The sequence below is a fragment of the Myotis myotis genome, unplaced genomic scaffold (genome assembly GCF_014108235.1).
Source record: "Myotis myotis isolate mMyoMyo1 unplaced genomic scaffold, mMyoMyo1.p scaffold_m19_p_6, whole genome shotgun sequence".
NCBI classification, from domain to species: Eukaryota; Metazoa; Chordata; class Mammalia; order Chiroptera; family Vespertilionidae; genus Myotis; species Myotis myotis.
In genome coordinates this window covers 2197277-2265119 of record NW_023416368.1, presented here as the reverse complement: position 1 = coordinate 2265119, position 67843 = coordinate 2197277, and the positions used below count along the sequence as shown (strand labels likewise).

The 67843-nt window shown below is 59.9% G+C and overlaps 3 protein-coding genes across 3 annotated transcripts in view; all 3 read left to right on the top strand.

The window, feature by feature from the left end:
- Positions 1-7263: 7263 nt before the first annotated feature.
- MMD2 (monocyte to macrophage differentiation associated 2) lies at positions 7264-36286 on the top strand. The gene is given in 8 exon segments (XM_036315049.1): positions 7264-7405; positions 19117-19198; positions 19932-20055; positions 20058-20091; positions 20934-21008; positions 31359-31460; positions 32055-32124; positions 35097-36286. Coding segments are annotated over 8 exon segments (735 nt in total). The 5' UTR covers positions 7264-7361; the 3' UTR covers positions 35301-36286.
- Positions 36287-44926: 8640 nt separating this feature from the next.
- RADIL (Rap associating with DIL domain) overlaps positions 44927-67843 on the top strand; it is a 38724-nt gene continuing 15807 nt past the window's right edge. Inside the window, exons 1-2 of the mRNA XM_036314429.1 lie at positions 44927-45021; positions 48500-49091. Coding sequence (XP_036170322.1) covers positions 48557-49091 — 535 coding nt within the window. The 5' untranslated portion in view covers positions 44927-45021; positions 48500-48556. The remainder of the gene's footprint in view (positions 45022-48499; positions 49092-67843) is intronic.
- On the top strand, positions 54045-56076 carry PAPOLB (poly(A) polymerase beta). The gene has a single exon (XM_036314430.1). It carries the CDS (start codon positions 54157-54159, stop codon positions 56074-56076), a length of 1920 nt encoding a protein of 639 aa, XP_036170323.1. The 5' UTR covers positions 54045-54156.

Below are 67843 nucleotides of genomic sequence, written 5' to 3'. Positions count from 1 at the left end.
TGCCCACTCGCTCAGTTTTTGTTTTATTGCTTTATTCCCTGGGTTTTATTGGGAACCACAGACAAGTGTTGCCGGAGAGTACGCTGGGTTCGTGCCAGAGAGCTTGACCTGCGTGTGTGACTCACTAATGACTCTTGCCTCCGGCTCACCCGGAGGTCGGCTGAGCTCAGTTCCTGACGGCGCGGAGGCGTGGAGGGCGGAAGAACGCTCAGGAGCCTCTGCCATCGCTTCAGCATCCCCCAGGTGCCTGGCCTGGAGCCCACCCCAGAGAGAGGCGGTCCCTTCCTCCTCCTGCCGTTGGAGCAGGGCCAGCCCTGGCAGGCGCCCTCTCCTGTGCACCATTCCGAGAGGAGAGCGGCTCCCGGGGGTTCCTACCTAAACGCCAGGCCACGGGGAGGGGCTGAGGGCTGGCGTGCAGGGGGTGGAGTGCACGTGCCCGCGGGAGGCGTGGGAGAGGCCAGGACAGGCCGCAGGGGACCCAGAGGGCACGCTGCCGCCCACAGCCTGGCTCAGATTCCCCCAACGTGTGTGTCCTCAGGGAAGTCACCCACCCTCTCTGAGCGCCAGTTTCCTCAGTGAGGACAGGGTTAAAGCAGCTGAAGGCATGAGCATGCGGGAAGACAGACGGACGGCGGGAGGGAGCACTTCTAGGACACGGGCAAGGCCTCTGAAAGCATTCCTCCCCGTCAGGCACGGCGGTCCCGCCACGTGGGGGTGCATGTTCTTTGCTGCCGGCTGCACAGGCCTCCCGTCTGGCTCTCCCACCATCAGGCGAAAGAGAACACTGACAAAAGTGATCCCAATTGGCTTTTCCAGAACTCTGGGCAGTAATTAAAGGCTTGCAACAGCCTGAGAAGTCTTTCCCGAGTGAAACAGCCAAGTCCCGATAAACACGCTGAGCTGGCGGCACTGTCATTGCCCGAACCCCGTCGCTTCCTGTCGGATCCGTGTGAGCCTGGGAACCCGGGGCCTCGCTCCTGTGATGCCCGAGCCAGCAGCCGGCAGCCACTGGACGGGTGGGGCTTGGAGTTTCCCAAAAGCCCCAGCCAGAGCCCGGCCACCATTCCCCTGGCAGTTTGCTAAAGCACCTCCATCCTCAGAAGGCCTTGCCCGGCCCGCCAGGGGGCACAGGGGTGGGAGCAACTCCGGTGGGGGCAGGGGAAGCTTCTAGCAGGGCAGAGGGCCTCCGGGGGGCCTGCTGGGAGGCCAGGCCTGGAAGAGGAGGGGGGGTGACTAGAAGCAGGATGTCCCCCGTGAGGAGAGGACGGGGCGGGACATGCCTGGCTTCTCCACTGGTCCTCGGGGCGCAGGACGACAGGAAGGCTGCCAGCTTGCTCAAGGCCGACCTCGGGGCTGAGGCGGTGGCCTTGGCCTGCGGCTGGTCGCTGCGGGTGGTGGGTTCTGCCTCATGCGTGCACTGGCCATTGTACGTTTGCATGTCTGTCTCTGCACCCTCAGCAAACAGGGCAGATTCCACCTCCCAGATCCAGTTAGAAACCAGCCACCTCGCCTCTCCGCTCTGCCAGGCTCCGGCAGCCTCCCCTGTAACCGGCCACCGCGGCCCTTTCGCCTTCGTGGGAGCATCGCTGGGAGGAATCCTGAGGCCATGGGGTGTGGACACCCTCCCACCGCACCTCCCGATCACAGCCAGCTCCTCGCCACGGTCTGCAAGGGCCTGTCCCGTGTCACCTGGGCCGGCCACGCTGCAGCCCCCTCGTTCTTCCGGTCTCTCTCTCTCTCTCTCCCTTTCCCGCCCGCACTGAAGAATTTCCCTCTGCTGGCATCGGCCCCACCCCGCTTCCCAGGTAGCAGGTCTGTCTGGAATGGAACTCCTCGGGTGTCGATTAGAAAAGGCGCTCCCTGCCCCTCTCCCCTACCCTCAGCCCCATCAGAGCCAGTTCCCAGACGGTCACATTTTTTCAACGGTGGTCATTCCACTTCTGACCACCAGATGGCAGCAAGACCCAGCAATTAGACCGAAGGGGACCCTCCAAGGCTGGGTCCTGGGCTTCCGCTCCTGTCTTGGGGGGCCTGGGATCAGGGGTGTCCGGTAACCAGGAGATGAGCCCCGGGGCGGATGGGGCAGGGCTGGCATGTTAGAGAGACCCCAGGAGAGAAGGGCCGATCAGAGCTGAGGGAGTATGGTTACCCCAGCTTTGCTCTTCTTTTGCTGTTTTTCTATTTTAACTTCACAATTTCAGAAACAAACAGCGTGAGGCCAGATCGTGTGAGTTGTTTGAGATGATAACACAACTGCCAGCGGCTGGATCGGCCCGCCCCCGCCCCGCCCCCCCCCCCCCCCCCAACCCCGGGTCAGGATCAGTTGCTCCAAAGCCATCAGTGTTGAGAAAAACACAGTTTATCAGGACTGTCTAGATAAACGGGGCATCTGGCGTTTCTCGCACGTATAAAACAAAAGCAAAAGCGTTAGTATCTACTTCCCGCACCTCGCTGGTCTGTGAGTGTTTTCACGTGATCTTTTTGTCTGTGAAATGCAGATCTGGAGGGTTTTCCCTGTGGGAAGTCACCTCACCCCTCGCAAGTATCTTCCTGCGGGTTCCGACTGACGCCCCCTGCCTGTGTTCTCTTTGGCGGCTGTTTTGTTTGTTTTGTTTTAATCCAAGCCCCCACGTCAATGGAGAGTCTGGATCTGAATTTGGCTTCATCCTCCAAGTCTCTCGGCCCCAGTGTCCTCTTAGAAAATGAGTCTGGCCCTGGCTGGTGTGGCTCAGTGGATAGAGTGTCGGCCTGTGGACTGAAGGGTCCCGGGATCGATTTGGGTCAAGGGCACATGCCCGGGATTTCGGGCTGGATCTCCAGTAGGGGGCATGCAGGAGGCAGCCAATCAATGATTCTCTCTCATCACTGATGTCTCTCTCTCTCTGTTCCTCTGTGAAATCAATAAGAAAGGAAAATGAGAGGGGGCAGGAAAATTGCTCTGAATGGTGCCCTTGGGCACCTAGCTAATGCGTGGCACCCCAGCCCCCTCCTGCGGTTGTGACAGCAACCCCAGGCTGAGATGAGGGCGCCTGGAAGACAAAAACCAAAGGCCCGGGGATCTGGCCCCGGGCCCCTCACCCAGCTGCTTCCTGCCTCATCTCTGCGCTTTGGAAGTTTTGGGTTTGGATTCGCAGCGGAGTCAGGCAGGAGGGGAGCAGAGTGAGAAGGCCTTGTTTGGAGGAGGGGAGGGAGCGGAGGAGGGAGTGCAGGGGACCGGCCGTTCAGAGTAAGGCCCGACAGGAGGAAGCTCTGCTCAGGAATGAAGGTCCCTCAGCTGTCAGCCCGGGATCGCCTCCCCCACCCCGTGCGGCTCCTGCAGCCGAACCAGTGACTGAGAGGTGGGGTGTGAAGGCCCACCTCACCCACCCGTGAGGAACCTCGAAGGGCCTCCCCAGCTTCGGAAGTCCCCTCTGGACCTGCTGAGGCCACTGGCTACAGCGCCCAGCAGCCCAGCTCTCGGCTGCCCCTTCCTGCCTCCCCCCTCCCCTCCCTGCACAGCCCTGAGAACAGCCCCTTAGCAAATCTCCTCACGCTGATCTCAGCTGAGAGCCGGCTCCCGGGAGCCAGCGTGTGGCCAGTGCCAGCCTGGCCCGGGGACCTGCTTTTCCTTTTGGGGAAGGCCTGACACTGGCTCGGGAGGGCGAGCTGGTGGGGGAAGAGCCCACAGCTCCCTGCTGGGCAGTGTGCACAGGCCTGTCCCATCAGGCCCGGCACACAGTGGGCCGGACAGAGAATGAAAGATTGGAGTCCGGCTCTTGGTGACAACAGAGGACAGAGGAGCCAGGCTGGACTAACTCTCCAGTAGAAACATGTATAAAAGAGAATCTGGAGAATATATGTCCTAAGATCTGAGATACCGATGTACACATATAAACTATTTTTATTGATTTTCTTTTAGAGAGAGAGGAAGGGAGAGGGGATAGAGAAATAGACTCATGGATGAGAGAGAAACATCATCCATCGGCTGCCTCCTGCACAAGCCTCACTGGGAATGGAGCCTGCAACCTGGGCATGGGCCCTGACCGGGAGTGAACCGGTGACCTCGTTCCTGGGTCGATGCTCAACCACTGAGCCACGCCAGCCAGGCTAAACTATTTTTAATTGACACACACACACATATGGATAAGATATACGTATAGATTATAAATACAGATATTATTTGAAGAGTGACAAGAGCAGACAGAAAAGGGAGGGAATTTTGAAAGACAGCGACCATTGCAAGTTTGTGGCTCTGCTTGCGGACTCGCCCTACAGCCTTTCTGGTTTGGAGGGTTGGAGGTCAAAGCCAGGGGCTGACGAAAGAGCCAGAAAGTTTCTGAGGGTGATTCTGGAAGGGGAGGAGCCACAGGTGGTAACTGCCTGTTGAAACAAAAACACAACACTTCAGAGGAACATAACAAAATTCAGAATCTCTACCGCGTGCCATTTATCATGCTGGCATCTAATAGGAATATTGCAAAGAAATGGGAAAATGCAAGAAGAAAAACAACCAATAGAAATCGAACCGAAGTGGCCCAGATGTTGCAGTCAGCAGACAAGGACCTGGAGCAGCGGCATAAGTACGTTCGAGAACGGAAAGAAAGACACGCGAGATTCTTGAACGGAAAAGGGACTCGGTGAGAAATGCCCCCTCCCCCCCGCCCCCAAAGAGTCCCCTGGGGCATTTCAGGCTGGAGAGTGTAACTGAACTGGACTATGGTGGTTCCGAGGTTGCTGGGCAGGCGCCTGGCTGTGAGCTGGGTCCTGGAGGCAGGTGGCGGGCTCACACCCCAGCTCACTGCAGCAGCTGGCGTCCCTGAATGAGGCCACTCTCCTCTCTCAGCCTCGGTTTCCTGGCCTCTAGGACCCGATCCCTAATGGAGCTGGAAGGCCACATGGCAGGTGGCTCAGATGACCCTTAAAACCCACCCCAGCTCCCGGTCACCCAGAGAGTAAGTGCCACAGGGCACCCGCACACAGGGCGCTGTAGTTCTCACCCCGAGGAAGCTCTGGGACTCCCTTAGGCTGAACCCGAGGAGGAGAGGGAGGAGGAGAGCGGGAAGCAGCCTCAGCTGGGCGGCTGAGCTGCCAAAGGTTTGCATGCCAGGCAGCTGCCACAGGCCCAGGGGTGAGGTGTGTGGGGGGGGGATCCACAAAGTATTGGCTCAGCCACACTGCGCAGCCCCACCCTCACCCCCAGGTGGGTGGCTCCGGGATTAAAGCCACCGAGAGGGAGGGAAGAGAATCCGGCCAGAAGGTGCCGTGGGTCCCAGAGACAGACAGCAGAGGCTGCCTGCCGGGAGGGGCTGCGGGTGCCCGCGCTCGGGGAGCAGGTGGGAGGGCTTTATCTCACCTCCTGCTCCCACTCGCCCTCCGCAGAGCGCAGAGCAGGGGCTCAGGGTTAGGCGGACAAGGGTTGATCCCCAGTCCCAGGTGGCTGGCGGGGCGGAGTTACAAAGAGGATTAAAGGGGATACTAACTCTCAGCAATGATGTCGGGCTCCTTGGGCCGTCCTGCAAGTTAGCGACTGTCACCCCTACTTTATAAGCAGGAAGCTGCTAAACGCAAGCAGGAAACTGAGGCTGCAGGGCTAAGCCCCTGGCCTAGGGCACCTAACTGGGTGCTGGTGGAGCCAGGCCCGGGTGGTGGAGTCCCAGGAAGGCTAACTTCAGAGCTTTCAACCACCGTCCAGCCTGGCCTGGCGGGGATGGGGGTGGGGGGTGGGGGGGGGGAGTCCTGGTGCCACCTCCAGGGGAGAGCGTGAGGGCTGGTTTACTTCCTGCGGCAGGGGCTGCAGGTCCCCTCCGGAGAGGAGGCACGGCCACCTACTCCCAGGAGTGGCGGGCAGGCTTGGGCGACAGGCCAGGCAGAACCTGGGACCCCAGCGCTAGCAGGAGGGGGCTTGTTCCCTGCCACCCTGGCGCCCACTTTGTCTCCTCCTGGGTGCACTCACAGGCCAACCCTAACTCCTGGTGCAGGAGCCAGGCCTTGGTTGCCATAACAACTGGATGCTGGCAGTAAAAATAGCAACCTGCGTCTCAGTCAACTTCTTTTGCTCTTGGAGAAAAATAGAATCCATCTCCAGGCTCGTGTTTCCTTTTGGGGGTCTCCTCTGGGCCCTGCCGAGCCCTCTGCCAAGGTGGCCAGAGCCGGGGAGGCCCCGGGGGAGCTGGAGAGGCCTGGCCCAAACCTGCGGCGCCTCCGCCGTCAGGAGCTCCGGCTCCGTGGACCCCGGGAAGGAGGGCCGCTGGAGGTTGGTCCTCTGGGGCGTTGACCTTTGCAAAGCCCGTGGGACCCTTTAGGGAATGGAGGCTGGGGGCCGAGGAGGGGGTGTGGCTGGCCCCGGGGCACGGGGTGTCCTGGGGGGCTGACAGTGAGGCCTGGGGTGGGGTGAGGTCCCAGCAGCTGCCAAGGAGGGCAGGGCGGGAGGAGGCTGGGAAGCACAGGGCTCGGCCTCATCGGCCTCTTGGACTCGGCTCCTGGGTCTGAGAGGCCCCGTGAGGGGAGCGCTGGGCTGCAGGGCAGGTCCCGGGAGGGTCCCTGGTCCCTCTCAGCCCCACTCTCCCTCCATCTGAGGGGACAGGAGGCACGGTCACCACAGCCATGAGCCTCGCCGTTCTTGACCGTGACTCCCCGTGAGAACACAGGTTCCCTCCAGCAGGACACAGTCTGCCCACGCGTGAGACCAGCTTCCGACCCACAGGACTCTGAGACCGTGGAGAGGGTCCCCCAAGGGAGCCCCCGGCCAGGTGCGGCTGCCGAGGACTTGACATGTGGGCCTGGGACCGGCCCTGCACCGTCCGTTCTATTGCATTTTACTAAAGGGGCTGGCGACAGGCTGGTGAGCCGCGGCTCCAGGAGGTGCGGGGCGCAATCTGGACCCAGGGCTCCGAGGGGCCCTTTGGGGTCGTCGCGCCTCAAAGAGACCTGGCGCTGGCGCTGGGGAAGCGCGAGCTACGGGTCCACTGGGGGCGGCCACGCCGGGCGGGCGGGCGCGCAGGGTGTCCCCGCTTCCAGCCCCGGGCCCCCGCCTTCTGATGAAAAGCTCCGCGCAGGGCAGAGCGGACCCGGGAGAGCAGCCCCCCGCCCCTCCCGCGCCGGTCCCCCACCTCCGGCGAGGGGTCCGCCCCGCACGGGGACGACGCCCAGGCGATTGGCCGGGAGCCCCCCGCCCGCCCCGCCTCCATCCGCTCGGGATTGGCGTCGGCGGCCCCGCGCCCCGCGCCCCGCGCCCCGCGCCCCGCGCCCCGCGCCCCGCGCCCCGCGCCCCGCGCCCCGCGCCCCGAGCCCCGCGCCCGCCCGTCTGCTGCGCCCGCCGCGCCGCGCCTCCCCGGGCCGCCCGGTGCGCGTCCTCCGAGCCGGGCTGGCCGCCGACGCCCGCGATGCTGCCCCGGCTCCCGGATTTCCAGGCGACCACCCTCGCCAGGTGAGCGGGCGGGGCGGGGTTCCCAGCGCCCGGCTCTGAGCCCCAGCTCCCGGTGAGCGAAGCGGGGAGGGTGAGTCCCCACCCGGGGCCCCGCGAGGATTGAGGGCGCTGATCCCCGGAAGCCCGGGCGCCGCGCGCAGAGGCATCGCCCCGGGTCCGCCCGCGGGTCTGTTCGCGAGGAAGGCGTGGCCCGCCCCTCCCCTCCCGCCGCCGCCTCTGTGCCCCCGCCCCGCCCCCTCCGAGCAGGCGGGGAAACTGAGGCTCAGGGCCCAGGCAGAGCTGCCTGTACGGGACGGCCTCTGCACGGGGTGAGCTCCAAGTCCCGGAGGCTCACTTCCTTCTCCGTAAATGGTGATGCCAGACACTCCCCGGGGATTGCTGAGCCGAGGGCAGCTCTGACTCCTAATTAAGGGGCACGGGGTGGGGGGCTCGGTTAGGAAGAGCTGGGGGGCTTGGGCTCACCTGAAAGCCGCGTGAAACCGTTCCTGAAGTTGCCCTTCAGCCCCAGGGGTGCCCGGAGGACAGGGGGTCCTGGGAATGCAGCCTGGGCCCCCACCCCCACCCCCGCCTTACTCATCCTGCCCTGCTCCTCCCCTCCTCCCCCTCTTCTCCTCCCCTCTTCTCCCCTCTTACCTTCCCCCCAGGTCTCCGCTCGCCTCCCGGCAGAGTGGCAGGAGGTGGCTTGGAGCCCTGCTGGCATCAGTGTGAGAGTCCCGTCCATGCGGCTCATGGTTGGGGGTCCCTGGGCCCTAAAGTTTCTAAGGTCCTGGTCACATTGAGCACAGCTGCCCCCAGAGGCTCCTGCGGCGGAGGAGTGGGCAGGGCAGGCGGGAGCAGGCGTCCTTCCCTCAGGCTCACGCTGCTTTCGGAGTTGGGGGGATTCTGAGTGTCTCCTTCATGAAGTTGGGGAGCGCCTGCGTGGGGACCGTGGCCGCGCAGAGGAAGGGCGTGAGGATGAGTCCCTGCCCATTTGCTCTGGGTCTGAAGGCGGGAGGGCTGGCTGCACCCATCCCGGGTCCTCAGGGCCCTGGTGCTGGTGTGAGGTGGGAGCCGGTGCGGTGCTGGACTGAAGGGGGGGAGCCCAGGGCTGGGGGGTGCGGTGCTGGCCTGAAGGGGGGGAGCCCAGGGCTGGAGGGTGCGGTGCTGGACTGAAGGGGGGGAGCCCAGGGCTGGGGGGTGCGGTGCTGGACTGAAGGGGGGGAGCCCAGGGCTGGAGGGTGCGGTGCTGGACTGAAGGGGGGGAGCCCAGGGCTGGGGGGTGCGGTGCTGGACTGAAGGGGGGGAGCCCAGGGCTGGGGGGTGCGGTGCTGGCCTGAAGAGGGGAGAGCCCAGGGCTGGAGGGTGTGGTGCTGGCCTGAAGAGGGGGGAGCCCAGGGCTGGGGGGTGCGGTGAGACGGGCAGGAGGCACCTGCTGTGTAACCTTCCGGAGGTGTCAGCCTCTGGGCCTTAGCTGGCGCCCTGGAAAGACTGGAAGTTGGCGTAAGTGACCGGTGGATGGGACACAGGTGCTGCCCCCTGGAGTGGACTAGCGCGCCCTGTGGGGCTGGGCGGGGCCCTGCGCTGCTCACTCCTGGCTGATGCAGCTTCCTGGTGGGGAGCCCAGGGAGGACGCGGGTGCATTGGTGAGAACCGTTTCCACTCCCTGGCCCTTACTCCTGTGCAGTCCACGGGTTAGTCCTTAACGGTTTCGTGATTGTGTGAATTTAATAGTTTAACCCAGTTCTGTCCAATAGAACAGCGGCTGGGGGAGGGGTGGCGGGAGGCGGGGCTCACAGAGGCGGGTGCCTTGGGGGGCTGCTGTGGGCCGAGCCCGCACAGAGGTTGGGGAAGCCATCCCAGCCAGGCCCCTTTCGAAGCAGGTCCCATGCATCACCCACCTCCCCTGAGCCGGCCTGCAGGGGGGACTCTTAATCCCTGTGGGCCTTCCCGCCTCCCACACGGCCACGTGACAATGGTACCACCTCGCTTTGCAGAGTGTAGCTCTCAGGCCACCACTAACATTTTTAAAAATGTATTTTTAAAATTGATTTCAGAGAGGAAGGGAGAGAAATAGAAACTTCAATGATGAGAGAGAATCATTGATCAGCTGCCTCCTGCATGCCCCCCACTGGGGGGGCGCGGAATTGAGCCTGCAACCTGGGCATGTGCCCTTGGCCGGAATTGAACCTGGGACCCTTTAGTCCGCAGGCCGATGCTCTATCCACTGAGCCAAACTGGCCAGGGCATTAACATTTTCTTTAATTTACATTCATAAGGGTTTTTAAAATTACAATTTTCCTTTTAATTCTTTGGACGTGCTCTTCAGGAGAGATTTCTGCCAGGATGGAAATGTATGTCTGTGGTCCCTGTGAGCCGGTTACTTAGCTTCCCTGGGCGCTGGGCCTCCCGGCTCCCTGATGTCCCGTGGGACCAGGTGCGATGCTTACAGAGTTGGAGGAAGTCTGAGTGAGGCCAAGACCCGGCAGACCCCGGTCCTCCCAGATCCCGGTCCTCCCAGACCCCGGTCCTCCCAGACCCCGGTCCCCACAGACCCCGGTCCTCCCAGACCCTGGTCCTCCCAGACCCCGGTCCCCACAGATCCCGGTCCTCCCAGACCCCGGTCCTCCCAGACCCCGGTCCCCACAGATCCCGGTCCCCACAGATCCCGGTCCTCCCAGACCCTGGTCCTCCCAGACCTTGGTCCTCCCAGACCCCGGTCCTCCCAGACCCCGGTCCCCACAGACCCCGGTCCTCCCAGACCCTGGTCCTCCCAGACCCTGGTCCTCCCAGACCCCGGTCCCTACATCCCGGTCCTCCCAGACCCAGGTCCTCCCAGACCTTGGTCCTCCCAGACCCTGGTCCCCACAGACCCCGGTCCTCCCAGACCCCGGTCCTCCCTGACCCAGGTCCTCCCAGACCCTGGTCCTCCCAGACCCCGGTCCCCACAGATCCTGGTCCTCCCAGACCCCGGTCCCCACAGATCCTGGTCCTCCCAGACCCCGGTCCCCACAGATCCTGGTCCTCCCAGACCCTGGTCCTCCCAGACTCCGGTCCCCACAGATCCTGGTCCTCCCAGACCCAGGTCCTCCCAGACCTTGGTCCTCCCAGACCCCGGTCCCCACAGACCCCGGTCCACCCAGACCCCGGTCCCCACAGACCCCGGTCCTCCCAGACCCTGGTTCTCCCAGACCCCGGTCCCCACAGACCCCGGTCCTCCCAGACCCTGGTCCTCCCAGACCCTGGTCCTCCCAGACCCCGGTCCCCCCAGACCCCGGTCCTCCCAGACCCTGGTCCCCACAGACCCCGGTCCTCCCAGACCCTGGTCCTCCCAGACCTTGGTCCTCCCAGACCCCGGTCCCCACAGACCCCGGTCCTCCCAGACCCTGGTCCTCCCAGACCCTGGTCCTCCCAGACCCCGGTCCCCACAGACCCCGGTCCTCCCAGACCCTGGTCCTCCCAGACCCAGGTCCTCCCAGACCCTGGTCCCCACAGACCCCGGTCCTCCCAGACCCCGGTCCTCCCTGACCCAGGTCCTCCCAGACCCTGGTCCTCCCAGACCCCGGTCCCCACAGATCCTGGTCCTCCCAGACCCCGGTCCCCACAGATCCTGGTCCTCCCAGACCCCGGTCCCCACAGATCCTGGTCCTCCCAGACCCTGGTCCTCCCAGACCCCGGTCCCCACAGACCCCGGTCCTCCCAGACCCTGGTCCTCCCAGACCCTGGTCCTCCCAGACCCTGGTCCCCACAGACCCCGGTCCTCCCAGACCCCGGTCCCCACAGACCCCGGTCCTCCCAGACCCTGGTCCTCCCAGACCTTGGTCCTCCCAGACCCCGGTCCCCACAGACCCCGGTCCTCCCAGACCCTGGTCCTCCCAGACCCTGGTCCTCCCAGACCCCGGTCCCCACAGACCCCGGTCCTCCCAGACCCTGGTCCTCCCAGACCCTGGTCCTCCCAGACCCTGGTCCCCACAGACCCCGGTCCTCCCAGACCCCGGTCCTCCCTGACCCAGGTCCTCCCAGACCCTGGTCCTCCCAGACCCCGGTCCCCACAGATCCTGGTCCTCCCAGACCCCGGTCCCCACAGATCCTGGTCCTCCCAGACCCAGGTCCCCACAGATCCTGGTCCTCCCAGACCCTGGTCCTCCCAGACCCCGGTCCCCACAGATCCTGGTCCTCCCAGACCCTGGTCCTCCCAGACCCCGGTCCCCACAGATCCCGGTCCTCCCAGACCCAGGTCCTCCCAGACCTTGGTCCTCCCAGACCCTGGTCCTCCCAGACCCCGGTCCCCACAGATCCCGGTCCCCACAGATCCCGGTCCTCCCAGACCCTGGTCCTCCCAGACCCTGGTCCTCCCAGACCCCGGTCCCCACAGATCCCGGTCCCCGCAGACCCCGGGACTTGGCTCATACCAAGAGGGACTGGGGCTCAGTACCTGCACCCTCAGGTCCCACTTTCAGGGACCCTCCTACAGCTCTGTCACCAGAGGCGGGGGCACTGGGAGCCAGGAGGCGCTGGGAGGACCCTGGCTCTGATTTTGATAATGACTGTTCCGCTGACGTCCTCAGTTGGGTCCAAGCAGGAGGGGCCGTGGGGATGGTTGGGGCTCTGGTTGTCCGAGGTCAACCAAGGAACGTTCGCTCCCTCACCGGGACCCCTGGCTGCACCGAATCCAAGCCGCATCCCACCCGCTCCTATGGAGTCTAACCCGCATCCCACCCGCTCCTTACGGAGCCGCAGTCCAGTCTCCGCGGCCCAGGAGCGTCAGGCGCCGGGGCACAGGGCTGGCCAGCACCACTTCCCGCCTCCCCGCGCTCCGTCCTGGTGAGGAGCAGCCCCGGGAGAGCGCTGCCTGTGGAAGCTCAGGGGCTTGCGCCCGGGTGAGGGTGGGGTGAGGGTGTGCGGGGCAGAAATGTGCGCAACGCGGAAGGCACGCTTCCCCGGGGACTGTTGGGAGGACGATGTGAGACATTTGCGTGGACTGGCCGCAGGGCTGCCCAGTGATGGCTGGCCTGTGCGGCGGCAGGTGCAGGAGACAGGAAGTGGGTTACCCAGGAGCCCGTCAGCAGCAGTGCAGACACGCACCCTTGGGTGCACAGTCCCCCCTCCGGTGTCCGAGCCCCCCACGCCGTAGGTCCTGTCCCTCTGCTCCCCACTCCCCAGCCAGGCCGCTTGGAGCAGGGGCGGGCGGGCTGTTCAAACCCCTGGGTCCCCAGCCAGGCCGCTTGGAGCAGGGGCGGGCGGGCGGGCTGTTCAAACCCCTGGGTCCCCAGGCTGGCCGCTGCTGGGACACGCACAGGGGCGAGCTGGTCAGTCCCGCAGGGCGCACACCTGTGGGGTGCCTGTCACGTGCAGCACGGCGGTGCCCGGGTTCCTCGGCCCTGGCGCCGTCCCCCGTGGCCCTCCCCACCCCTTGCTCAGTTTCCCCTTCTCTCTCCTGGGGTTTTGATTTCAGTTCTGAGGCGGCACCGGTCCAGGCGCTGTGGTTCCGCGGTTCTGTTTCCCAAGGCCGGAGCCAAGTTGCTGCCTGCCTTCCCGGAGCCCGGGTTCATGAATGACACAAAGAGCCCGGGGCCAGCCTGCAGAGGGGAGGCTGGGCGCTGGGGCCACTCGCCCTGGGCTGCCCTCGCCTCGGGAGACAGACCGACAGACAGACCCCCTTTGTACGCTGGACAAATCTCTGTGGGTCCTCTGTTCTGGGGACTCGGCTGCCACCACCAGGCACCGGCCCAGCCGGAAGGAGTGGCCGCAGCCTCCCCGGGCCTGGCTCCTCTCGGACAGGAGGCCGGCTTCTCCCTGGGGGCTCCGGCCCGCGGCCCAGGCCAGAAGGGCAGGGAGAGACTGCAGGTCCGAGGCCGGGCCTGGCTGCTGGTGCTCAGCCCAGGCGGGAGGGAGGCCCTGGGGGTGTGGACAGGCGGGGTCAGCAGATGGGCCCCGCCTGGGGCAGAGGGGCTGTGGGCCAGGGCAGTGGTTTGGAGAGCACTGTACAGCCCTGCTAGGGGCCGGTCTGCTCCGTCCGTCACCCTGTACGCCGGCCTGCGCCCAGGGAGGTGGCCTTCCCACCACAGCTCGCAGCTCGGCACCCTTGGGACCGGACGCTCGCTGCTGCCAGCGCCCGAAACCCTTCGAAGAAACCCCTTCACGTCCCCTTTAGTCCCCGCCCCGCTCCCAGGGGTAGACACGTCCCGACTTTATCCTCAAACCTCCTCTTCTGGAAATTTCTAGGCACAGAAAAAATAACATTGCCCCCTCCCCCGTCGCGCCCCCGGTGCCCCCTTTCACACCTTCTGCTTTTCCAAGTCAGCTGAGTGTGTGACCTTGGGCCGACACTTGTCCTGGCTGGACCCAGCCATGTCTTGGGAGCCTGTCGATTCCAGAAATTCCGGAGGGTTTTGAGGGCTGGACTGTGCCCACATGTCATCTGGAGGCTGCACGACGTCATCGATGCTCGAGAGGATGGACTAATTGCGACTTCATCCATACTCCGAGAGGATGGACTAATTGCGACGTCATCCATACTCCGAGAGGATGGAGTAATTGCGACTTCATCCATACTCCGAGAGGATGGACTAATTGCGACGTCATCCATACTCCGAGAGGATGGACTAATTGCGATGTCATCCATACTCCGAGAGGATGGACTAATTGCGACGTCATCCATACTCCGAGAGGATGGACTAATTGCGACGTCATCCATACTCCGAGAGGATGGAGTAATTGCGACGTCATCCATACTCCGAGAGGATGAATTATTGGCTTCTTTGCCGGAGTCACCCGAGCACGGCTGGCCCTGCACTGGGACCGGAAGACGAAGACGCGTCAGGCCTGGCCCGTGTGCAGTGCAGGGGCGGAGGCAGACCCTGAACACCCCGGACACACCGCGTGCCTTGTGAGGGGGTCCCGCAGGCACTTGGGGGAGGCCGGGGGAGGGCCAGGGCCGAGGCCGCTCCACGGAGGAAGGAGGGGAGAGAAGGCAGCTGCCGCCCGGTGTGCATGGGGGGGGGGGGTGAGGGCAGGGATCAGGGAAGCTCAGAGGGGGGCCTTTCGACCTGCGTCCTGAAGGCTGATAGTTCCCGGCTGAGAGAGGGAAAGGGACGTCTACACAGAAGAACCGATGGTGGAAGGCTCAGGCCCCCCTCCCCCCGGACTCCGGATCTTCCAGCCCACGCAGGAGCAGCCCGGCATCTTTGCTCTTGGCCTTGTGCTCGGGGTCCTCCTGGGCTTGTGCCTAGGGGACCTGGGAGTCTTCGTGTGGACCTTCCAGGGTGGGAGGGACTGACAAGACAGGGTTCAGGGGGCGGGGTATGGGCCACCTGTGGTCAGGGCTGCACTGAGCACTAGCCAGTGAGGCAGTATTTCAGGAGCTGGGATGGGGCCCTGTGCCTTCCCTTCCTTGGCCTCCAGGCCCACCAGCAGCCCTCCACCCTGGAGAGGTGCCCGGGTATATTATACTAGAGTGTAAAAGGCTGCCGCAGAACCCTCCCATCAGGACCACAGACAGGGCCGCAGAGGCAGTGGGAGGTCTGCGTGCCAGGCTTCGCCCCACCACTTCCTGGTTCGTGTTTAACGTCTGCATTCCTGCGTGAAGTGAGATGCACTCTCAGCCCTGCCCACTGTACAGCGTCGTCACCAGGTTCGAGGGTCGGCAAGGAGGCGGCCAGGGAAGGCATCCGGAGACTCTGAAGCCAGGGTGGCTCCTCGTGCCCACCCTGTGCCCACGGCAGACACGGCTGGTTCATCCACGTTCCTTCCTGACAGGCCTGGACTCACACGCAGAGTCCTTGGCCGCACAGCGCGCCCGGCAGCCTCTACCACCCCACCCAGGCGCCGTGCGGGTTGAATCCTGTTTGCGGGCCTGCTGAGCCCGGTGCTCATCCCGTGCCCCTGGGGTCCTGTGTGAATAGCATCCTATTGTGTGGATGGACCAAGGTTTGTCAATCCATCCATCTCTTTCCAGGTGATTCTTTAAAAAAAAATTTTTTTTTAATTGATTTCTTCGAGGAAAAGAGAGGGAGAGAGGAAGCTAGAAACATCAATGACAAGAGAGAATAATCAACTGCCTCTCGCACCCTCCCCACGGGGGATCGAGCCCCCAGCCCGGACAAGTGCCCTAACCAGGAATCGAACTGTGACCTCCTGGTTCATAGGTCGATGCTCAACCCCTGAACCTCACCAGCCGGCGCCAGGTGATTCTTAGTGAGGGGCCAAGATTGAGGACCGTTGGCCTAACTCCTGTAGCCTCATCTTCAGCGTGGAGGACAGCATCTACCGTGCCAGGTGGCGTGGGCTTTAAATGGGGCGCGCTACCCGAAGTACGCGGGTGGGTCAGAAGCAGAAAGAACGCGGCGCCTGGGCGCTTTGGGGGAGCTCTCCGGGGAGCGGTGAAAAGACCGCCCGTCCTTTGAGCACTGCTGTGTGCCAGGCACCCCTGTGTGGGCTTTTGAGCCATACGATCCCATGGTACCTGCAGGCGAGGTACTATTACATCTTTTTACATAGAAGGAAGCTGCAGCCCAGAGACGCACAGTAATTTTCCTGAGGTCACACAGCAGCGAGGTGACTGTGCAGCCCTGTCCCACCCAGCTGAGCCTTGTTCCAAAGCCCCTGCCTCCCCAGTCCAGGGGGGACTCCCCTTCTGTGCTGCCTGCCTGCCGGCATCTGGCTCCTCCACGCGGAGCCGCCCTTCCACCCCCATCAAACGCCGTGGCCGCGTGGTCATCTAGTGCGCAGGCTGGCCACAGGACGGCGCCCTGTTCTCCAGAGAGGAGGCGGGAAGGCCCTGTCCCTCCTTGCGGGTACCTGGCGTCGGCCCCTTTAGGAGACGTTCCCAAAGTCTCAGGCCACCTCTGGCCGCCAGCTCAGCTGGAGAACATTCTGCATTTGTCTGTGCATTTCAGCTGTGCAGAGGGCCCCCCTGTCCCTGCCGGGCGGATAGGCAGGCCGTTATGCGTGCGCACAGTGGCATATTCCCACAGTGAAGGGAGGGGACCGCGGACACAGGTCCACGAACCTCGCCCACAGGGAGCCACGGCAGGAGCCACGGCAGGAGCCACGGCAGGAGGGAGGGTGGAGAGTGGCCAGGCTGGCAGCGTTACCGCGAGGAGGCCCGTTTCCTCACTGTAGAAAACACGTTTGCCTTCAACACGTTTTGAATAGGAAAATAAGAAAACCCCCTTGGGGCATTCAGAGCGTTTCCTTTCTCCTAAGAATGCACTTGGACTTGGTATAATAAATCCTCTTTAGACGTTAAAAAAAAAAGGGCTTCGGACTCCGTTTCCCGTGGGACCTTCTGGAAACGCGACGCTGTGGGGACAGAGAACAGGGCTGGGGAGGACTGGGGACCAGGGGACACGAGGGCGTTGGGGGCGATGAAGGATCCTGAGGGGTGACGGCTACACGACCCTCTACATTTGCCAAACCCATGCAACTGTAGCAAAGAAAGAAAAAGAAGTTTATGTAAATTAGAAGGAAAATGAAAACAAAAATGAATTCACTGTCCTCTTAAAACGCCTGCGCAGAGTTCACGGAGAGAGCCCAGGCCGGGGCGAAGGAGCGGAGCCGGCGCCGTGGGCTGTGGGAACCGGGTTCTTGGGCATCTGCCCGGCCCGGCCCTGTCTCCCGGCCTGGCTTCCTCTCGCCGCCTTTGTCACTCTGGGGCATTCGGTAGCTGCCACCGCACAGGGTGGGGTGGGGCGGGGGACAAGGGAAGTTTTGTGGGGCCCAGAAATAAAGGAGTAGCTGCCCAGCCATCCTGGGTTGCCACGGCAACCGCATCATCACCCTCGAACCGGGTGGCTGGCACGCTGGGGGCTTGGATGGTGTTTGTTAAAGGGCCAGACGGAGAGAGGACAGCCGGGCCGGGCCGGGTAACGGCATGAGCCCCGCTCCCGCGGGAGAAAGGCCTCGGCTCCGGCCCAGCCCGGTCAGCCAGCAGGTGTCCATCGGCGCCGTCCGGGGGCTCGGGGCGGAATCTACCCGTGTGAACACTGGGTGTGCGTGTGTTCGTGTCGCTAGGGCTTCGGTAACAGATGACCGCACGCACTTAAGTGGCTTAAAACAGCAACTTCAGCCCTGGCCTGTTTGGCTCAGTGGATAGAGCATCGGCCTGCGGACTGGAGTTCCGGGTTCGAGTCCAGTCAAGGGCACATGCCCGGGTTGCAGGCTCGATTCCCAGTGTGGGGTGTGCAGGAGGCGGCCCATCAATGATTCTCTCTCATCATTGATGTTTCTCTCTCTCTCTCTCCCTCTCCCTCTCCCTCTCCCTCTCCCTCTCCCTCTCCCTCTCCCTCTCCCTCTCCTCCCCTTCCTCTCTGAAGTCAATAAAAACATATTAAAACAAAACAAGAACAGAACTTCGTTCCCCGGCTCTGGAGGGCAGAGAGCAGGGTGTGGGCAGCCGGGTCCCGGGAGGCGCTAGCGAGTCCGCAGGGCTGTCTCCCAGCTTCTGGCGGGCCCGCCACCTGGGCATTCATTCCTTGGCTGTGGAAGAATCATGCCAATCTCTGCCCCGACATCAGTGGCCCCTGGCTCTGTGTCTCCCTCTTTTATGAGGATCCAGTCCCACCGGAGCAGGGCCCGCCCCCTGCAGTGACCTCTTCTTCGTGAATCACACCTGCAGCAGCTCTGAGGCCGCGTGGGGCCGCACTCTCGGGCTCCGGGGGTTCAGGCTGCGACGTCGGAGTTTTAGGGGACACTACCCGCCGTATGGCACTAGTTTTGTTGTCAGGACGTGTCATTTACTGAGCCGGCTGTGGCCACGGACGTCCTCCGGGGTCGCAGTGAAGAAGGTGGGCTGGTGGGCTGGTGGCTTTGGTTTCTGAGGAGTCTGTGCTTCTGTGGGCTCCCCACTTCCAGGGGTGGGTCCCCCACCTTCTCTGTGACCATAAGCCCAGTGTTTAATCCGCCCCCGCATGGTGCTCGGACCGTGGGAGAAAGAGCACTCTGTCTGTCCTTCCTCTGAGCTCCGAGAGCACCCACCAGCACCCGCACATGGTAGGTGCTCAACTAACGCTCCCCGGGCGAGTGTGGAAAATACTCCACAAACTCAGTTAGCTGGACTACCGTGACGCCTGCGTACAGAATGGAGGCTCCGTGCACTGTGCTGGCATGGCCCCCGCATACAGAAGGTGCTCGATAGATGCTCCGTGCACTGTGCTGGCATGGCCTCAGCATACAGAAGGTGCTCGATAAATGCTCTGTGCACTGTGCTGGCATGGCCCCCGCATACAGAAGGCTCGATAAATGCTTTGTATACATAAGGTGCTCAATACGTGCTCTGTGCACTGCCCTGCATCGAGGCCCGTGTTCTGAGCCCTGCACTCATTTCCATTTTTGTGGGTCTTCACAGTAGTGACGGGTCTCGGGGGAGGTTTTGGTGCTGCGGTTCCCATTGGTAGGCAGTGCGGGAGCCTCACCCACGAGGACCAGGTTGGAGGTGGCTTCCTGGGGGATGGTCCCCTGGGAAGGGCTGGACGGGTGGGGCATGAGCTGTCTCCCCGGAGGTGGTCACGTGGGCATGTCACCCTTCGTCAGGCGTGCCCTTGGGGAGCTGTACTGTGTGTCAGTGACAGTAAAGAACAGCAGCACCCCGACCTTCAGCCACATTCTGTAACTCCCCGGGGATCAGGCGTTGGATAGTACAAGACATGTGATAGGGAGAGATTGGGGGCGCGGGGAGTGGGACCCTCTCTTCCCACCGCAGGGGCCGAGCTCCAGGAAGGTGCCTCTCCTTCCAGGTTCATGAACCACTGGGTGCCCGCCCACAAGAGGTACCAGCCCACGGAGTACGAGCATGCGGCCAACTGTGCCACCCACGCTGTGAGTGGGCCCCCCGGGCGGGGCTGAGAGCTGAGGGGCACCTCCAGGTCGGGGTGGGGAGGCACTGTGTCTCTGGCCCACGCGATGCCCACACGATGGCCCACGGCCTGCTCCTCATGCCCCCGTGGCCCCAGGAGGGTGAGCCATGGCGCTGAGCCGGCCTCTGCCTGGGCCTCTCCCGGGAAATGGCCATCACCAAGGCCTGGAGGACCAGGGTTTCCGTGGACATGGTGGGGACCGCATGTGTGACGAGGCGGAGGCGGCGGCTAGGGGGCGCCTGGGGACCTCGGGCCGGCGACCTGGATGCGGAGCAGAGGGAGCGGCCGGAGCTGCCCCTGGAGGCGGGGCCCCCGCTGCCTGTTCCCAGGGCTGCCGTCCAGTGTGAGCCACTGGCCTCCGGTGGCTGTGGACATTGACACTGAAATCAGTCTAATGAATAAAATGTAAAATTCCTTGCCCAGCCCTGGCCGGTTTGGCTCAGTGGATAGAGCGTTGGCCTGCGGACTGAAGGGTCCCAGGTTCGATTCTCCATAAAATATATTTTTTAAAAATTCCTTTTCCCAGTGGCACAAGTCACGTTTACTAGAAAATGCCCCGCAGCCACCCGTGCCTGGCGGTCCCCACTCTGGACGCGCAGGTTAGGGTGTCCCCACCGCGGGCAGGAGAGCGGGAGGGAGGGAGGGTTCCGGCCACCGGAACCACGAGCCAGCACTGCCTGCACCCCCGCTTCCAGCTCTGGATCATCCCCAGCTTCCTCGGCAGCTCCAACCTCTACCTCCTGTCGGACGACGCCTGGGAGACCGTTTCCGCCTGGATCTACGGCCTGGGCCTGTGCGGGCTCTTCGTGGTGTCCACCGTGGTCACACGGTCTCCCGGAAGAAGCGCCACCTCAGGTACCCAGCCGCCCGCGGGAGGGCCTGCCGCGCAGGGACCTGGCCGAGGGGGGTGGGAGGCGGGGTTCCCTCGGGGATGCTGCCAACAGCTGTTTGCTGGGCGCTTCCTGCCCTGCACGTAGGCACCCACCCAGCGCTCACAGCCGCCTGCGATGGTCGCTGATGCCCCCCTGTTACAGAGGCGGGGACTGAGCCCCGAGCAGGGAGGGGACTTGGTCAGGGTCACAGCCCCTAAGCGCTGGCCTGGGATTCGAACCCAGGCCTTCTGGCCCCAGAGCCTGGGCACGAAACCACAAAGCCAGAATCCAGAGGGTCTTTAGGGGGCACAGAGTTTATTTTATTTTTTAAATAAATTTTTATTGACTTCAGAGGGGGAGAAAGAGAGAGGGAGAGAGAGAAACATCGATGATGAGAGAGAACCCCTGATCTGCTGCCTCCTGCATGCCCTCTAGTGGGGACCGAGCCCAGGCATGTGCCCTGGACCGGAATCGAACCCGGGACCCTTCAGTCCACAGGCTGACACTCTATCCACTGAGCCAAGCCAGCCAGGGCGGGGCGCAGAGTTTAATAGTTTTGCATTTTAGCCACAGAATTCTTTCCTTACTTGCAATCTCCTGAAAGCCCAGGATGTACGATAGAAACGCAGAGGGGAGGGGAGGAGGGTCCTCGGAGGGACCTGGCGGCCCCAGCTAACCCCAGTGGTAGGGAGCCTGGCCTGAAAGCCTGGTCGCGGGGAGACGGAGGCCGAGGCCGAGTGGGTGGCTGGACAGACGGGGCCCCGGCCAGGCCCTCGCTGGGCCAGCGCTGCCCGGCTGCGGGGTGACGCCGCCTTCTCTGCCCAGGATGGTGGAGCGCTGCCTGCACATGTGTGACCGCATGGTCATCTACTTCTTCATAGCGGCCTCCTACGCGCCCTGGTGAGTGCCCTGCGGCCACGCGCGGGGTGGGCTGGCTCCCTTCCTGTCCTTGTTCGAATCGCTCTGTGTTTGGCGGGCACCACGCTGACGGCACAGACAGCGCGCGGCCGCCCCTCCCCCGCTCTAGTGCCAGCTCCCCTGTGTGTCCAGCTGTTTCCCGCATGAAACGGCCAGTGTGTGCAAACAGGTGCCTATGTGACTGTCCATGCAGACAGTGCATACACACGCACACACGCGTGCACACTTAGAGTTTATAAGTGAACGTTTACAGCACTTTTCTCCGACCGTAACACGGCAGGAAGGATGCTGTGCCGACTGCCCCGCAGGTTGCGTTCCTTCTCCTAGCTCAGTGGTTGGCAAACTCTTTAGTCAACAGAGCCAATTATCAACAGTACAACGATTGAAATTTCTTTTGAGAGCCACATTTTTTAAACAAACTATATAGGTAGGTACATTGTTATTAACTTAATCAGGGTACTCCTAACTGGCCTTCGCTAAAAATGTCCTCAGTCTGCTGGAGGTGCGTTCGCTGAGGTCGAGCCCTTCCAACTCTCCCGTCCACACTCGTCTTGTTTACTTGTTCCGTCCATCTCCTTCCGTTCATCCTCTCTCTATGTCCACCCCCCACGTCTTCTAACGCCACTTCTTCAAAATAGACTCGCCCAGGCCGGAAACCGACTTCTGCGCATGTTCCACGAAGTTTCAATCGCACTGTCCGTGCACGCCCGCACGTGGTATTTTGTGGAAGAGCCACACTCAAGGGGCCAAAGAGCCGCATGTGGCTTGCGAGCCGCGGTTTGCCGACCACTGTCCTAGCGCATCGCTGGGACATCTGTCCACGCACGCACATCAAAGAGGTCGCTTTTCACAGCAGCGTGCTGTGCTCTGGTCGCTTGCGTTTATGGGTGTCTATCACATCGGGACACTCCATTCCTGCTATCGTAAAGAGTGCCACCTCGACTGTCCTTTTTTATTTTTATTTTTAAAAATATATCTTATTGATTTTTTACAGAGAGGAAGGGAGAGGGATAGAGAGTTAGGAACATCAGTGAGAGAGAAACATCGATCAGCTGCCTCCTGCACACTCCCTACTGGGGATGTGCCCGCAACCAAGGTACATGCCCTTGACCGGAATTGAACCTGGGACCCTTGAGTCCGCAGACTGACGCTCTATCCACTGAGCCAAACTGGTTAGGACTCGACTGCCCTTTTTAAAAAAATACATCTATATTATAAACGGCCTGTGGCCCTAACGCCGTAACGATCGGACTCACCAGGAGGTACACTGATGGGTCCCATGGCACCAGCAGCCGGGACTATATATGTATATAGTATGTATATATATATTTATTGATTTCAGAGAGGAAGGGAGAAGGAGAGAGATAGAAACATCAATTGTGAGAGAATCATTGATCGGCTGCCTCCTGCATGCTCCCGACAGGGGATGGAACCCACAACCCGGGCATGTGCCCTGACTGGGAATTGAACCGTGACCTGGTTCACAGGTCTATGCTCAACCCCTGAGCCACGCCGGCCGGGCATGACTGTCCTTGTTTGTGTACCATTGAGCCCCTGTGTGCGGACCTGTTGGCTGAATGTGATGAGGTTGCTCAGAGGCGACCTCTTGTGACTTCGGACAGCAGCTTCAGACGTCCAGCCCACCCTTGCGGGATAAATGCCGAGACTCACGCAGGCTTCTGGGCGGCAGGGAGGGGCCCGGTCATCTGTGGCCTGTTTGCCAGCGCACCCTCCCCAGAGTGTGCCCGGTTACACTCCCCCAGCACGTCACTCAGTGTTCGAAAGTTCTGGCACGAAGAAGCCCTGAGCGTCAGGCCACCCCGTGGGAGCCGGGGAGCCTGCAGGGCCTGTGCCGGGGTGGACCTTCCACTCACGTGTGCTGACCGTGCCTGCGTGGCTGGGCTGTGCTGGGGTCAGGACACTGAGGTTCTGTAGGTGGACGAGGGTCTGAGACAGGACGGTGGTACCCGGTGGGACGGGCCTGTGTGCACTCAGCCATGGGCGCTCAGAGGAGGCAGTGCGCTGGCGTGGGGGCCGCCGGAGGGCTGCCTGGAGGAGGGGGAGCCACAGAAAGGTTTGTTCCATTTTTGCCCCAGGAAGCTCTCTGTTTGGCTATTCCAAACCGGGCCTTCTGTCTCATTACATCAGCTAATAAATAGGTTTTGTTTGCACATACAGAGGCGATTGTTTTTTAAACACGTCTGATGGAGGGGTGCCGTTCCTGCTGTTTGTCTGTCTGTCTGTCCCGTCTGTCTGCCTGCCTGTTGGTGCACACAGACCTGCCCAGCCTGGGCTTCTCTCCTGAAAACCCGCAGGGTTTAGGCTGTCAGACGCCAGGGAGGCAGGCGGACGGAGACTTCTAGAAGCCTAGAAGGCCCTGGTGAGGAGTGCAGCGCGGGTGGGTGGGCGGGAGGCCACCGAGCGCACCAAGAGCAGCTAGAGCTGGAGGCCACCGGAGGGGCTCGGTCCACCAGCGGCTTCTCGTCGGCCGGAGCTCCCGAGGCAGCACCTGCGGGTCAGGAGCCAGGCAGCTCCGGGGCCTGCTTGGATGTGGACCGGAAGTGTCAAGCTGTTCTGTGCTCAGCTGCCGGGACAGACAGATCTGTAGTAATCCCGACTCTCCGCCCTTTTGTGGGTGGTGCCTGGGTTTCCATTCCTTATCCCTGCGGTGACCACGGAGCAGGGACTCTGTGCTGCCCCCTGCTGGTGGCTGGGGAAGCGGTGACCACGGAGCAGCGCTCTGTGCTGCCCCCTGCTGGTGGCTGGGGAAGCGGTGACCACGGAGCAGCGCTCTGTGCTGCCCCCTGCTGGTGGCTGGGGAAGCGGTGACCACGGAGCAGCGCTCTGTGCTGCCCCCTGCTGGTGGCTGAGGGTACACCGGCCGTAACTCTGGGACTTAGGGCTGAAGGTCCCTGGGCGGACACAGCTTGGCGAGGGCCGTGAAGCAGGGGTACGGTGGGTGCGGTGCGAGGTTTGTGAGCTGCTCGGGAGGAAGAGGCAGCAGAACTGGGGGTTGATTGGACGGGGGACGAGCGAGCCCGAGGCGCTCCTGGTGACCAGCGCCCAGGCGGGAAGCGGGGTGGTGGCGGAAGGGGCCGGGCGCAGGCGCTGTATGTAGAGGATTTTCGGTCCCGTTGCTCTGACTGTCCAGCTGTCCTCTGAGAGCGCTGAGCGCCCGGGGCCGCACTGGGGGCGGGCGTCTGGCTCCCCATCCCGGCCCCAATCCGAAGGCCCCTGTTTTTGTTTGCTTTTATTTCATCTTTGACAGATTGGACTTACATAGGAGCTTCCTGGATACAACCTTGACTTAGAGAAAGAGTGTGGTGTTAGGGGACCGAAGGCTCTGGCCTGGGAGAAGGGGCATGGACGGTATGGGAGCGGCACGCCGTGTCCGGCTGGGCCCTGGAGCTGCACCGCGGGCCACGCGTGTGCGCACGGCAAAGCCTGGCAGGTCCTGCCTGGTGGCCGTCCCAGCGGGCCCACCGTTCATTGATTGACTTTTTTTTTTTTTAAGAAAGAGAGAGAAAAGGAAGCAGGAAGAGAGGGAGAGAGAAAGGGCGGGAGAGAGGAATACTGGTTTGTTGTTCCCCTTATCTATGCATTTATTGGTTGTTTCTTCTGTTTTGTTTGTTTGTTTGTTTATGGGCTGTTTGTTGTATGTGCCCTGATCGGGGATTGAACCTGCAACCTTGGCATATCAGGACGCCACTCTCACCAGCTGGCTGGCCTCCTGCCTCCCCTCCGCGCCGAGACATCCGTGTGGCTCATTCCCTCTCCTGATTGCTCACGTGTCACTGTTGTGCCCAGATTTCAAAGTTCCCAAGACCCCCCAGGGAGCCAGTCAGTCCGATGCAAAAGCAAAGAGTCATTTACTTCAAACCTAGGTTTGGCTCCCCTGCCACACTCACCGATGCAACGGTAAGCTCCAGTGGCCGAGAGAGAGAGACGCCTGTTGGGACCGGGGGTTTTAAAGGGGGGTGGAGTGAGGGCAGGAGAGGGGACTGTGGGCCCCGCTGATTGGCCAGGCGCAAGTCGGTCATAGTGATGGCGTGCACTTCCCTTGATTATTATTGGTTAGTCCAGAGAAATCCTGGGTGTGGCTAGCAGCGGCTTCTTCCCGTGAGGAAGCACATGGTACCGTCCCAAAATGGAGGACCCAAGGCAAGATGGAGGGCGCACGTGGCTCTGTCCCAAGATGGAGGACCCAAGGCAAGATGGAGGGCGCAGTCCTTGTCCGGCTCCTGCCGCTCGAACTCGCCACAAGGCAGGATGGCCCTCCCGCACAGCCCCCGCAGCCGGCCTGCGGGCAGACTGGGACTCCAGCGCGTCTGGGCGGCACAGGCCCAGCAAACGGGGTGCGGCCGGTGGAGCGGCCCAGCTCTGGAGGAGCGGCATCCGCTCGGAGCAGGCCCGGCCATGGGGCCGGTGCACTGCAGCATGGCGGCCTCCCCGAGCTAGGGCACGCGCCCCACTCCGCTGCCGCCGCTGCTGCACTGGGCCCGGTCCGGGGGGCAGCGGGCGGGCGGCAGCCCACGCCGGGCTCCCGCCGTGGGCTGGGGAGCCAATGCCCCCCCCATGGGGCCCAGCGGCTGGCCCACGCAGGCCCCGGTCCCCCCCGACCGGGCCCCAAGGGCCGCATGGACCCCCGGCCCCAGCGCGGGCAAGCGGGGAGCCGACCACGGGGGAAGGGAGGGAAGAGCCAGGCGGTGAGGCCTTCCGCTCCCATGACCTCCCCCGCGGTCGGTCGCCGCCCGGCCCCACCCCTCGGCCCGCCGCCGGCCACCACGCAGCCGGCCCGGACACTCGGACCCGCTCTGAGGAGGCCGGCGGCCGCGGAGGGATCCCAGAGCCCAGCGGCCAGACTCCTCCTCCCGCACCGCCCGGAGAGGCGGGCGGCGCGCCTTTCATTCCCCCCTTGTCTTGGAACTTCTGGCTCAATCATGAGACGGACTGCAATTCTATTCTACCAAAACTATCAACTGAACTATCCCTATAAGGTTAACAAATGGTCCAGTGGAAGTGAAAGAAACCATTTTAGATTTAATAACTTCTATTGAAATAGGATCTTTCTTCTTAGAATTCCTCCATGGTTATCACAAAAAAACCAAATCAAGATTTAGTACTATTTGCCTTGAAGAGGCTCAAGCATTCCTGTTTGTTAGGCTAGGTTTAAATTTAGAGTCTGTTGAATTAAGCCTCCGTTTTTCTGGGCACCATTTTCAGCTGGACCAAGTCTCTTGTTATTTGGTTCCTGGTCTGGGCTGGGCATGGGAAGCAAGAAGCAGCCACGGGGACAGGAGACCTTCCTCAGAAGGGGCGAGTGTTCAAGCCCCTGCACCATTGGGGGGGTGAGGATCTGTGCCCCACCTCTGTTGAACCCCAAGTTCTCTCCTACTGGCCCTCGGCTGTGTCTGTCTTAGGTCGCCCCACCTCTGTGGAGTCTTACCCGTCTCTGACTACCAACCATCTCTGGGCCAAGTAGGGTGATGTGAGGTTCAGTTCTGTCTCCTTGTTAGCCATGCCCCCTGTGGCCTCCACGCCCAGCACCCGCCTTGGGTTCCCCTCGCCTGCTGGCGGGGCCCCGGCATTGATCACATCTCTTGGGAAACCCAGGTTTCTTCTCCAGAGAGGGCCCAGCTTACGCCATTGGGCAAGAGACAGATCCATGGTACCAGCTTTTCATAAACCCAGCTTGAACGGAGAGCTCAGACAACAGCTGTAGACAATTGGGATCCTTTTGGCAATACAGAATGCTTAAGTGCCCTCCCAGGAGGGAATAAATCCCTTCACATATCGCCAGATTCCGGAGGGATTACATAAGGAGAAGAACATACTGATCTCCTCTAAGATTTTCTGACTTTCCTTGCTAATTCCTTTTCATGGATTTAAAACAAAACAGTAACTGTTGGCATAAAACCTTCTACCCATGCATAACTATGCCCCAGACCTTCTATTCTAAACAGGCTTTTTCCAGCTTTACTACCCCTGACATGGGCATCGTGACTCAGGCCTGCAAGGCAGTATACAGGCTGCCAACTGTTAGCTGTCTCTCAACAGAGTCCAAAACCTGATGGGCACCCTTTCCTGCCCAGTTGGGCACCTGCCCCCTTGGCAGCTAGACACCCTTTACTTTTGGGGGTCACCCCACACTGCTCCCTTCCAGGACAGCCAACACACACTCAAACCTGCAAAAGAATCAAAGGTTAATATAACACATCAATACAATGAAACATCATGGCCGCTTTCGGCAGCCAAATCTTCTGCTACTAAACATGTGACCCCATAAATTGTCCTTGTCTCTTTGGAGCCTTGTCCATGAAGATGCAGGCATTATCTAAGTGTATTACACAGTATTGTGGGGGCTCCTGGTGACAGGAGTGATCGCGAGCCATGTTACCGGCATCAGGCAGGTCGAGCACGCCGTAGCTTGAGCTTGAGCGGGTTGCGTTGATCTCGATCGATGCTCCATTTGGTGATGAAGTCTTTCCGGGTCATGGATGGATCTGCTGACCGCACGTGAGTGTGGTGGACCCAGGTCGCGACGCCATCTACCTTGAGAGCGGTGGGGGTCATCAGCACCACAGTGTAGGGACCCTTCCAAACGTGGTTCTAGGGTCTCCCGGCGGTGCCTTCTGACGTAGACCCAATCTCCTGGTCTGTAGCTGGGGAATAGCGCCTCTATCTGCCTTGCATCCCCAGAGGGCTGCTTGTCTGGCCCCAGATCTATAGAGGGCCGGCCTACCCTAGTGGCAACATAGGAACAGCAGGACTGGCGGATGTCGCAAGGTCCTGCAGGTTCTCCCCCTCTCTCCCTGAAGGACCGGGGGAGCCTTTCCCTTCTGGGGCCTGGCCAAAAGAATTGTCTGTCTCTGTCCCAATTTTCCCCTCGGGAGGCATGCCCTCATCCACCGGGGTTTCTTGGACAATATGTCAATCTAAACCTGAATATAAGGAATTTGATCAGGATGCCCTGGGCGGCCGTATATGACATAATGGACCCGGTAGGCAGTGGTCAGATCAAAAGACCCTGCATCCGGCCACCCCTCCTGGAAAGTGGGCCACTCCCATTCACAGAATCGCTGTAAATCAAAATCATTAACATTATAACTTTTAAATCTACCCCAGAACTTCAGTTTAATACAGTAAATTACAACCCAGGTAAGAGCAACTGATAGACAGAAATCTTTATTAACTAAGTGGGCTGATTCCCTTTAACAGTGAGCAAAAGACTCTGAGAAAAAAATAATTCTCGCAGCTGCAAGAGGCTTTGAAGACTATTAAAGGGGCCAGCCCAAACGTTCAGCCAAGCGCATCAACAGAAAGCAGAATAAATCAAAGTAGCTTTTACTTTACACAGACCAGTAATGATTTATACTTTCTTAGTAGATCAGCCCAGGCTGGAGCTGTATCTAATCCTCCTTCTCTGTAGTAATTTGGCTAGTCCCAAACAAACAAACTTTTTCCCGACCCCATGATGATCGGTGGTGAGAGACAGACAAGGGAGGGGGTGAGTTACCGTTATGCCATATGACGAATCATGGAACCGCAGGTTGGGGCCCACTCGGACTCCGTAACCGAAGTCGTGGAGCCACACAAAGGAGAGGAGAGGGCAGGCTCCCTCCCTCCACACTCACACACTTTCACCAGACATTCACTCAGAGTTTAAACAATCCACCCAATTCCTAACAATTTCCCAATTCCTAAGGGAGCTCTATAGCTTCCCGGGAGGTGATCAAGCTCCCCTTCCACTCACCCGGAGTGGGCCTGACTGATAGGGGGTCGACGAAGATGACTGACCCTATCCCATTTGACAAAGACAAAGACAACAAAGAACAAAGACAAAATAAATCAGCCAAATGCAACCTAAGGTTGCCCGGAACCTGCAGCTTGCTCCCTGAAGTCCTGAAAATTTTCAAAAAACATTGCAGCAGGGTGTACACAAAAGCAGACAACTTTCTGACAATAAACACCAAAACAAACAAATACCAGACAGACAAACCCGGTGCAGCCTACAGCCGCACGAACCAGGGACACTGGCCACCGTCGTGGCCGCGGGTCAGGACCAGGAGTACCGCTGAGTCCAGCCCTCCGTATAGGTCCTTCCGTGGGACGTCCCAATTCCAGTTTAACGACCGGTCCTTACCTCTCTCGAGAGTCCAGGTGGCTCGGTTTCCGATTTGAAAGTTTTTGGGTGGACTGGAGGCCTCCTTGGTAGTCGTAATCCATAGGTGTGGGGTATCTCGCTGAGTGCCCAGCGACAAGTGGGGGAGAGCCTCCTGCCCTAAACAAGGGGTCCCTCTCACCCCTGCCGGGGGAGAGCCTCCTGCCTTGAATAGGGGGTCCCTCTCCTCCCTGCCGGGTATCTCGCTGCGGGCCTCCAAATGTTATGGGTTGGCTTAACGAGATAGACCACCGACTCAGAATTTAAATTTAAGAGCCTTTTATTAAGCTGGCCAGCTGACCACAGTGCCTATCTCCCTGGAACAAAAAGTCTGCCACCGGTCTTTCTGAACCTCTGCACTGAGGTCCCTGGCTCTTTCCCTTACCTCTCTGAAATGATCGACCATAATGCTTAAAAGAGTAGTTTGAGTCTGTCCCATAATGTCCGTCCAGTGAGTCCACAAAATAAAACCAAAAAGACACAAACACAAACAACAAACGGGCCCGAAAATACAGTCTTCCAACTCCATGGAAGCAGAACCAAAACAGGCTTCCAATTCCATGGAAGCCAAACCCGAAAGCTAGACAATGGCCTTATACCAGACTAGCTAGCAGGAGCGACCTGCTTTCCGCGAGGGGCATATCCATCCCTCTGAGGGGCATATCCATCCCTCCTGGGGGGGCGGAACGTCTTCCAACTCCCCCCCGCCTGTGGTCTTTATCGGCGCGTCCACCTAGACCCCTCAGGCAATTACAGATTCCAGAAACGAGCTCACACCGAACAGAACACACAACAAACAACAACACACCTACCGCGCGGTCAGTCAGACTCTTCGGACTGGGGGTCCCTCAATGGTCCTGGGAACCCCGGGCGAGCCCCCAAAATGTTGTGCCCAGATTTCAAAGTTCCCAAGACCCCCCAGGGAGCCAGTCAGTCCGATGCAAAAGCAAAGAGTCATTTACTTCAAACCTAGGTTTGGCTCCCCTGCCACACTCACCGATGCAACGGTAAGCTCCAGTGGCCGAGAGAGAGAGACGCCTGTTGGGACCGGGGGTTTTAAAGGGGGGTGGAGTGAGGGCAGGAGAGGGGACTGTGGGCCCCGCTGATTGGCCAGGCGCAAGTCGGTCATAGTGATGGCGTGCACTTCCCTTGATTATTATTGGTTAGTCCAGAGAAATCCTGGGTGTGGCTAGTAGCGGCTTCTTCCCGTGAGGAAGCACATGGTACCGTCCCAAAATGGAGGACCCAAGGCAAGATGGAGGGCGCACGTGGCTCTGTCCCAAGATGGAGGACCCAAGGCAAGATGGAGAGCGCAGTCCTTGCCCGGCTCCTGCTGCTGCCTCTCGAACTCGCCACAAGGCAGGATGGCCCTCCCGCACAGCCCCTGCAGCTGGCCTGCGGGCAGACTGGGACTCCAGCGCGTCTGGGCGGCACAGGCCCAGCAAACGGGGTGCGGCCGGTGGAGCGGCCCAGCTCTGGAGGAGCGGCATCTGCTCGGAGCAGGCCCGGCCATGGGGCCGGTGCACTGCAGCATGGCGGCCTCCCCGAGCTAGGGCACGCGCCCCACTCCGCTGCCGCCGCTGCTGCACTGGGCCCGGTCCGGGGGGCAGCGGGCGGGCGGCAGCCCACGCCGGGCTCCCGCCGTGGGCTGGGGAGCCAATGCCCCCCCCATGGGGCCCAGCGGCTGGCCCACGCAGGCCCCGGTCCCCCCCCGACCGGGCCCCAAGGGCCGCATGGACCCCCGGCCCCAGCGCGGGCAAGCGGGGAGCCGACCACGGGGGAAGGGAGGGAAGAGCCAGGCGGTGAGGCCTTCCGCTCCCATGACCTCCCCCGCGGTCGGTCGCCGCCCGGCCCCACCCCTCGGCCCGCCGCCAGCCACCACGCAGCCGGCCCGGACACTCGGACCCGCTCTGAGGAGGCCGGCGGCCGCGGAGGGATCCCAGAGCCCAGCGGCCAGACTCCTCCTCCCGCACCGCCCGGAGAGGCGGGCGGCGCGCCTTTCATCACCTTCTCTCTGTGTCTCTCCACACGTGTCCCACGAGAGTCCATGTCTCACCACAGCGGACAGATCTGCGGGGACAGTGTCCCCGGGCTGGCCAGCCACACAGGGCCCTGCAGGGCCACACAGAGCCGGCCGGGGCCCCTCAGACTGTGCCCTCGGGTCTCCGCAGGCTGAACCTCCGGGAGCTGGGCCCCTGGGCTGCCCACATGCGCTGGCTGGTCTGGGTCATGGCCTCCGTGGGCACCATCTATGTCTTCTTCTTCCATGAGCGGTAAGCCGGGGAGGGGGACTTCCGGGGGGGTGAGGGGCCCTCAGGGCTCCAGCAGGGCCTCCTTCCTTCCCCTGGAGGGAGGACACCCCAGGATGCCCCGGGGGCTTGAGGGCACAGCTCTGCCCGGCGTCCCGGCGTCCAGGCCCGTGGACAGCCACAGGTCCACAGCTCACAGAGGGTTCCTAGGCCCACTGCAGGGTGTCACGTGCCGCCTGCCATCCCCAGGCTGTGCTGGCAGACACGGAGCAGCGGCTCTGAGCCCTCGGGGCCCCGTTTGCTTCCATCAGCCGAGCGACACGACGGAGTCACTAGTCAGGGACAGACCGGGCTATAGAAGCAGAAGGAGTGACAGACGCCGGGACCTGCGGGGACCGCAGTGGGTGTCAGCTGATGCAGCCGCTTGGGTCCTTGGACGGCGGCTGCTTGGGCCCAGGGGCCAAGGTGCGGGGTCGAATGGTCATGTCTGCCCCGGGCCTGATAACGACGGGGAACCGAGTCTCAGAGAGAGGATGAGACCTGCCCGAGGTCACCCCTCTGCCAGCGCCCGCGGGGGGTGGGTGACGGCCGCGCCCACGGCGGCCTCTCCTCCTGCAGGTACAAGCTCCTGGAGCTGCTGTGCTACGTGGTCATGGGCTTCTTCCCCGCCGTGGTCATCCTTTCGATGGTGAGTCCCCCCGCCCCCACCCCGGCCTGGGGCCTCCGTCTGCCTGGGGAGCACCCAGACTGGCTCGGGGTCGTCACCTAGAGCCCTCGCCTCTGGCAGGAGGGGAAACCGAGGCTCAGTGTGTCCACGTGACCCGCCTAAGGAGGCGGTAGAATAGACAGGTTAAACCCTGAGGGCCTCTCCTCTCTGAGCCGCAGCTGCCCCGTCTGCTAAATGGACACAGTAAACTCACCCTGCCCATTACCTTCCCGGCCACAGAACGGTATCACTACCACTATTACTGTTAATCCCCATCCAAGGTCATGCTGATTGATTTTAGAGAGAGGGGGAGGGAGGGGGAGAGAGAGAGAGAGAGAGAGAGAAACAGAGAGAGAGAGAGAGAGGAATATCAATGTGAGAGAAACATCGACCACTTGCCTCCCCTATATGCCCTGACCGGAAATTGAACCTGGCTGGGAATCGAACCCACCACCTTTCAGTGCTCCAACCAACTGAGCCACATGAGCCAGGCCAGAGAAGGGTATTATTTTAAAATTATTATTATTGGCAGATGTTAAAATTTTATGAAGTAAAATCTAACAGGGTTTTTTGTTTGTTTGTTTGTTTTTAAATTTTATGGCTTTTAACGAAGGTCTCCCTCTTCTCGAGGTTTGTAAATATTGACCTGTATTTCCTTACATTCCTTTTATGGTTGACTTCTCATTTCTAATCCTGTATATGGTGAGGCCCCCCGGAGGGTCAGCAGTTATTTCATTTACCTGCCATTGAAAAGCCATTGAAAAACGCCCCTCTTTTCCGATGTTAAATTCAGGGTCTGTTTCTCAAATTCCAGTTCTGTTCCAGCAATGGGCCCGTTTTTGTTTTTAATGTCTTACTGATTTGAGAACGAGAGGGAGGGGGAGTGAGAGAGATAGAAACAGCGGGGAGAATCATCCATCAGCTGCCTCCTGCATGCCCCCTACTGGGGATCAGCCCAAAACCTGGGCATGTGCCCTGACAGGGAATTGAACCGGCGACCTCCTGGTCCTGGGTCGATGCTCAACCACTGAGCCACACCGGCCAGGCGGGCCTGTTTTTACACTAACACCAAACCGCCGCCTACTGCAGCTCTAATCGCATTCGAATACTCGGCAGTGAGGGCCTGTGCCATTGGTCTTTCCTGACCTGTTTTCGTGTTTATAGGTTAGCTTTTCCCAAGTTTATTTTTATTTAACCAGTTAATGACCACACATCCAAAACGGAACCATCCCCACACGCCACGATATTTTGAATTTAATTAGAAAAATCAATTTGCAATGAACATTATACAAATAAATATATGACTCACAATTCGGGTGTTCTTGAATATGTTCAGCTGAAAATTCTCACGAAAAATGACTTTAAAGTTGGTCAGGGCTGCCCCGTAGGGAAAACATTTTTTTTTTATAGACGCGCGTGGCGTGTGGGGCGGGTCCCCCGCTCGCATCTACAGACGCTTATGGCGGACAGGGGCTAATAGGCATATTTAAGCTACATCTCTTAAGTTATGTAATATCTACCAAATCACGTTACGTACTTAAATATATCCATGTATGTACTTACATTTGTATAGCAAACGCACATTTAAATACATGCTCACTGCAAAGAATAGGCCTCGTCCGAAAGCATGAAACAGTGGCAGTCCCTCCCTCCTCATGCTGCCACGGCCATGAACGGTTTCCTGTCTGTCTTTCCCATTTTTAAATGTACACGCGAGTCGGTGTGGCCATGCAGACGTGTTGACTTGTTGGCTTTCCTTTTACAAAAATGAGGTCACACTACACAGACACCCGCAACGTGCTCTCTCGCTCTGCACGATGCCGTGGGCGCGTGTCTGTGGCGGTCACGGGCAGTGACCCCTGCCCGTGCTGCTGCCGTGAAGGGGCACGAGGTGGCCCCTGGAGGCCCCGGCACCGTGCTGTGCTGGGCGCCCGGGTGCTGAGCCGCGTCGGGCGCTGGTGACTGTCATCATGTCACTCAGGCTCAGGCCCAGCCCTCCCAGGGCCACGGGTGCGTCCCTTAGTGGAAGGCGGCTGGGAGCCGAGGCCGCCCCGAAGGGGAGGCGGCTGAGCGCCCTCGGCGTTGGTGGCGATGGGTGTGCAGAGGGGACGGTGGGAGCTCCCTGGTCCGCGTGGTGCATTCCTGGGACACGTGTGTCCATGAAGTGCGTGCTGTGTATGCAGACGTGTATGTGCGTGCAGAGGCGGCTTCCGGAAGGATCCTGCACACTGTTCGTGCGGGTTACCTGCCCGCGGTGGGCCTGGGGCATGGGCACAGCACGGCGGCTTCCCCCCTTGGCCCCTCCCTCCCATACTTGAGTCCTTTTTTAAAAACAATCTTCCCCCGAGGATGTCTCCGTTGATTTTTAGAGGGCGTGGAAGGGAGGGGGAGAGACCGAGAGAAACATCGATGTGAGAGAGACACCAACTGGTTGCCTCCCGCACACGCCTGAACCAAGGCCGGGATTGAGCCTGCAACCAAGGTACATGCCCTTGACTGGAATCGAACCCGGGACCCCTCAGTCCACAGGCTGATGCTCTAACCACGGAGCTAACCAGCCAGGGAACAAATACCAGTTTGTTCATCCAACATCCAGGTGGATGCCGGGCTGCTTCCCGTGTGGGCGGGACGGGGGTGGATGATGCTCTGGGAACCCGGATGTGGTAGTTGGCTCCCTCCCGGCTTTCACTGCCTTTGGGCAGGAGCCAGGGGTCTGACTTGTGAAAAAAGGTAAAAAGCTCTCAAACGTCCCTTGAGGTTTTAATAGAAACACATCACCTGTGAGAATTAATTCAGGAGAAGTGGCGACATCACGGTGTTGACGCCCCACCCAGGAGCCCGGGTGGGCTCACCAGGTCTTTTCATTTTCGGGGTGCGGGGGAATGGCCGGGTGCTCCCCACCTTCCTGGCCGCTCCTCTGACCGCCCCCCCCCCAACCCCATCCTTGCCGACAGCCCAACACCGAGGGCCTCTGGGAGCTGGTGGCCGGAGGGGCTTTCTACTGCCTGGGCACCGCGTTCTTCAAGAGCGACGGCCGGGTCCCCTTCGCCCACGCCATCTGGCACCTCTTTGTGGCCTTCGGTGCCGGCACCCACTACTATGCCATCTGGAGGTACCTCTACCTGCCCAGCACCCTGCAGGCCAAGGTGTCCAAGTGAGGCCCCGACGGCGTCCTGGGAGTGTTCCTGCGACTTCAGCCCAGAGCGGGCGCCCCGGCCGCTGCCCTCCTGCGGACGGTCTGAGGTCGGTGGCGGTGGCGGCCACACCATCCCTCCGGCCCCAGGTGAGAAAGAAAGCGTTGGTCAGGGCTGAGGGGGATTAACCCTGTGATGCACTTACTCCCGACAAGTGTCTCCTGCCACAGTGGACGTGAGCACCTGCGGGGAGGGAGCGGGCTGCCCTGCAGGTGGCAGAACCGGGCCAGCACCCTCTTGCGTCCCCAGACGCCGGGCCGGGCCGGCGGTGGTTCCCACCGGTGGCCGGGCCTCCTTTTCTGCTACCAGAGTCCTGGCCGGGGTGCCCCTGCTCAGGGAAAGCCGCCTGGCGGTAGGGCGGGGCCGGTGGGACGGTGACCGGGCAGGCATCACCCATCGACCGCCGCCCGGCGCTGTCGGTTCCCACGGTGCTGGGGCCGCCGGACCAGCCGGCTGGCACTCACGGAGGCCCCTGGTGGGCACGTGGCCAGGCTGGTAAATGTCCCGCGTGGGCTGTGTGTATCTGCACGCCCTCTGGTCCTTTCTGGGAAGCGCCTGGGGTGGGCAGGGGAGCGGTGTAGGCCACGGGGCGCACACCCCGCTGCCTGGCCCGCTGTGCCGTCCTTGGTGCGGAGGGAGCAGCTGGGCTATTGCGTGGCCATGTTGTCTCACGCCCGGAAGCCAGGGGAGCTCCGAGAGCCGTGCCCCGGGCGCAGCGCCTCCGGGCCTGCCCGCTGCAGGTTAGGGCTCGTGACACTAACATTCAGGGTCTCGCTTGGTGCCATCAATGGCCCTGGAAGGCTCGCCCCCGAGCCCAGAGGGAGGGCCCCCGAGCTCAGAGGGAGGGCACCCTGACCTCTGGAGCCCCGAGCAGCCCAGCCTCAGGCCTGGGGCAGCGCCAGCCCCTGCGCACCTGGCACACAGATGGGCACTGGAAGGCCCCGCCCAGCTCCGGGGTTTGCAGAATCAGAGTCCCTGGGTCCAGGATCCCTGGCAAGTCAGACGAGCCTCAGTGTCCGGCTCCCCATGAGGGTTGGGGGGCAGACAGGAGGCCTTCTGTTCTGCCCAGCCGGACCCGGCCTTTCAGGGCGCACACGGCTTCTGAGTCGTGTGTCCAGCCCGCGCTCAGTCACCTGACTCCGTCCACAGACGGGGCCTGAGCAGGCAGACGCTTGGGACATAAGTTTTGTCCTCTTACCGTGTGTGTGCACATGTGTGTACATGTGGGTGCGTGTGTGCGGCTGCGCTGCTCCCAGCCCCTGCCAGCTGCCTTCGTTCAGGACACCTGCCCGCGGAGCTCACCTAGGAACCCCATCAGTCGGAGTCAGGCTTGGAGGTCGGGGCGGGGCTTGCCCTGGGTGGGGCGGGGGCACTGTACTGGCCCCCTGGCCCCAGCCTGGGTGTGGGGTTCCCCGAATGATGTTCAGGAGGCCTCCCAAAGCGTGGCACCAGGGCAGGCGAGACGGGAGGCCGCCTCCAGGTGCTGATGGGGTGAAAGGCCCGCGCTGGGAGCTGGGGACCCTGACCTGGGCCTTGCCCGTGGCCACTGCTCAGCGCCCCACCTGGTGCCTGCGCCCCTCTTCTGGGCACTGGATCTTGCCTTTCCCCGAGCCCCCCCCCCCCACTTTATGCCCTGGGATCTTCTGAGGAGGTGCCGGCTCACCTCCCCGCCCGGCACACTCCTGTTCACCCTTCAGAGCCCTGCTCAGGGCATTCCAGCCTGTGCACTGCGTGGGGGGAGGGCTCGGCCCTGGGAATTCAGACACCAGCTCCCTCTCCGTCCGTCCGTCTGTCCTCGAGGCGTCACATGCTAGGACGTTCCAACCGAGCGGCTGTTGTGTCCCGAGGAGCCGGGTGGGTGCCCTGTTTGACCCTCTGGGCACTTCAGTGGCTGCTGCTGAGCCAGGCGGGCGCGGCGGGAGCCGGGCACTCAGCAGGCTCTCACCCGCCCCTGCCTCCCTCGCACACCGCATGGGTGGACAGGCCTGGCCTTGACAAGCGGCCTCAGTCCATCGCTGACCGGCCGGAGGGCAGCCTCCCCGCGGGGAGGGCTGGAGTCCGTGCCTCGGACCGGAGCTGCCTTCTGCCTCCATTGGAAACTGCGTGGACGGCGGGAGCAGGGCTGGCGTCCTCTCTCCGTCCGTCCTGAGCGCGGGGCGGGGCGAGTCCTGGGAAAGCCCCGTGGGGTGGGGCGTGCAGAGACCAAGGGGCCGAGGCCTGAAGATCCGCAGCCTCCGTTCTAGAAGCTGCTCCTGCTGGCTCCCCGGGAGAGCCGCGGGCCCAGGAGCTCAGTGCCTGCGGGTGGCGGCCGCGGGGTGCCGCCTGGGGCCCGGTGCCCTCCAGCCACTGGACTGTGAGGGGAAGGTGGCTCCGAGCCTCTGGGCTCCGGGAGGCGGGTTCCGGGGCCTCTGGAGGCGGCGGCCCCGGCTCGGGGGGCCTTGGGGCGGGCGGTCTCCTGGATGCCCTTCGCGGGCAGCACGCGGAGCCTTTGCTGGGGAAACGGGCTCTGACCCACTTCATGGGCCCGCCCGTCCACAGTGAGTGGCAGGAGGCGCCCTGCTGCCGGGGCTCCGTGTCGGGAATGCGCTGTGGGTGTTAGCCGGTGTCTGGCGTCTGATAAACGCGTATGAAGACTCCTCCTGCGGCTGACGTCCTGTCTCCAGCGGAGCAGATCCAACAGCAATAAAAACGCAGGTGCCGCCCTGGCCGGTGTGGCTCAGTGGATGGAGCGTCGGCCTGCGGACTGAAGGGTCCCAGGTTCGATTCCGGCCAAGGGCATGTACCTTGGTTGTAGGCACATGCCCAGTAGGGGGCGTGCAGGAGGCAGCTGATCGATGTTTCTCTCACATTAATGTTTCTAACTCTCTATCCCTCTCCCTTCCGCTCTGTAAAAAATCAATAAAATACATTTTAAAAAACCCCCAAAAAACGCAGGTGCCTCGCCCCACACGGCTGTCTGAGAGGAACCGCTGTCAGTCCTCCTTCATAAAAGCGAGCTCCGCCCCTCGTAGGGAACCTGGAATGGTCGGGAAGCGCCCGTCAGCCAGACGCACTAGGCGGGCTCTGGCGGGACAGGTGACGCTGACATGCGGTGGCGCCAACAGCAGGTCATCGCCGGCGCTCAGGGCCTCGGTCAGCGGGCAGGGACCTGGTGCTCGGGGCCTCGGTCAGCCGGGCGGGGACCCGGGCTCAGGGTGCCGGTCAGCCGGGCGGGGACCCGTCAGAGGGTTCAGAGCTGGGGCTGGAGGAGGCGAAGGCGCGCTCACTCAGAGTCTGGTCGCTGGTACTCGCAGCTGGCGAGGCCCCCAGCGGGGCAGCGGCCACACACCCGGCTTTAGGCAGTAGGTTTGGGCCCCGGCCAGGTGCTCAGTTGGTTAGAGCGTTGTCCCCCTCAGCCAAGGTGTGGGTTCAATTCCCGGTCGGGGCACAGACCAGAACCAACCAATGAGTGAATGAACACGTGGAACAACAATTCGGTGTCTCTCTCTCAAACCAATAAATAAAAACAAAAAGTAGGTTCTATCACTCGTCAGGTAGGTGAGGCCAACAGATTACAAGATGATGGCCACTGGCAAGTTGGTTTGCTACTCACAGGTCCCAAAGAAGGGCACAGGCTGCCCCCGGGCCACTTGGGGAAGCACCAGGGGGGTCAGCAGGTGGGGGAGCCAGGGAAGACATGGACAAGAGCCTTTACTGGGGTTCCTGTGGGATGGGACAGGTGAGCAGGGCGAGCAGGCTTCGGGCTGGCTGGTTTGGGTAATTTCAAGGTCTCCGGGGTACAGGGGTTGTTCCTAGCTTTGTGGTACCTGGTTCTGGGGTGACGAGGGCAGGGGATGGCTGCTGGAGTAGGAGCGCCTGACGGAGGAGGTGGGGGGACGGTCTCCAGGTCGGTAGGTTTGCATCTGAGAGGGGAGCTCACAGGTGAGCTGCTCACAATCTCCAGGGATGGGTGGTCCTGGGAGGGGCAGTCTCCCCGGCTCAGTAAGGCCCTGAGGACAGACATCAGAAGAAAAGACACGCTTAACCCATACCCACAAGTGACTTCCCCACGTGGCCAGGGCTTCCTTACAACATGGCCGCTGGGTCGAGAGAGAGAGAGAGAGAGAGAGAGAGAGAGAGGGCGCCAGGCGGGACACATGGAAGTCGTGCATCGTCACGTCTGACACACAGTAGGCCCTCGGGTTATGTTTGAGATCCGTTCCCACGGCGACATAAGGCGATTTTCACCGTAAGTCGGAACCCACCTGCATAAGCACCTGCGTCACTCACATGGAGCACAGGCACAGCAGCAATGAAGTGAAACAGTAAAAAAATTTAAAAGAAAACAATTCCTGACCTTGACTTGTGGTCAATAAACAATAGAAAACATAAAGCACATATGTACAGACGTCAAAATGATGGAACTTTTTTTTTTATAAATAAATGGGAGATGGTGACGTAACCACGAAACGAGTCCGACGTAACCCAAGGACTGTCTGTACGTATTCTGTTGCTCAACTCAGCCCAGAGGTCCTCCCCAGGCCCCGGGGGGAGGTGCAGAGCTCCCACTAGCTGAGCGAGGAGCCCAGTGCAGCGGGGGTGGGGGGGTGGGGGGGGTGGGGGGGTGGGGGGTGGGGGTGGAGGGGGGGGTGGGGGGGGGGTGGAACTCAGGTCCAGGCGGATATCTTTGGAAATTGTCATCTGCCGCAAACTCCGTCCCCGAGAAAGAATCCGTTAGTGTCCCTCCCGATGCTGCTTGCACACCTTTTGAAGGTGATTTCACAAAAGAGGCGATTCATTAATGAAAGGCTGTGCCCTGAGGCAAGTGCTTCAGCCCCTCTCGGCTCGGGCTAAGTTGGGGTTCTCACGCATTCTTTTTCCTTGGGAGCCGGAAAGAAGGTCTCTGGCCGGACCACGCTCTTTCACCCCAAATTTGAAAAGTGCGGCAGCTCGTCCCAGGCCAACCGCCTGCACCTGCCCCCAGGTCCCCCGTCTCTGACTTCTCAGTGAGCAAGGCAGCCCGGCCTCGGCTCATCTCCCCACTCGCCCCTCTCCTCGTTTCCTGGGCCCTTCCTTGTTTCCCGGTCCCCAGATGTCCTCTAAGATTCAGAAAGAAAGAGAAGGGAAAAGTGGTCATTGGTTCCCAATTCTCAGTTTAACGATAAGTTAACACGTCGCATTTCCTCAGCCGTCATCGTTTTCTCATACACACACCATAAGCCACCTCGGGAAGGCTCACGGGCAGCACATCACGTAAACAAACAAGCAGTATCCATGGCAACGCTGGGCCCCACGGCGCACACGTGGTTCTTCAACACTTGCCGTCCTCCGGCCCCCGTGCTCACGGGTGTGATTTCACGTTTGACCGGACTGCCTGGTCCTATTTTTGGCTAATGGAGTTGACCCTAACCCCTCTGTGGGTTGAAATGCAACTTTAAAACAAGCCAACAACACTCCGAAAACCCTCGGCGCATGAGGTCCTTGGTAAGGGTGCCTCTCTCTTTAAAAAATGTTTTTATTGATTTATTTATTTATTTATTTATTTGAGAGAGAGAGAGAGAGAGAGAGAGACCGACACCAAGAATTGAACCTGGACCTCTGGGTGCATGGGATGACGCCGGACCCGCCAGGCCACCGGGGCCAGGGCTGGAAGCCGGCCTTTCCACTCCCCGGTCCCGCGAGCACCAGGGCTTCCAGAGCCTTCCCCACACAGACCGTCTAAGGACCACCGCGGCGGGTGGTTTTGAAATTTCTTAAGTTTCTAAACATTTTGACAGCGAAAGGAATGTAGTTCAGGTTTCTTAAGAGCAGGTCAAACCCTCGAGTGGATTCGTCTGACACCACCTACTTTAATGATATCGAGACCGTGGTGGGTCCGTTTGCGACACCTGGACACGGCCAATACCCCGGCTCACTCCCCATCTGCGAGCGAATGACTCTGAAGCGGTATTTCCCAGCTAAAGGTCCCACCTGAGGTCCCACCCGAACTCGGGGTCCCCACCGCGCTCTGCCCGCCTGCGCCCCACAGCAGGGCACACAGACTCAGTGCGGAGGGACTGAACTGCTGCTGAAAGTGCTCAGGACACCACGAGGGAGGGAAAGTCCGGCTGCTGTTTCTGGCCGACAGTCCCCCGGGAGTGACCACCCGGAGCCGCTATTTATAGGCCGTGGGGCCGGTTCTTCCAGGAGGAATCCGGGGTGAATCACTTGTTTCGCCAGCCCCCGCCCGGGATGCAGTCTCGGGAGGAGAGGCTGGGCTCTGCGGCTGTCCCTGTGCCTGTGTCCCCTGCCCTTGCTCCCTGCAGGCCCCCAAAGCCGGTCGCTCTGTTTCGGGACCCCTGGGAACGTGCACTTTGACCTTCAGCAGAGGCGGTTCCCTTGGGCTCCGACCGGCCTTTCCAGGGAAGAGTCCCAGGACTCTGCCGCCCCCTGGTGGCCACGGAGGGCAGCGCAACACTTCATTTCTGTCCAGTGACTTTCCAAAGATATTCGACCCGAAGTTCAAAAACATCTTGTGCTCCCTGCCGCGGGGCCCAGCGCTCGATGCAAAATGAGTAACAGTCAGTTCCTGCCCTGGGGGAGCTTCCTGTTGACGCGCCGGTGAGAGGTGAGATGAAATAAGTTCATTCCTTTGTTTACTCATTGAACAAACACTTACTGGGCACCGACTCATCCGCCTGCCCTCTGGGAACACACGTTCCAGGGGGTGTTAAACATACAAATTGTAACAAATCCCTGTAACTAAGTCAGGAGCTAGAGAATGGCGGTGAAGACGATGGTCAGGACACAGGGGCGCGAGTGCTAAGGCGAGGAGGCTGCCAGCGTGCAGAAGGCAGGACCAGGACGAGCGTTTTAGGGAGCAAGGCAGCAAGGGGGTGTGTTTTGAAGGCGGCAAAGGGCTTAGTGTCTGAAGACAGGAGGCTGGGGCTGGAGCCCCTTGGCAGAGGCAGAGAGCAGTTGGAGCCGACCAGTGGGGTTATGCAAGCCCTACTTTGCAACAAGTGCGATTACAGAGGATTAGAGGCGAGGAGGACAGCACCTAATCTGTATGTAAGGAATGCAGTTTGATGTAATGGGGACGTGGTGCAGTGGAGAGATGTAAGATACGGGCTGTGGCAGCCGGAGGAGGGGCGCGGAGGCCAGCCCGGGGCGGGGAGGCCTTCCTGATAGGCTGTATTAGGCACCTATCTATCGCTGCACAGCAAACCGCCCCAAACGCAGTGGCCTAAGTCCGCAGAACATCTATCCTCCCATGTGGATTCTGAGGGCTGGGCGCGTGGGGGCAGCTGCCCTGGGTGGTTCTGGCACAGGGTCCCTCACTAGAGGCAGTCAGGAGGGGGCAAGCTGCATTCCGATGCCGTCTCCTGGGCCGGCGACCTGCATCCCAGACGGCTCGCTCCCATGGATGGCAGTTGGTGCTGGCTGCTGGCTGCTGGCAGGAGGCCTTAGTTTCTCTCTATGGTGGTGGGTGGCTTCCCCCAGAATGAGTGATCCAAGAGAGAGCAAGGGCAGAAGCCACATCTTTCGTAATTCAGATCCGGAAGTCACACTGCCATCTTGACAACATCTTATTGGTTACACAGGCCAGCCCTATATAACCAGGCCCGGGACACCCCAGGGGCATGAGGGTCTGAGTCACGGGGACCGTCTCAGAGGCTGGCTACCATAGGAGGAGCACCGAATCCGAGTCCTAAAGGAATCGGCCAGGTGCTGATTCCTGCGTGTGACGGGCTGAACTGCATACCCCTAACACTCACGTGGTGAAGCTCTAACTCCCAGCACCTCAGGAGGTGGCTGTACTTGGGGATGGGGCCTTTAAGGAGAGGATTGAGTTAAACCGAGGTCATTAGGGTGGGTCCTCATCCAATGTGACCAGTGTCCTTGGGAGAAGAGGAGGACACAGAGGGATGACCGTGTGAGGACACAGGGAGAAGACAGCCGTCTACAGCCCAGGGGAGAGGCCTCAAGGAACCTCCCTGAGGGCACCGTGATCTTGGACTTTCAGCCAGGCTGCGAGACAATAAAATTCCATTATTTAAGCGACCCGGGCTGTGGTCTTTCCTTATGGCAGCCTGAGCTAGCTAATTGGCAAAGGGGTTTCAAGGCTGAGGGAATGACACAGGCAAAGATGAGGGTGAAACAGGGGCGTAACTCCAAATAGCCAGCAAGACCAGACCCTAAAGGCGGGGAGTAAAGGCTTTCTGTAAAGGCCACATAGTAAAATATTTTAAGCTGTTTGGCCTATCAAGTCTGTTGCATGAAAACAGCTATAGACAACATGTAAACAAACAGGCGTAGCTGTGCTCCAAATAAACCTTATCAAAACAGCAGCTCAGGTTTGGCCCGCAGGCCATAGTCTGTCAACCCCTGCTGAAGAGGGGTGGGGAGGGATGGTGAGGGCCCGGCTCATGGTGAGAAATTCCTTCCAAGGAAAACACAGGCCTCAACCCAGGCTCCCCTTCCGGCCCTGCTATTTGCCTCTTCAAGGTCTGGGTGAGGGGAGGTTGTGTATGGATATGGGGTTCCTGTGTGTATGTGTGTGTGTGGGGGGGAGTCCTGTAATCATATAGTTCCAAGCTCAATTCTTGACTCTTTCTAGCTGTCTGACCTCTCTAAGCCCCTATTTACTCATCTGTAAAATGGGAGTAACATTTTCCTCACAAAGGTTGCTGTGAGCTGTCAATGTGTGACCTAAGTAAAGCCCCTAGCATAGGTTAGGGCATACAGTAGGTGATCAATAATGCTTGTTCCCTCTTCCCACCTTCCCTTAGCAAATATGGGGCTCATACTGCAATAGCTGCCAACCCAAAGGTGCACTCCCAGGGGTCAGAAATCTGCATCTGTACATGCAAGGCTTCCTGATGCCCCAGGCCTGACCATGAGCATGGTGGTGCAAAGGGACCTGTCTGAGAGAAGCCTTTCTCCAAGGTGAAACCCCAGCCGGAGGCCTGGTGCCAAAGTGAGCTCCAAAGTGAGCTCTACACGGTCACCAAAGGAGGGTGGTTGGGCCAGAGCCTCGGACCAGCTCTGCTCCGGTTTTGCATCGTTTTAAGCAGAAGAGTTCCATGATCTGATCTGGCATTTAACGTCATGGCTTCTGGGGGGGTTGGGGGGGGGACCAATTGTAGGGGAGACAGAACCAGCCACTCTCACCCCCTTTCCCTGTCTTCGATGTTCATATATCGGGCCTCCGCTTCTGGTTAAGCGCCTGTCATAGCTGCTCCCTTCTCTCCTTGGCCCCGTCCACTGCAGGACTAATAGGTGGGGACAAAGGGGCCCACTCATCCCCCAGAGCCCAAGGCCAGCACTGGGCACGCGAGTTGCCTGGCTCCGCCCCTTGTGCCAGGCCCTGCCTCTTGAACCGTAGAAGGTGCACCGTTCAGCCCCGCCTCTGTCCTGGAAACCACGCCCCTGCGCTCTAGGCCACGCCCACACACTTGGCCGGCAAGTGGCGCTGGCGTCCTGCTCAACCCACCACCGGCTCCGCCCTTCCCCTTGAGGCCCCGCCCCCTCGAGGCCTCGGCCTGTCCATTGGTGGCTTGCGGGAGGAGCCAGCCTTGGTCTTTGCTGGCCCCGCCCTCTGAGGCCCCGCCCCCGAGGCCCCGCCCCGTCCGTTGAGCGGCCGGCAGGAGGCGCCGCTCGGGCTCGGGCTGCAGCGGGTACAGCGGGTGTTGGAGCCACGCGGAGGCGGCGGGCTGGGCTGGAGGTGAGTGCGGGGAGCGCGAGGAGAGGCGGAGGGTGCTGGGCGCTCCGCTGGGGCGGGAGCGAGCTCCGCGGTGGCGCAGAGGCCGAGCCGGGAGGCCGCGGGACGCGCGCTCGGGCTCAGGGCCCTCACGGGACATCTCCCGGGCCTCTTAAGCGGGGCTTGTCCTGTTGCCATGGCAACCGGCGGCTCTTGGCGCCCCTTGCTGCCTTGGGGGTCGGCTCCTGAAGGCTGGCCACTGGGGTGAGGGCGGCCCTGCCTCGGTCCCAGGGGGTCGGCTCTGGCCAGAGCCCCCTGCAACTCCTGGACCTTGGCCCTCCAACCCGGAGGACACCCCCCTCCCCGGCTTAGGGGAGTTTGGCGCCGCGGGGAGCAGGGCAGGGATCCACAGCCTCGCTCCAGGGTCTGCGTGACATCCCCCCAACCCGCCCGTCCTGGCTTTCCTGTTCGCCCAGCGGCCCTTCCCCGTGATGGGCCGGCTGATAGCCCTGCCTCCGGCTATTTCTGGGCCATTTCCAGCCGCTCGACCAACACCGCACCTAACAAAACCCCTGCCGGGCTGGACCGCGGGGGACCGGCTTATTTCCCAGCAGGGAGCTGCAGACCCCCGGCTCACGCCCCAGCACCCTGTCAAGTGTCTGGCTAATCTGAATTGCCGAAAAGAATTTTCCAAGTCGCTGGTGATTACAGGTGTCTCCGGCCAGCAAGGCCACCTCTTGTGCATTCCAGAGAGGAGCCAGCCCTTAGTCCCACTGGCGGAAACGGTCAGTCCCCTGGCAAGCGGCTAGCTAGCCTGTCACAATTAAATCTGATTAAATTATTCTGTATTTGAAAGCGTCGCTCCAGCTGGCGCTGTCGGGCTTGGGTTTGTGGACGGAGGGGATGAAGCAGAGCCTGCACGTCTGCCTCTTCCTGTCCCGTCCGGGGAAGCGCTAATGGATTCCACATTGCGGGCCGGCCAGCGTGTCCTCCACCCATGTCGTCAGCCTCGCACTGACCTCGCTGGCGGCCCCCGCTGGGGTGACTGGAGCTTGTTTTCATCAGAACTTGGACTCTTCCCTGCCGATGAGACAAAAACCTTCTCTAGGAGAAGCGGAGTCCGAGTATCAGTGTGACGGACCAGAGGCCGAGGCCGGAGCAGAAAAGGGAAAGGCAGGTCGAGCCTCCCAGCCCGACCCGGGGCCTCTGTGGGGTGTTCCTGCCTCTCCTCCTCGGAAGGAGTCCGCCCATCTTGACCAACAGGCTGCGCTCGGCCTGCGGGGGTTGGGGAGGAAGGTGGCAAGGGAACAAGTGACCGTCCGGGGCTGCTCTGCAAACGGCCACAGAGCGAGCAAAGCTTCCTGATAAAACAGACCAGCGCCCGTGTGTCCTGGGCCTGCTTGGGCCTCAGAGGAGCTGGCGGAGAGGCGCGAGCCACAGTCTCCTTCATTCGCCTGGAAGCTGCTGGAAGGAGGAGGGCGCTGGCTCGTCAGGCCCTGGGAGCGGACGAGCAGGCGTGTGTCTATAATTTTTTATTTCTTTTTTATGAAAACAGAATTGCATTAGCTTTAGATGTTACAGAACCTAGACCGCCCCAGCGCAAAATAGCAACTCATGTCCTCGCTGGTGTTCTCAATGGTGAGAGCGTTGGCCCTCGGACTGAAGGGTCTCAGGTTCGGTTCCCGGCCCCCGTTGGGGTGTGTGGGAGGCGGCCGATCAGTGTGTCTCTCTCACATGGATTTTCTCTCCCTCCTCTCCCCCCCTCATTTACCCCTGCCTTCCGCTCTCTCTGGAAATCGATGGAGAAAATGTCAAAACAAAAAAATGGCAGTCCACTCCCCCGCTGTACCTGGGCCTCTTAGGCTCCTGGTTTACTTCACTGCTCTTCCGTGACGGGATGTTGCTGCTTTAGCCGCGGTTTCTGCGTTTTCGGCATCGCGTTCACAACCACACACATCTCGAGGCCGAGGCTTCTGGCCACAAGCCACCACGGGGTGTGGTTGGACCCTGGGGCTCTGCCTGGAGGAGGCGGCCGGGGAGGGGAGTGTTTGTGGAGGGTCAGGCCCTCTGAGGGGGTGTCCGGGCGCGGCTGGCAGTGTGGGAAGCAGGCTTGTGCCTGTGATGCGGGGGCAAAGCCGGGCTCGTGCCCTGCGTGCGCTCTGCGATGCTCTGCTGTAAGTTCACGCCAAGCCTTTGGCAGGCGCCCGGGCGCTGAGGGGAGCCGTGGCCAGCGCGGGCTCCCTGGGGTCTGACGGGTCTGTCACACAATCCTCGCTTCTGGGGGAGAAGTGAAGCCTCAGGCATCCTCACTCCCGTGCAGCCTCCGCACTGGAGGCCAGAGAGAGCTCTGTGCGCGTCCGCGAGACACCTGGGCGCGCTGCCGTGTGAGTGTGAGCAGCAGGCTGCAGCGCAGGGGGTGCCTCCCCCCCCAGCCTCTCCCACCACCCGTGGAGCCAGGAGGGAGCGGGGACTGAGGGTGTTGGCTTCCACTGAGTTTAGTGCTTGACATTTGTCACAGGTGCCCAATGCCGCCAGGCCCTTACTGGGACCTGGACACTGTTTCTAGAAGCTTCTAGAAAATGAGCTTTTCTTCTCTGGCCTGCCTGCTCTCGTCTCTGGTGAGGGCACGGGCACTGAAGTGGGCGCTGTCCTCGCTGATGTGGTGTCGAGCTTAGTGTTTGTGCTGTGGAGATGCCCGCTTTGCCACGCCTCCTGCTCCGCCAGGGCCCCAGGCGAGCCCCGTGCACTCTTAGAACCAGCCTGGGAGCACTGGGTGCACTGGGATGACGGCTGGGAGCACTGGGAGCACTGGGATGACGGCTGGGAGCACTGGGTGCACTGGGATGACAGCTGGGAGCACTGGGTGCACTGGGATGACGGCTGGGAGCACTGGGATGACGGCTGGCTGACACATCAGAGCTCCCAGGAGTGTGCACCGACCCCTCCAAGAGCAGCTGTGGCCTGACCGCAGCCCGAGTGCCAGGCGGGACGCAGGGGGAGGACTGCATACGTTCCCGTCGTGCCTCCGGGTCTGGGAGGGCCCTTTGGTGTCGCTGCGGTCACATGGACATCACGGTGCTGCCGTCCAGGGCCCCAGCTCCTCTCAGCCGTGCCGTCGCTGTTGCTCGCCCCGTCCCGGCTGTGGTGTGGGAGAGGGAGGCCAGGCGCTTTACACCTTCTCTGTGGGGCCATGTGGTGGCGGGGGCCGCCTCGGGAGACAGGCCACGGCCGCTGTGTCCCGGCGGCGCCGGGTGTGGGGCCCACGCAGCAGGGCGGGGCCTCCTTTCCGTGCGGGTCGTGCCTCCTAGCGGGCCTTCCCTGCGGGCTCCTCAGCGCTCCCCCACCTGCTCCCCCAGGTCGCCGCTGCGGGCACGGGGCCCCCGGGCGTGTCTGCGGCTGTGCTGGGCGCGGCCCAGGGGGCTGTCATGTCTGTTCAGTTCACGGGGCCTCGCGTGCCTTCGCCGCCCCGACGGTCGATGCTGACCCACCCTGTCTCCTCCAGGACGCGGCCGCCTCCCCAGCTGTGAGCCGCAGCCTCGCCCGTGAAGACGGGCCCACCATGTTCTATGGGACCCACTTCATCATGTCTCCGCCCGCCAAGAGCAAGCTGAAGCGGCAGGGCCAGCTGCTGTCCAGCGTGCTGTCCCGCACGCTGAGCTACAAGTACCGCGACCTGGACGCCACCTTCGCCGACCTGGGTGCCAGCGACGACCCGGCGGAGCTCTCCACTCAGCTCTCAGCCCCCGGGGTCCTCAAGGTGTTCGGGGACAGCGTGTGCACGGGCGCCCACTACAAGAGCGTGCTGGCCACCTGCCGGTCCAGCGCCCGGGAGCTGGTGCGGGAGGCCCTGGAGCGCTACGCCCTGAGCCCCGACGGCGCCGGCCAGTACGTGCTGTGCGACGTGGTGGGCCAGGCCGGCGACTCGGAGCGGCCGTGGCAGGCGGAATGCGTCCGGGTGTTCGGGGACCACGAGAAGCCGCTCCTGATCCAGGAGCTGTGGAAACCCCGAGAAGGCTTGTCCCGGAGGTTTGAGCTGAGGAGGAGGGCAGACGTGGAAGAGCTGGCGGCCAAGGACGTTGACACTGTGACGGCAGGTGAGCAGCTCCGGGAGGAGACTCGCCGGCGGGCTGGGCAGGGCAGGTGGAGGCCGAGGGGCGGCAGACCACAGCTCGTCTGCCGTGTCAGCCGCGGTGGCGGTGAGCGGCCTTGTAGGCAGACCCTCCTGGGTGAGGCGAGTTATCCCCTCTGGCTGTCCCGTCATTGCTGCAGACACCGTGTCCAGAGCCACTGATGTGGTTACAGGAAGTCCTGTGCCCAGGCCTGGCGACTCTTAGGGGCACCCAATGAGACGATGAGGGGCTGCGGTGTGTTTGGGTGTGGGGGGTCTGTGGGTGCAGGCAGGGGCCCGTGCTGGAGGAGGCCCCGCCCAGAGGCAGTGGGCCCCTGTCCCCCTGAGGTGCGCAGACAGCGGCAGCTCTGAGCCCGGCCCCGCGGCGGGAGGGCTCGGTGGCCCGTGGCCGCTGCTCCGCGTCTGGCTGCTGTTCAGTTGGTGGAGAGAACTGATTATCTTAATAGGCAAGTGAAACAAAAAATCACTTTTCAAATATCAAGACTCTTAAATGTGTCTCAGGTCACAGTTGGCTTTTTCTTAGTGTCCCGTAGAAACGGTGGCTTTGCATGAGCACGTGGACTTGGCTTGTGTGGCCGTCAAGTGGCCTCAGACCTTCTCGATCTTGTCTTCTCTGGGTGGAGGGGCCTTAGAGCCGCTGCTGCGCTCGCCCTGAGCCGTGCATCTGCGAGGCATTGGGAACACTCCTTCCTCTGGCTTCGCGTGGGGTGAACGTGGAGCCACCTGCACTTTGGTGTGTGCAGCGGGGGTGTGGGGGCTCCCAGGGGCTGGTGTCCCTCGGGCCTGGCTGGGACTGCTGTGTCACACAGCGACAGTGGTGCCCGGTGCGGCGGCCCACTGTCACCTTAGGCAAATTGCTTCGCCTCTTTGGGCCTCAGTTTTCTGATCTGGAGAATGGGGTTCTGAAGTGATGTGCTTAGCACAGCCTCGGGAAGTCCCTGTTGTGTGGTGTCGTCGCTATATTAACACTTCCTGCACGTGTGAGCAGGGTGCTCTGTGCTCACAGGCCAGGGTCCCCGGACGGGGTGGGGTGGGGCCTCGAACAGGGCGCAGGCTTTTACCACTGATGTGCAGGGTTCTGCACATGGGGTCGAAAAAAGCAGGTCACGTGGAGGATGTTATAGTTGCTTTAAGTTGTAAGTATCAGGCCAGCCCCTGATGGCCACACCCCATGGGTCCCGGCGCTGGGTTTGCTGATTTGCCCTGACCCTCCTCCTTTAGAAGACGTCCCAGGAGGCCAGGCTGGGGTGTGGGGGCGGGGCCGGGGTTCAGCTCGAGGCCACGGTCCCGCCCGGTATTTTCTCCACTGCGGCCAGCCCTGCCTGTCCTGAAGGTCATGGCCCCAGGTCCCGGGATTGGCGTGGGAAAGCCTGCTCAGTGTCGCACAGCTGGTTCCTGGCGGGGCCCTGGGGACGGACAGCACCTAAGGGTGGGCCTTGGTCTTCACGCACTGCCCCTCAGACCCGTACCTTTCACAGCAGCTGAGGCAAGACAAGGCCGCTGCTCACAGCCTATTCAACTTGGTGGTGGTTTTGCAAAACCTTTCAGATAAAGAGTCCATTGAGCCGGCTGGTCTCGCTGACACACTTCTCTGGCGGAAGCGGGTTGTGTTACCTGCCCGGTGCCGGCCTCCCAGACCCCAGGGAGGTGGCCTTCCTTCCTGGCCTTCCCCTCAGGGTGTGGTCTGGGCAGTCAGTGCCTCCTGACCTTGCCACCCCCTTGCCGGTGACAGTAGAGAGCGTGGCAATGGGGACAGTGTCCCAGGGCAGGCACGCTTGCCTCTGTCCTTAGAGAGATGGGAGGGCCAGTCAGGGGCGGCGGCCAGGGACAGACTCACGTGGTCGGAGCCCTGCTCCAAAGCTTGACCAGGGTCCAGACCTTTGAGTGAGCGCCTTCGTGTGGCTATTCCCATGATGCATGGATACGTGGACACAGGACTGTGTGCATTCACACGTGTGCACGTGGCATGTACACTCTGAACGGCTCCCTGTGCAGCGGACGTGCTGCGGCCTCGCAGGTGCCGCCAGAGCCCTTCACGCCCTGTGAGGTCTGCTCACCATCCTCTGGCCCCCCTGCCATCCTCACCAGCCGTGGGAACCACAGAGACTCAAAGTCACTGTGAAGTGGGCCCTGGCGGGCAGCTCAGCTGGTTAGAGCATTGCCCCTACACCAAGGTTATGGGTTTGATCCCCGGTCAGGGAACATATAGGAATCGATCAGTGAATGCACAGATAAGTGGGACAACAAGTCAATGTGTGTCTGTCTGTCTCTGTCTGTCTTCCCCCTTCCTCTCTAAAATCAACAAAACAGCCGAAACTGGTTTGGCTCAGTGGATAGAGCGTCGGCCTGCGGACTGAAAGGTCCCAGGTTCGATTCCGGTCAAGGGCATGTACCTGGGTTGTGGGCACATCCCCAGTGGGGGTTGTGCAGGAGGCAGCTGATCGATGTTTCTCTCATCGATGTTTCTAACTTTCTATCTCTCTCCCTTCCTCTCTGTGAAAAATCAATAAAATATATTAAAAAAAAATAAAATCAACAAAACAAAAAACTCAAAGTCCCTGTGAAGCGGAGGTGAGGCATGAAAGGGTGTCGGCCCAGGGCTGGTAACTGGGTTAAGTTTGATGAGAAAGGATCTGGGCTCATCCGTCTGCCCTGGGAGGGGCCCTTGCCCAGCTTCTACCACCTGCGGTCGTGTTCCCCGTGAGCAGTGGTGCAAAGGGGACTGCCTGTGTGTGTGTCTGCGTGTTCCCCTGTGAGCAGTGGAGGAAGGGAAGGGACTGCCTGTGTGTGTGTGTGTGTCTGCGTGTTTCCCCCGTGAGCAGTGGAGGAAGGGAAGGGACTGCCTGTGTGTGTGTGTGTGTGTGTCTGCGTGTTCCCCTGTGAGCAGTGGAGGAAGGGAAGGGACTGCCTGTGTGTGTGTGTGTCTGCGTGTTCCTCCGTGAGCAGTGGAGGAAGGGAAGGGACTGCATGTGTGTGTCTGCGTGTTCCCCGTGAGCAGTGGAGGAAGGGAAGGGACTGCCTGTGTGTGTGTGTGTGTGTGTATCTGCGTGTTCCCCGTGAGCAGGGGAGGAAGGGAAGGGACTGCCTCTGTGTGTGTGTGTGTGTGTGTGTGTGTGTGTTCCCCCGTGAGCAGTGGAGGAAGGGAAGGGACTGCATGTGTGTGTGTGTGTGTGTGTGTGTGTCTGCGTGTTCCTCCGTGAGCAGTGGAGGAAGGGAAGGGACTGCATGTGTGTGTCTGCGTGTTCCCCGTGAGCAGTGGAGGAAGGGAAGGGACTGCATGTGTGTGTGTGTGTGTGTGTGTGTGTGTGTCTGCGTGTTCCCCCGTGAACAGTGGAGGAAGGGAAGGGACTGCATGTGTGTGTGTGTGTGTGTGTGTCTGTGTGTTCCCCCGTGAGCAGTGGAGGAAGGGAAGGGACTGTGTGTGTGTGTGTGTGTGTGTCTGCGTGTTCCCCCATGAGCAGTGGAGGAAGGGAAGGGACTGCATATGTGTGTGTGTGTGTGTGTGTGTGTGTGTGTGTGTCTGCGTGTTCCCCCGTGAACAGTGGAGGAAGGGAAGGGACTGCATGTGTGTGTGTGTGTGTGTGTCTGTGTGTTCCCCCGTGAGCAGTGGAGGAAGGGAAGGGACTGCGTGTGTGTGTGTGTGTGTGTGTGTGTGTGTATCTGCGTGTTCCCCGTGAGCAGTAGAGGAAGGGAAGGGACTGCATGTGTGTGTGTGCACACGTGTGTCTTCGTGTTTGCGTGTGTGTGAGTTCACCGGCCTTCCCAGGCGTCAGGTCCCTGTCACAGTGATTCCTGATTCCAGCCGCTGCCCCACATGAGGACCACAGTGGGGCTCACTGGTTGCACTGGTCTCAGCGTCGGCCTTTAGCCAAAGCCCAGGGCGCACCTCGCGCAGCAGCTGTGTGTGTATGTGGGGTGGGGGGCGGGTGGAGGAGCCGGGGGAGCCCCCTGCGTCCCGTCTCCTGCGCATGGACTGGTTCCCCAGGAAGTCCCGTGGGAAAGCGGGGGTGCCGGTCGGAGGAGAGGGGAGCAGAGTCCAGCCCCCTTCAACTGCCTTTCACAGCTGCGCTCCCGGTCTCCAGAGCATCCCCGTGTGTGTCAGTCTGGGGGCGCCGGCGGCGTGTGTGTGTGTGGGGGGGGGGTAGGGGGGTGGGAGGGGTTGGGTTGCGAGTCCCTGCGATAAGCTGTCAGCCGCGGGGGGTGCCGCCATGGGGCCATGTGGTTTCCGCCGCGGCCGGGTGGGTGAGGCTGTTTGTTTCCAGGGCGGGGAGCGGATTTCCACGCTTCCAGCCGCGGCCCCACGGGCAGTTGGGCGATAGCTCTTGGCTGCGGGGGCCGCGCCAGGCCACGGGACGGTAGTAGCAACCCCGCCTCTCCCCTTCGCCGGCTGCACCCCTACCCGCTGGGCATCCCCGGTGGCTGTGGGCAGTGCCCGGGGGCGCCCGGCCCCGGACTGGGAGCCGTGGGTTGGGGTGAGCTCAGGGTCACCCTCCCCCGCGGTGCTCCCGGGGCCGTGCTCCCCTCCCAGGCGCTCCCGGGACGCCGCGAACGCGTGTCCGAAGGGGGACGGGGACGGTGCAAGCGGCTTCCTTGGCCTCAGAGGCGGAGGAACTAGGTCTGAGGTGTAAGAAATGGCGAGAAGGCAATGGATGGTAGGTCAGAGCAAACGTTGAAAACAGTAAAAAAGCCAAAAACCGAGGCTCATCCCCCACCGCCCCAAGCCTGAAGCCCGGGTTCCACGGCGGCCCCCTGGAAACTACAACTCCCGTGAGGCTCTGCGCGGCACGCGTGCGCCCTGCATCCGCGGGCGTGTGGCCGTTCTAGAACGGCGGGTGGAGGGCCCGGGCGCCATGTTGGGGCCCAGGGGACAGCGGAGAGACGCTTGAAGCGGCGGGAGCGGAGCGGGAGCGGGTCAGACCCGGGCTGGTAGGAGCCCCGCCCCTCCCGCCTCAGCGGATCATGACCCGGGCAGCGGCCACGGAGGTCGCGGTGGCGGGGAACGTGGCGTGGCCGGGCCAGCGCTAGAGAGGATGCCGTTTCCGGCGACAACCCCGGGATCACAGCAGACCCCGCCGCCACCCAGGCTCTATGGCATCTCCTCCCCCATCAGCTTAGCCGCCCCCAAGGAGACAGACTGCGTACTGACCCAGAAATTAATTGAAACCCTGAAGCCCTTTGGGGTTTTGGAAGAGGAAGAGGAACTGCAGCGCAGGATTTTAATTTTGGAAAAATTAAATAATCTGGTAAAGGAATGGATACGAGAGATCAGTGAAAGCAAAAGTCTCCCACCCGCTGTGATTGAGAACGTCGGCGGCAAAATCTTCACGTTTGGCTCCTACCGGCTAGGGGTGCACACCAAGGGCGCCGACATCGACGCGCTGTGCGTCGCGCCGAGGCACGTGGACCGCAGCGACTTCTTCACTTCCTTCTACGACAAGTTGAAACTACACGAGGAAGTCAAGGACTTAAGGGCGGTGGAGGAGGCGTTTGTCCCCGTTATCCGACTGTGTTTTGATGGGATAGAGATTGATATTTTGTTTGCAAGATTAGCACTGCAGACTATTCCAGAAGACTTGGACCTAAGAGATGACAGTCTGCTTAAAAATTTAGATATTAGATGCATAAGAAGCCTTAATGGTTGCCGGGTAACCGATGAAATCTTACATCTAGTACCGAACATTGACAACTTCCGGTTAACCCTCAGAGCTATCAAGCTGTGGGCCAAATGCCACAACATCTACTCCAATATACTAGGGTTCCTGGGAGGCGTCTCCTGGGCCATGCTTGTAGCAAGAACCTGCCAGCTGTATCCAAACGCAGTGGCATCCACGCTTGTACGTAAATTTTTCTTAGTGTTTTCTGAATGGGAGTGGCCAAATCCAGTGCTACTGAAAGAGCCTGAAGAACAAAACCTTAATCTGCCTGTATGGGACCCAAGAGTAAACCCCAGCGACAGGTACCACCTGATGCCTATAATCACACCGGCATACCCACAGCAGAACTCCACCTACAACGTGTCTGTGTCCACAAGGATGGTCATGATCGAGGAGTTTAAACAAGGTCTTGCTATCACACATGAGATCTTGCTGAGTAAGGCAGAGTGGTCCAAACTATTTGAAGCTCCAAGCTTCTTTCAAAAGTATAAGCATTATATTGTACTTCTAGCAAGTGCACCAACAGAAAAGCAGCGTCTAGAATGGGTGGGCTTGGTGGAATCAAAAATCCGAATCCTGGTGGGCAGCTTGGAGAAGAATGAATTTATTACACTGGCTCATGTGAATCCTCAGTCATTTCCAGCACCCAAAGGAAATCCTGACAAGGAAGAATTTTGCACAATGTGGGTGATTGGGTTAGTATTAAAAAAGCCAGAAAATTCTGAAGTTCTCAGTATCGATCTCACCTATGATATCCAGTCTTTCACAGACACAGTTTATAGGCAAGCCATAAATAGTAAGATGTTTGAGATGGATATGAAAATCGATGCAATGCATTTAAGAAGAAAGGAGCTCCACCAGCTACTACCTAATCACGTGCTTCAGAAAAATAAAACACATTCGATGGAAGATGTCAGATTGACAGCTTTGAATGACAGCAGTCTTGACTCTGCTGACAGTGAAAACAGCGTGTCTGTGCCTTCACCTGTAAGCACTGTGAAGACTGGCCCAGTGACTGGCTCCTCTCAGGGCAGAAACAGTCCTGCTCTGGCTGTAATGGCAGCATCTGCCACCAGCGTACAGGTTACTGAAGTTACCTTGCAGCAAGGGAACCCCAGTGAGAGCCCGGGGGGTGCAAGCGAAAGCGTTCCTCAGACTGCCTCACAAGCAGCCATTTCTCCACCTCCAAAGCCCACGATCACTAGACTTGTTTCTTCAACACTTCTGGTAAACCATGCCCCCAGGCCTGCAGGGGCCGCAGCCACAAACATAGCTAACCCCATAGTAGGCGTCTAGAGGACTGTCTCACCTCACAGACGGGGGACCGAGGAAGCTACGGTAGAAGAGGAGCGATCTTGTGAAGAGACAGCACAGCTCCATGAGGAGTATGCAAACAGCAGCAGCTCTGTTGGCCGCAGGAAACATCCAACAGAAACCTTTCCAATGTCCCTGCTCTCCCTGCAAATCCTATTCCTGTTAACAAGACTTCAATAAAACAGATTGAACTGATAAACACACCATCAAGCTTCCATAAATAATATCTGCCAACTCGAGCTGTTGTCTTCAAATGCTAAAGGAGGAGAATGAAGGGTGCCAAACTAGATCAGACTCCAGAGAGATTTAGGCTGACTCGGTAACTCCCTTTGCTGAGCTAATCTTGATCAGAAGTCCAGGTTAGTACATGGAGCTAGAAGTGCTGCTATTATTGTGTAGATTATTAATGTCTCAGCAACAGCTGTGTTAACTATGTCAAAGGACTACTTCCCTTAAAGAGAAAATGGGAGAAAAAACCTCCAGCTATCTTTGTACCCGTGACTGACACCTGGACTGCATTTATGTTTGATGCATTGTTGAGGGAAATTTGCCATACAGATTGGTATCAGGTATCCTTATATTGATGATGCACTTTATGTGTATGATTAGAAATGAGCACTAATTTCAGAGGTTTCAGCTTGATGAATTTTAGTTTTTTCCTGAAGCATTTTCATTGTTAAGCTCCAAATTGGATATCGCTGTGCAGTGCACTGCACTTCAGACAAAGCAGGAAAGTTAACCTAGTGAAGCTCCTGGGAGGCAGCTGTAGCCCTTTACAGTGAAATGGCAGCTCTCACGGTATATTTGACATCAGAACAGTAGTTAGTAATTCTTTGGTTTTGATGGGACGTGGTCAAGAAGTGACACTGTTTTCCTGTAGGGTTGTTTTATAACGCACACAATCAGCGATCAAACAGCAAACAAAGTCTTGGGGCTAACAGCTCCATGTTCTGTTGTCCTTAATCATCTTTCTTATAACAAGATAGCCTTGTGTCTCCCCACTGCTTTGCTTGTATGCACACGGTATGCTTGTATGTTGTTTAACAAAAAAACCCCAGAATGCTAGTATTTTCTTAACCATGATATGAAATCAAGTCTTGTGGCCACATGGCACAAAACATGAAATTTTGGTTCCAGGCTAATATTTTAGTAAAACTTGACTGAAAGTAATGCCCGTGAAACATTAGTCTCAGTTGGCCACTTGATCTCTACACATGAGAAATTTTGTGAACTTCACAGAATACCTATTTATGGGGCATTCATGTCCAACTTAAACAGGTAAGCAGAAAGATCTTTTCTCTAAGAATTTTATGCCAATTTTTGTTTACTAAAATCCATCAGTAAATTTTACATCTAAAAAATAATAATTTCTAGCAAGGACTTGACATATAGTTGGCTTTCCACTCTTTTGTTTTATCCTACAAACTATTAGGAGCACTTTTAAAGAAAACACCACTCATGATTATGCAGAACATCCATGTTCAGGAAACGTGAATGACAACAGACATAGATGAATGACAGCTGTCGTAACCTGGACACAGCACCCTGCCAGGTTCTCCATTCGTCCAGTTCTGTCTCCTCCCCTCTCATCTGCGTCCCTCTACCACCTGTGCAGTTTCCACATTAAACTGCAGTTCCTTAAACCCTTTCTCTATCCTTCTCGGTTAATTTTTCCACAGTTGAACTACAATTTCCTTCCTTTTGTCTGTGCAGTAATTGAGCCCTTCTTTTCAGCACACAGTGGGCCATTTCACAGTTTGCCTGTGCAGTCACCAGCCTCCTGCTGCCGTCATAAGTCACGCGTGCCCGGTGCCCAGTGTTTGCAGTAGCTGTGGCATCGGGTGGAAATCGCCAGACACGCATTTAGTCCTGTCTTTGTGTTTACACATTGTTTTACTAAGCCGGGGACTTTTAAATTCTAGTTTCATTACCTGAATATCAGACTATTTTTCTCATATGATGTATGTAGTGTCTCATGACTGGAGTTTGCTTTGTCCTATAGCACCTGTACTTGTATTGTTTCAAGCGCTATTTTGAAAACAGATGATGTATTTCTCCACTGAAAACACAATAAAAATAAACAGCAAAGGAGTTAGTAAAGGGGTCTAAACCTGGCATTACCAGTGCGGATGTTCTTACATTGCTCGGAGCAGGGTGAAGCCGCTGAGGAGCGTTCTGACTATGAAATCTAGATTCATGTTATACTATTAGGGGAGATTACGAAAAGGCCGAAACTTCAAATTCGTAAAGGTAAAAATTGGAGTTTAAAAGTCTTAATCCAAAAGAAGGCAGGAAAGAAAGGGGGGGCACATAAAAAATAATATAAAAAGAATACAATCTAAGGTGGTGGAAATGAAACCAAATATCTGTCACTGTGTATAATAAATGGAGCAAACTTCCTGACTAAAAGAGATGGTCAGATTCCATGGAAAAACAAAGCCAGCTGCATGCTGTTTTTCTTTCTTTTTATTTTATTTTATTATTTTTTTCTTTTCTTTTTTTTTTTTTATATGAGAGACACACACCCAAAATGTAAGACATAAGAGAATGGAAAGAAGAAATACTGATGAAAAGAAGCTGTTATGTAACAATATCATCCAAACAGATTTCAAAGCAAAAAAAATGACTAGGGACAAAAGGACCAGTGCATTAATGATAGAAGAAAACACACCAGGAAAATGCAGTGATTTAACACCGGTCTGCACTCATCAGCCTCAACATAAGGTAACAAAGATAAATAGAAATTGTCAGCGCCACAGAGGATTTTAAAACAACGCTTTCATTAATGGCATCAAAATGACAAAAAGGGAACCGGTTTGGAGCCCGACTGGCAAACCTTTTCTGTAGCGCTCGGCCGGAGAGTGAGTACTTTGTGCTTTGTGAGGCCCCTCGGTCTCTGTCCCAACCACTCGCCTGCCTCTGGGGTGAAGGCACCCCTGGACAGTATGTAGACAGGCGGCCAGGCTGGGTTTCTCCCTGCTCCTGGCTGGAGTTTGTCACCCCTTACCTAGTGGACATTTATGGTAGCGCCTGCCACCCAACATTTGGAAGTGCATATTATTCTCAAACTAGGGGTCCAGTGCATGAATTCATGCACCTTGGAAGGAACTGTGGGCCTCGAGGCTGTGGTGGGCACAGGGGCAGGCCTCAGCCCATCCTCTGTGCCCCTGTCTGGCCCCTCCGGCTGCGGTCCCCAGTCCCCTTTCTGCTGGCAGCCCCGCTCCCACCGCCCCTGCCACTCCCATGCGCAGACGGTGCTGGCCCTGCTTGCACCCACTGGCGGCGTGGAGCAACTGGGGCTGCCGTCAGCAGTGGGTGCAAGTGGAGCCGGTGCCGAGCGATCAGGACTGGCACCGGGCTCCAGCAGCAGGTGTGAGCGCCGGGTGGGACTGCGGTGCGCGGGAGCAAAGAATTTTCAGTAACCACCGGAGGCTTGCCCGATGGCAGTGACCCATGCCCCGCCTTGGTCTGGTGCCCCCGCTCACCTCCACCATCCCGCCACAGCCGACGCCTGCCATGTTCCGCACGCACCCCCTGATGGTCAGCGCACGTCATAGCGACCGGTTGTTCGGTTGTTCCGCCGTTGGTCTATTTGCATATTAGGGTTTTATATATATAGATAAGCATTGGGCATGTGCAAAAATTAACCCTGTGCTAGATCAGAAAGTAGGACAACATCTTTCAAAGCATTAGCTTCACAAAACATGTTCTGTGATTCCAGGAGACACAACAAACTCCCACCATGCAGAAAGGCTGAGGGACAGAGTCCCTTCACTGTATCAAATAATGAACAAAAAGACGCTCAGCCACATTAGTAGTAAGGAAACTACAAACTAAGATGCAGAGATATTTCTTAAAGTTCAGTGATCAGCGTGGCAAGGCTGAGGCCCTGACACAGCGATGACAAGGGTGCGAGTCGCTTTGATCCCTTTGGGAGATGGTTGGGTCTTGTCTGGTGCCATTGACATGCCCACTCCCTGTGTTCCATCTATTCTGTGAGCAGGTCTCTGCCCCCAGGCTGTGGGCACTGATGGGCTTCATCTAACTGGTCCCTTTCTCCCTCGAGGTGGCCTGAGTGTGTGGGTCACCTCGGTAGCCCTGTCCGGAACCCTACACACCCTCCAGCGTGCCATGTGACTATCACAGTTCTCCTTCTGTGTCACGGGTCAGAATAGTTGGGGAGCCCGCTGCCCGAGTCACCAGGAGAGTCTGTAGCGTGTTCTGTAATAGTTAAAGCTGAAGTACCCCACAGATGCACACGTGGGGCTGACACAGGGTGTGGCGTGCAGTAGACAGTGGAAAGCAGAGATTTTCAATGGACCGCAGTTACATGATGGACGTGGAGCCAGCTCATAATGTGGAGGGAAACAGGAAATTGCAGAAAAGAGTGTGGGTATGATGGACACACGGTTTAATTTAGGGTTACAGGATGTGTGGCGTAGCTGTAGCTGCAAAGCAAGGGGATGCGAAGCACGGACTTCAGCCGGGTTCTCTCGGTGGGGGAGAGGCGGGAGAGGCAGGGGTGCAGCTGTGAGCACGCAGCCAGGCTGCAGTGCCCACTCTCTCGGGGCGGGGGGCGTGAAGTGGTGTTCATTCTGTCCTTAGTCTGAGTTACAAATGTGTTCATGTGTGTGAACTATTTTATCTATAATAATAAAAGCATAATGTGCTAAATAGACTGGACAGCCGAACAACCTTCCGGATGACCTTCTGGACGAAGCTGGGGCTGCGAGGGCCAAGGCAGACAGAGCAGCGATGGGCCGAGCCCCTTGCACAAATTTCGTGCATCAGGCCTCTAGTAATTTATAAACCCAAGTGATATCTTAAAAGTGATATCAGGCCCTAGCCGGTTTGGCTCAGTGGATAGAGCGTTGGTCTGTGGACTGAAGAGTCCCGGGTTCAATTCCAGTCAAGGGCACATGCCTGGGTTGTGGGTTTGATCCCCAATAGGGGCCGTGCAGGAGGCAGCCGATCAATGATTCTCTCTCATCATTGATGTTTCTATCTCTCCCTTTCCCTTCCTCTGACATCAATAAAAATGTATTTGTAAAAAGTGATATCAGCTAGGATCGCATCTGGCCGGAAGCAGTAGCTGAACACACTCGGCGACCTTCCTTCTCGTACAGAGGATGTGGGGTCAGCACTGACAGATGCCCCTCCTGGCCCCCACGGACCAGCGTCCTCGCCGTTCAGCCCCACTGCTCTGGCTCCCGCCTTCCATCCTCAAGGTCACCCCGAGGTCACCTCAAGATGCAGGATGATTGCAGGGCCACCATCACACTGTCACTTACGGTAGGAGAAGGAAGGGCCCGGGCAAAGGTGTCCCGCACACTGTCTTCCTCCCATGGAGCGTCCCCAGAAGTCCCTACAGTGGCCTTCCCTCCTCTTTCATGACGGGGACTTAGTCCCAGAGCTGTGTCTACCTGCTGGGGACCTCGCTTCATCATCGCTCACCCTCGTGCTGTGGGAAGAGGGCAGGCGGGACTGCAAGGCCTGGAGAACAGTGGCCGACACGGCGCCCATAGTTAAGCGCGCAGACTCTTCCAAACCACGCGGCGGTAATGGAAAGCACCGTGAGGGGCACTAGCGTGGCAGGAGGGCCGCAGCTTTAAATGCGCACACAAGAAAATGGGGGCCACCTGCCTACATCACTAGGCACAGGGGGATATCATAGCCGGGAGAAGACAGGAGGACGACATCAGGAGTAAAGAAGCAGCAGCCAGCAGGCAGCGAGGGGCCGGGCAGCGAGGGGCCGGCTCTGAAGAGACTGACGACAGTCAAAGCTGGCAAGGCTGGTGGGGAGAGTGACGACGGGACACAGACAGCCCAGGAGCCGGCGGGGCAGAGCTGCGGGCACGGGGCAGGCCTGTAGGAACTGCCGCCAGCGCGAGGCCAGCGAGTCTGGAAGCCCCGGCGCACGGACTCTCCTAGAACCACCTGCCAGAACGCGCTCGCCCCTGGAGAGCCGGAGCCGCCTGCAGCCTGCCAGGGACCGCAGGAGGAGTTTGAACGCGAACCGACCCAAACCAGCGTGAAACCACGGAAACATCAGACCCAGAGGCTGTGCAGACCAGCGCTCTCTATTCAAGGACAAGGCTGGGCCAGAGAACAGAAAGGAAGAAACCTTTTACCAAACACACACTGTAACCTTCGTGTCCAGACCAGAGGAGGGAAGGCTGGTAGAGAAAAGTCATCAGCCACGTTCACTTTGGAATGTGGATGTGAAAACCAAACACACTGCCCAGGGCGGATGTCTCTGGAAGGCGAGGATGACTTAACCCCTGAAATGCTGGCTGGTGAGGTGATGCTGGCCGTGGCGGCGGCCTCAGCGCCTCTGCTCAGGGCAGACTGAGTGTCCTCACCACGCGGCGAGGACCTAACCCAGTGCACGTGACCTGAGAGTCCCAGTGTCGTTCGTGACCAAACTATGGAAGTCACACGCTGCCACTGCACACATCTCCCCATATCACAGTGGACTGCCTCCGCAACGGGCAGGAATGAGCACCAACAGGATGCTGATTAAAAGGGCAAGCTGGAGCCCTGGCTGGTGCGGCTCAGTGGATAGAGCATTGGCCTGCGGACTGAAGGGTCCCGGGTTCAATTTCGGTTAAGGGCACATGCCCTGGTTTCGGGCTCGATCCCCAGTAGGGGGCGGGCAGGAGGCAGATGATCAATGATTCTCTCTCATCATTGATGTTTCTATCTCTCTTCCTCTCCCTTCCTCTCCGCAATCAATAAAAATATAAAAAGCAAAACAAAACAAAAAACAAGCTGGAGGAGGATACACACCCCGTGGGACCATTTCATCAAAGTTTAAAAAATTTACAAAATGAAACAATACTTTCCGGAGGTGTTTCAGGTGTGCACCTGTCTCAGTCCTAGCCACGGGGGAGGAGACACACATGCACGTGTGGGGACCGTGCCCCAGGCAGCACCTCTGTGCCTCCTGGTGGGCGAGAGAGTGCCCCCGCAGCTGTCACGTCCTCCCTCTCCCCCGGCCTGAGTCATGTCCTGTGTGACTCCTGCCCAGGGGTCCTCAAACTACGGCCCGCGGGCCACATGCAAATACAAATATTGTATTTGTTCCCGTTTTGTTTTTTTACTTAAAAATAAGATATGTGCAGTGTGCATAGGAATTTGTTCATAGTTTTTTTTAAACTATAGTCCGGCCCTCCAACGGTCTGAGGGACAGTGAACTGGCCCCTGTTTAAAAAGTTTGAGGACCCCTGCTCCTGCCTGTGGGCCTGGGACCTATACCGAGGGGAGGGGTGTCAGACGCACGTGGCAGACCGAGGTCTCAGGGTTCTGGCTGACAGGAGAGGGGAGCTTGGGGGGGGGCTGGGCACACTGAGCGCTGGTGCCATCAGAAGGAGCCCGCCTGGCGTGGGGGAGCGGGGAGAACATGTCGTCCCCTCTCCTGGTGACATTAGCGTTTGTTCATCTTAAAGGATGTGAACCACACACACACACACACGGAGAGAAAGGCCAGCGCCCGTGCACCATTCCCCTTTCACAGGGAGGACGGGCGACCTAGATGAGCAGCTGGACAAACAGGAAAGCAACCCTGAGGGCTGCCCCTGGGCCCAGGACGCCGGGCCTGACCGTGGGAGCCGCGCCTCGCCGTCTCCACAAGGACCGAATCCTAACAGCTGCCCCCTCCGTGCTGGCCTCTCCACGAGGGAGGGTCTCCCACCCAGGGGCCCAGGGCTTTGGTTTCTGTCAACACCCCTGGGTCCCCCTGAAACTGGCAAATGCTTTCAGGACGAAAGTGCTCAAAATCCCCTACCTTTAGGCCGGCTGCCGAGGTGCAGGAGGAATCCGGTCCGAGCTCGCTCCTAGGAGGCGCGGAAGAATCAGGTCCGAGTTCGCTCCGGCGGCTGGCAGGGGCTGCCGGCTGTGTCTCGGGGAGTCCCCGGCCCCTGTCCCGCGCCCCGCGCCCGCCCCGGTGCTGGAAGCGCCCTTCCTTTGCTTTTCCAGGCGCATGTTGGTCAGGCCCACCTGGCCACGGCGAGCCCAGCGCGATGAGCAAAACTAGTCACACCTGCAGCACCTGCTCGCAGCGAGCACACCCCGGGGCTCACGCGTCGCACTTGGGCAGGCCCTCTCCAGGGGCAAGGCCACGGCCATCGTTCTGGCCAGCACACATGCCCTCTGGCCCCAGGGGCTCACGTCTGCCCCCATATCCCCACCCCCAGCCTCCCCGAGTCTCCTCCCAAACCCTGGCGTGGAAGGAACGTGAGTCAGGTGTGGCCGGGCTGCGGTCAGCGAGCTCCACAGGTGGCCGTGGGCCGGGAGCGGCCTGGCTCCGGCACAGGTGGGCAGGCGTGGGAGCGTGGCGTTCTGTGTCACAGCCACGCGTCTAGTGGCTGGAATCAGCACGCTGCCTGCTCGGGTCCCAGGGCTCAGGAGGCTGCGTGGTCGGCGCCCGGCAGGGCTGCGGCCTTTCTGCAGCGCGAGGGCCGCTCGCCAGTCCACGGCTCGGCTGGCCTCTCGGGGCTCCTTCCCGGCTGCTGCGTGGGACTCCCCAGGCTCGTGCAGAACTCACAGCCGTCCTTCCGACGGCCCCGAGGAGGCTGAAAGGCCCCCCCTCAATACCCACCCAGTCCTCACAGCTCAGCGGCTGCCTGGCCCGCAGTCCCACGAGTCCAGGCTGCTGGCCATCCCAGGATGGGAAGGCGTGAAACGTGCGAATGGACACACAAGGCTGCGTGCGTTCACCCGTTCAGGAGGTTGGAGTATGTACGTTTAAAAACGTTTACTTACTTTCACCAAAGGGATGTGTGTGCACAGCTACAGCCTCTTTCCTCACGGCTCATTACAACCCCGAACGGCAGGCGGCCGGACACAGCCCAGCGCCGCCCCCTTCCAATGTCGCCCTCCCCGGGACTCACCTGCAGTGTGCACTGTTTCTCTTGGGCATGTAATTCCACCCCTTGGCATGACCCTCTGGCCTCTCTACTCGTTTCCCAGGTCAGGCTGCCTGGCGGCTTCCTCCCGGGAGACGGGGTTGGGAGACGGGGTTGCCGCTCTCCTCGCCCCCTCCCGCTCCAGTGCCTGCCCCGCCCCGTCCTAGGCGCTTCGTTCAGGTCGGAGGAGTCAGGGTTCACGTGAATGACCAGGGCGGCCTCGCACAGCGCAGGTTGGGACACACAAGGTTACCTTCCTTCTCGCCCAACTTCTCGTTTCTTTGGTATCAGTTATTGCCGTTATCGTTACTTGTTCGCTCTTTTTCTTGGCACTTCCTGCCAGTCCCACATTCCCCTCTGCCAATGACCTTCCTGTTTTCAGGGTTTTAGCTGCCGGCTGCTCCCAGAGCCACCGGCGTGGCATTTAAGAATGAAAACTTTTCTTTCCTAGAATTCTGAAGGTTGAGTCCATTCTCCCAGCTTCCAGCCCCACAGAAGCGGCAATACATTCTGAGCCCACCCCCCCTCGCCCGCTGCCCCCCTCCCCCTCCCAGAAGCACGTGCGCTCTCTCCTCTGGCCTCGGCCTCGGCCTGAAATGCGGTGTGCGTCTTGGGGTGTCTTCCCCCCGGTGCTGGACTTTCACTTTATTAAAACAATCACAGTGGTAGCCATGACCACGTTTCTGTTGTATCTCCCATAGCATCTGGCTGAGATCACTGGCCCGCGCCCACTTGCCTGCTTCCGCCTTTGAAACCTCCGGGGGCAGAGCTGACTTGGCCGTTCAGCCTGAGCCTCCTTCCTCCAGGCCCAGGAGCTGGTCCTCCCTGCCTCCGGCCGCCGGCTTGGGCTGCGTCTCCAGCCTGAGGAGCGCTTTTCCGACGTTTTCTCTCCAAGTTTCTCTTCTTTGTCTTTTTGCTCAACTTTCAGGGGTCACTCCTCAGCTCTCTCTTCCAACCTGAAGTGCGCGGGAGCTCATCCCAGAACCGCGGGCCTGGCCAGCGGGGGTGGGGTGGGGTGGGGGTGGGGGTTGGGGGGGTGGCAGGGAGTGAAGACAGTGAGCAGGTGCCCGCGGGTGGCTCTGGACCAGGCCGGCTCCAGGTCCAGCTCCCGGCTCCCGGCTCCCGGCTGGGCCCAGGAGCACTGGGCAGGGCGGAGGGTGCCTGCCGCGAGCTTGCTGGCATTCGGAGGAGGAGCGCCGGGCCTCCCGCGTCCCCTGTGAGAAGGGCTCAGCGTCCCGGGGAGCCGACTGGCCTGCGGTGTGAGCCGAGACCATCCCTGCTCGCACCGCACCCCCCTTCCCACCCGGCCTGCGAGCTCCACGTCCCCCGGCTGACTCATGGCGTCGGCATGTTAGCTGCTGGGGTACCGTTCTCCTCGTTAGGTTCCGGGCTCCTCCCAGACGGGAGGCTGCTCCCTGGACAGTGCCCGTCCGTCCTTCCCAGGCGACTCCCCGGGTCAGTGCTCACCCGCGGCCGCCGTGGCGAATCTGGAAAGAAAGCGGCACTGAGAGGCAAAGTCTCCTGGAGAGGACGCTTCCAGCGTTCCGGTGCCTGGACCGGGGCCTCTTCTTCGGGGTGCACCCCGGACACCCGCCTGTGCACACAGCCTCTGGTCCCGCTCACCGCGTGGCCTTCCTCACTCTGACCGTGCAGGCGTGCGCCCAGCCACGCCCCTGCGGCTGGTGGACGGTTCCCCGTTTTCTTTGTTTGATGCTAACCTACATCACTTTACAGAAAGCTTGGCTCCTTCTGATTGTTTCTGCAGGACGGCAGCTTACACGGGACATTCCTGGGGAGGAGGGAGACAGCTGTGGATACAGACAGACTTGTATCTTAACACTGGAGGCCCGGTGCATGAAATTCGTGCAGGGATAGGGTCCCTAGGCCTGGCCGGTGATCAGGGCTGATCAGGTTCCCCGCCTCCTCCTTCCCCAGCTCCCTCAGCACCGCTGGTCACCCGTGTTCCACACCGCCCCCTGGTGGTCAGCGCATGTCATAGCGAGCGCTCGAACTCCTGTTCTGGTCGAACTCCCAAGGGGACACCTTGCAATCAGCCTTTTCTATAGATAAGATTGGCGTGTGGCCAGCGCCCTAATGGCTAGTGCTACACTTGAGGGGCCACGGCCAGTTTCTGTCCCACCAGCATTTCCATTTGTCATGTGACCCTGCATTCCACGCCTCTGCTGTGGGGCAGGGAGAAGTGCCTGTGGTTTCAGCTTGTGTCCTGGAGCCTTATTTCCCATTCGTGCCCGTCTCCAACCGCCTCGGGCGCAGGGGAAGTGGGTGTGATGACTTAACCAGCCGTCTGCACCGTGACCGGCCCCGAGGAACACGAGGCCGTGGAGTTAGGGCCTCCGTGCACCTGCCTATGTGTCTGGAAGAGCAGGTCTCGGCCAGTTAGGGGTCAGGGTCCAGTCAGAGCTGCGGGAGCGAGTCCTGCCCCGCCAGCCGTGCCTCTGAGGCCTCCGCCCAGAGCGGGTGGAAGCAGCGGAGCCGACGGCGCAGGGACAGCAGGGCAGACAGGCCGGCGGTGGCCCTGCCGGCGGATTTATCGTCCTGGGCTCCCGGAAAAGCTGTTTCTCCTCCCAGCACTGTCCCCACGGCAGCGGGAGCCCAACGGGAGCCGAGGACAGCGGCTGCTTCAGAAAGAGTTCTGTCGCCGTCGCCCAGCGGAGGCCTCTCCTCCAGTGGCCAGGGGCGCCTGCGCGACTTCGTGTGTGTGTGTGTGTGTGTGTGTGTGTGTGTGTGTGTGGAGACGGGGGGCGGGGGGCCACAGAGAGCCCCGTGGCTCGGGAGCCACCCACTGCTTTGCAGAAGAGAACTGCGGGGTCCCGTCCGGAGCG

Bases quoted from the DNA above. Each gene is read 5' to 3' on its own strand.
- PAPOLB (XM_036314430.1), top strand. From the start codon at position 54,157: ATGCCGTTTCCGGCGACAACCCCGGGATCACAGCAGACCCCGCCGCCA.